The sequence below is a fragment of the Phoca vitulina genome, unplaced genomic scaffold (assembly GCF_004348235.1).
Source record: "Phoca vitulina isolate PV1807 unplaced genomic scaffold, GSC_HSeal_1.0 scaffold53, whole genome shotgun sequence".
Lineage (NCBI taxonomy): Eukaryota > Metazoa > Chordata > Mammalia > Carnivora > Phocidae > Phoca > Phoca vitulina.
Window position 1 is genome coordinate 451423 of NW_022589756.1, and position 71345 is coordinate 522767.

General features: G+C 47.6%; 1 protein-coding gene across 2 annotated transcripts; it reads right to left on the reverse strand.

Annotated features, from left to right (window-relative positions):
• Positions 1-5241: 5241 nt before the first annotated feature.
• On the reverse strand, positions 5242-60204 carry LZTS1 (leucine zipper tumor suppressor 1). 2 transcript variants are annotated; one of them, XM_032388997.1, is made up of 5 exons: positions 59999-60204; positions 27025-27159; positions 17634-18111; positions 15525-16328; positions 5242-12959 (listed from the first exon to the last, which is right to left on the reverse strand). In XM_032388997.1, the coding sequence occupies exons 3-5, from the start codon at positions 17976-17978 to the stop codon at positions 12288-12290; spliced, it is 1821 nt and encodes a 606-aa protein (XP_032244888.1). In that variant the 5' UTR covers positions 17979-18111; positions 27025-27159; positions 59999-60204; the 3' UTR covers positions 5242-12287. The 2 variants fall into 2 exon arrangements, with proteins under 2 accessions (XP_032244888.1, XP_032244889.1); XM_032388998.1 differs by lacking the exon at positions 27025-27159.
• Between the last annotated feature and the right edge of the window lie 11141 nt (positions 60205-71345).

The following is a 71345-nucleotide window of genomic DNA, read 5'->3' on the forward strand; positions in this document are numbered from 1 at the left end:
CAGGTTGGGAGCTGTTAGGGGACCATGCCCTGTTAACCTCAGCCAAGACAGATCTGCACTCTGGCCCTGAAAGAGGCAAGTGACCCTGCCAAGTAGTAAAGTGACCAGCGCAGAGAAGGGACAGACGAAGGGGATGGAAGGAGGAAGAAGGAAGGAAGCAATCATGTCTCCCGCATGTCTGAGCACCAAGGATGCCCTGAGAGCTAGACTGCCTGATGTTTTTCTCACGCCTCCCTTCGCCCACCTTCCAGGGGTGGCACTGGGATTTTAACCTTTCCTGAGGCCCCCTCTGTCCTAGTGGGCAAAGAGCCTGTTAAATATTATCGGTGGGCGCTGTGTTATATATACTTTCTCATGCCCAGCTCAGTGATCCATGCAGTAAGGTATGTTTACAGATGAGAAAACTAAGGCCTGTGTTAGCTACCTCGTGTTCATTCCCAGTCCCCAGCTTTTGGAGCAGAACCCTGTCTAGTCTTGGGTGCTGGCTTTGGCTTCAGGGTTTGAGGTGGAGCCAGATGGTGTTACTGGAGCGCCCCTTCTGCCAAAGGGACTTCTGTGCCTCCTTATCACCAAGTTCACTCACTGATTCTTATCAAAACCATCCAGTGTCCTGTGCCCTTCTTGTAAACTAGCTCAGATGCCCCCCAAGGCCGCCTGGAAGAAAGCTGCTGGTAAAACAAAGAGTCACTCGTGCCTTCCTCCCCTCCCCCATCACCACGGCCCCTGTGGGGACAGCAGGTATCTAAGCAAATGGCGAAGCAGGACCGCAGCTGCCGCCCAGCACATTAAACACTGTTTCCTTAATTCCCTCTCCCACTAAGTGGTGATTACCCGGGCTGCCTGGGGGCTGATCCTTCCAGCCACCTGACTTCAGCCCCTGGGGCACCGGGGAGCACACTTCCGGCAGGGGCAGACCCGGCAGATGCTAGGCACTGATTATTCCGGGTGGGGGGTGGGCTGCTTGGAGGGGCCGACATTTGCACTTCAAAGGGGGACAGGCCCCAGTTCTCCACTCCTGGGACCTGGTTCTATTCTGGGGAAAATCAAGCTGCTTTGAGTGAGTTACCCATGGGGGCCCAGCCCTTTCCTAACTGGAGGGCAGTTTTAAACAACCCCGCCCCCGCGCCCGAATTAAGGCGCACTTGCTAGACCCTCCCAGGGCCCTCCTCTGTCTTGCAGCTCTGCTTGGATGGGGTTTGTTTCAGTCTGCGCTGGGTAAGAGGGACTCCGGGCACTAGCCCCCACTCTGTATTGACGCCCTTTGATCTCAGTCCTCCCAACAACCCCTTGTTAGGGGTTGGCTTGTGTGCCCCAAAGAGATATATTGCTGTCCTAACCCCCAGTACCTTAGAATGTGACCTTATTTGGAAATAGGGTCATTGCAGATGTAATTAGTTAAGGTGAGGTGACCCCTAATCCGATATGACTGGTGTCCTCGAAGAGGAGAGAGACACAGAGAATGCCATGTGCAGACACGGAGGGGCAGGGAGAAGGTCAGGGGAGATGCCAGCAGAGGTGTGATGCTGCCACAAGCTAAGGAACACCTGGGGCCAGCAGAAGCTGGAAGAAAAGGAAGCATCCTCCCCTGGAGGGTTCAGAGGGAGCAAGGCCTTACTTGATTTCAGACTTCTAGCCTCCAGAACTGTGAGAGAATAAATGTCCATTCTTTTAGGACAACCAGTTTGTTGTGCTCGTTAGGCAGCCCTAGGGACAGTACGAGACACCTGAAAGGTAGGTGGCATTATCCTTATTTAACTAAAGAGGAAACAAGCTCCAGAGCTCCCCTGACTTCCCCGACTTCCCCGGGGGGGCAGGAAGCTGAAGTTGTGGGGCCACTCATGGTCACATACCACCCTTCTTGGCATGGTTTCGCAAGGACCTCCCTATAAGCCCAGAGCAGTCTGCTGTAGAGGAGACGAGCCCTGGTGTCACTTCCTGCCCCCCCATCCCGCCGTCTCCCCTGTGATGAAGCCCCATGGGAATTAAGGTGCAGTAATAGCACTGCCCACCTGGGTGTGAGGGGCTCTGCAGGCTGTAAATGCCATGTATTGCAAGAGCCCTCAACTCCACCCCACCCATGGTGACCTAGTGGGTCAGAGTGAGGGCTGCTGGGATCCAGGGGGGAGGTTACATCCCCACCCACAACCTGGGCCCTCCCAGGCACCAGGGAGCAGCCCTTACCAAAGTTTCCTTTCATGAATATTGGCCATCAGCATTCCAGGCAATGCAAGACAGTTTGGATAAGCTCAGCAGATGCAGATTGGAGCACAGTGATGGGGAAAGACAACCAAGGGGGAGCCAGGAGAAAGTGTTGTTTCAAGGTCATTAGCCACGTGGGTGGCCTCTGCAGTGTCCCAGTCCTTTGGGGTGCCTGTGAAATGGGGATAGCATACATCACAGTACAGGGCTGCCATGGCACTGTCTTTTTTTATTGGTTTACTCTGTGTGTGTGTGTGTGTGTGTGCATGCGCATGTGCAGAAGAAAAGTAATGATCTACCTTCATAGGCTTTTTCCTTTTCTGACATAGTTGTGCTGTTTGGGAATCGGTAAGTAGAAAAATACCCTACCAAACCAAGATTTTTTTTTAAGATTTATTTATTTATTTGAGAGAGAGCATGTGTGTGAGCAGGGAGAGGGGCAGAGAGAATCCTCAAGCAGACTCCGTGCTGAGCTTGGAGCCTGACGTGGGGCTCATTCCCCGGACCGTGAGATCATGACCTGATCTGAAATCAAGAGTTGGCCACTTAACCAACTGAGCCACCTCGGTGCCCCCAAACTAAGATATTTTAAAGATGGCAGTATGAAATTGAACCTGAGAATGTTTTGCTTTTCTTGGGCTCAGGAAGCAGGAGGAGGGAGTTGATAATGAGATTGGGGAAACAACACTTTGGGGTGGGGGGCATTACTTTGGTCTTCCTCTCGCTGTATCTTTCTGTGATGCCGGCTCTCACTTGGAGCTGGCCAGTTGGCACCATCATGGCCCCTCCCGCTTTCTAAGTACAGCTTATGAGGCTAAGCCTAATGAGAGCCAGAGCCAGAAATTCCCTGGAAAGCATTTGCTTCCACAGCGGAAGGGCCAGGGAAGCTGGTGTAGGAGGCTGGTGGGACTGGAGGGGGTGTCAGCCCCCTCCTCATTTCTTCTTTCCTGGGGTGGGCAGGGTTCCCTTGGACTCTCTGTCTACATATGAAGGGCTTGGGTGGATTGTCCTGAGGTTCCTCTCAGGCTGACCCTCCAGCCTGGTGGTGACCAAAGATGGGGCCAGAGCAGGCCAAGCTCTGAACTGCTCAGATTGGCATTTTCAGGGGCTGGAGGATGGGTGGGTCTAGCGAGCTTGGGCCACTTGTATGGACGGTGGGGGAGAAAAGCAAGATGACCTTGAACCAACTGACATTTGTCTACTAACCCCTGCCCCCTTGCTGCACCCACTTCCCCTCCCCCCAGCCTGGAGCCCAGCTTTCTCCTATAAACCTATTTTTCTCCAGTTTGGAAAATGCCTCAGAAACCCATTCACTCACTCAGGGGGCACCTCTCCTGGGACATTCATGCTTTTGAAAGCTCAGCCCAAAGATGTGCATTTCTAACAGTGGAATTTCAGGGCTCTGATGAAAAGGGCCTGCATTGAGGGGAGTGTGGGGCTCTCTCAGTCTGTGGGACAGTGAAGAGCAGGAGCTCAGAATACAACCTTCTTTGGCTAGTCGGGGACAGCTGGATCCAAGGGCTAGAACAGAGGTAGAAGGAAGAAGCAGCCTAGTGTCAGAGTGAGAACTCATGTTGTGGCTACAGTGAGGCCCCATGCACCGAGGGCCACAGCTCCATCATGTGCAAAATGCAGGGTTGTTTGAGTGATAAATGCAGATGCCAGCTTGAGAAGCCATCTATCCCCCAGCTCAGTAAATATTAACTTCCCTTCTTCTTGTCATGGGCAGTGCCCCCCTTGCCCTCACCCCCTAGCCTGCTCTATTGTGCCCCTGTCTTCCTGCCTGGAAAAACTGATCAAGCAAAGGGAAACTTGGACCTTGAACCCTCAGGCTAGGTGTGTACTGCCTGGCTCTGGACCCGCGCAGTCCGAGAGGATGCCAGCAGGTGATGGGTCATGGCCGGCAAATTGTCCTGTTACTTTTGGTGTGAGGAATTTAATTTGTCTCACCTGTCACTGATTACAAGTGCTGTCGTAAGCCTACTTATAGCTCAGTTTAGCCATAATTGAGGCAGTGGGGGTGGTGGACACTGAAGGGACAATACAGTGGGGCCTCTGCCTGTGTGCCTATGGGTGTGCTGGGGCCAGCACTGTGTGGCAGGGCTGAGGGGGGTCTGTTTGACAGGAAAGGCTGCACTTAGGGGTGTGTGAATCGGATTCTAACTGGCTCCCTTTGGGCATGGGGTTTCGGTCATTGTCACAGGCGGGCTCCAGCCTAGATCTGCCCCCCCACACTGCCTAGCAAATCCCTCTTTGCTCCTTTCTTCTCCCAGCTGTGTGTCCTCACTCTCTCCCAGGGGTTTTGCCCCACAGGTCAGTCTTCTGGAGTTGAAGGCTGGAGAGAAAAGCTTAGGTGGGGGAGGGGGACAGTTGACTAGAATAGTCAGCTGTTCCCCAAGGGGTGGAGTTTTGCTGAGGCTGCTGGAGTCTTGGGCACCAGTGTAGTTCAGCATAGCTGGAAGTCGAGACATTATATTAACAAATAACAATGGTAGCAATAAAGTATGATAGTGGTAATAAAAATAATAGCAATACTTTAGCTGCCTTTCAGTGGGCATTATGTCATTTAATTGTAAAAAAAAAAAAAAAAACCCTCTGAAGCACAGGGAGGTTAAGTAACTTATCCAATGTCCTGAGCTCAGCAGTGGTGGAGTCTGGACATGAACTCAGCTCTGATTCTGCAGATTGAGCACTTGACCCCTTGCCACACTGCGGAACGGGTATCTCTGCTCAGGTCTCAGGGCTGAACACAGGGCTGGGCAGCAGAACAGGTTTTTCTCATAAAGATTGTAACTGACAAGAGGAATGTCTTGGCATTTATTGAACTTATATTGATGGTAGATGTGATGTTTCAGGAAAGTGGTTTAGGTTTGCCAAGGTAGGTGTTGGAACCATGAAGTGGAGAGACTTGAGGCCAGGTAAGGGGATTTAACTTCATTTGGAGGTCGGGAGGGGGAGCCCCTGAAGGTTTTGAACAAGGGAGAGACCTGGTGGGAGAAGCACTGGGCCGGGGTGGGGGGTGGTGATAAACCTGCATCTTGTATGTCAACAGACTTAATGGACCAGAGTGGGGGCAAAGTAACCAGTGGGGTTATTAGATTATCAAGGTGACTAGCTCTATCGTTCACTAGCTGTGTGACCTCAAAGATGTCCTCTCTCCCCTCTGGGTCTCTCTTTTGTCATCTATAAAAGCGAGGTGGTTGTAATCAGAAGATGTCTAAGAGGTCTTGGGCACTCTGGGAGTCTTTTGGTGACCTTAGCTGGCCAGCAGATGCAGGAAGAAAAGAGGATGGAGAGAAGGATAGGATCTGGGATCTGATTGGATAGAGAGGATGATGGGAGGCAGTGGGTCAAGGATGGCTCCAAACTGCAAGGAGAGATTGGTAGAAGAGAGATGTCCTGGGGGAACAATCTGGAGTATACAGTAGGTGAATAAACTGCTTGGGGCCCCAGCAAAGCACACCCCTCCCACCAAAAGAGACACTAAAAAATGGGTATATGGATACAATGATTGAAGCGGAACATTTCTCAATCATGTTACATGGGGAAAGATGCTATTTTAACTTTAGCATCCATATAAGGATTGTGTCATTTCATAAAACTTTGTTTTTAATTTTCATGTGTGGAAGGACAATGTGTGATGCTGAATTCAAGCTTTTCAGTGTTCTTCACTGGAAGGGATGGGAGGAATTGTTTCTGAGGGAGAGGAAGCTGAGGTTGTAGGCTGCTCGGGGCTGCCGTAGGAGAGGTTCAGGGCAGCGAGAGAAGCTGAGGAGGGAGAAGCGCTGCCAGCTCTCTGTGAAGAAGGTGTCTGCTGGGGCCCCCAGGAAGGCTGAGATTTCCAAGAGAGGGAACGTGGGGTGGGAATGGGAGGTCCAAGTTAGGAAGGGATGATGACTGGCACAGGCTCCCAAAATGTTGAAATAAGAAGACATTTTGGTTCTCCAACCTTCCTTTCCCTGTACCGAATTCCCCCATGCCACCCTTCCATGTAGCACCACCTGTGCCCAGCCAGCTTATATCATCCTGTTTCTTTCCTTTATGGCACTTATCTGATTGAATTGAAAATCATCTGCTTTATTTACTTCTGGAGTATAAGTTCCATGAGGAGAAAGGCCCTTCACTATTTTTGTTCACCTCTGTATTTCTGGTATCTAGAACAGGGCTTGGCATAAAACAGAAGCTCAATAAATATTTGTTGAATAAATATATGTAGGCATACATGAGTGAATGAAATGGTGATATTTCAGGCCCTCTGATGCCTGGGTTGGAGAGAAAGTTGGAGGCAGCTTGACCTTCTTCATGTAGCTTAGAAAGCACCTGCTGTGGAGGCCGCCTGGAGACGTGGCCACTCTGCCTCCCCCCACCCCTCACAGGCACCAGTGTGCATACTCTATTCATGGCTTCATGAGAACCCTGGGACTGCTCCCAGTGCTGGCCAGGCTGAAGCTCAGCTGCTTATTCTCAGGGGAGGAGGAGCCCCTCTCTCCCTTTTTCTTTTTCTCTCTCTCCCCCTCTCATTTCCCTTTTGATCTTTTTTTTTCTAAAATAGTAAGTAGGTTTGGGGGCTTAAGAAAGGCTTGTGTCCTCAACAGCACTCCAGGGGAAGATGGGCAGGGAGAAGGCTTTGCTCCCTACTTTGCTGCCCTTCCTGCCACTAAAGCAGTCTTTTCCATTGCCCCATCCCTTCCCAGGAGTCATTTCTATTACTCCTAGCCCAATAGACAGAGAGAGTCTTGTTGAAGTGGCAAGTAAGGGGGTCACCAGAGAGTGTTTGGTTATCTATTTCTATGCCACATAAGAAATCACCTTGAATTTAGTGGCTTAAAAACACTGGCATTTAATGTGCTCATGGTTCTGAGGTCAGGATTGTGAAAGGGCAGAGTGGAGGAAGCAAATCCCTGCTCCATGGGGTCTGATGGATCAGCTCCACTTAGCTGGAGCCTAGCGGGGACAACAGGAGCCCTCCTGCTCCATGAGGTCTCTCCAGCAGACTAGAGGGGCTTTGTACATGGCAGCGCAGGGCCCCCAGGAATATAAAATTGGAAGCTCCCAAGCTTAGGCTGCCTTCTAAGCTTGGGCTGGAACTGGTGGAGCCTCACTTCTACTGACTTCGATTGGTCAATGTGAGTCCTAGGGCCCACCAGAACTAAAGGGGAGGGGGCCAAAGCGGGGTGTGATTAGTGGGAGGCCTATTTCAGTGGGTGTCACCAATGCAACAGCCTCCCCGCCATGAGCCAGCTCAGGACAAAGAACAAGAAGGGCTACTCCGGGGCTGATGCCACCCATTTGTCAGAGTGCTGGGCCTTGGGATTAGACAGATGCAGGCTCCTGTCCTGGCTTGCTCACTTCTCAGCTGCCTGGCCCTCCTTGAGTTTGGAGGTCCACCGCACCCTGGCCTCCTGCCTCTCCAACCTCCAGTGCTGCTCCTGTCACCTGCATAGACAGGCAGGAAGCCCCAGGTTGGTGGGAATGCCTGTCCTGGGATGTGCTTCCTGTCTTTCCCTTTCTGCTCACTCCTCTTCTGTCCCATACTGGTCCCCCAGACCCGTTCCTGCCTGCCACCTTCCCTAGAGATCCTGATTTGTCCCACCTCAGAGGCATTGCCATTTATCCCTCATGTGTTCCATTTCCTTTGTACATGTCCCTTCTGTCTCCTGCCACCTGAGTAGAAGCCCTTTGAGTGTAGGATTTGAGCCCAGAGCAGTTGGGAATGCTTGTCCAGGTGAACGAGGCAGCTTGGCATGGAGAAGACTGGACAGATGGCCACCGTGGTGACCACACCTTCCCAGAGGGGAGGCCCGGAGGTAGTGGCAACAATAGTCATTCAGGTCTCCTGCCAAAGAGGCTGGAGTCAATGGGTCAAGGAATTGGCTGGTGAGGTGAGCAGCTAGACAGTGAGGGAGGGGAGGCTTAAGTTTGGGGCTGGGGAAGGAGTTCTCTTTTGGAGAGGACCCTGTGCGTTACAGACAACCATGTCCCTTCGTCTCCTTTTCTCCTTCCTCGGGGTCAATTCAGGGTCCTTTCACAGATAAAACTACAGGGTTGGAGAGTGGTACAGACTGCCTGGAAGTCTACCTGATGCCACGGCCCATGCTTTCCCCTGGCCAACACTGCCTTCATCAAGGCTGTCTGCATTTCCTTCACTGGCAGGGAGAGACATCACTTTTCCTGTTCCAGATGGAGGCGCCCCAAGGAGCTGCCATACTATAGCCTGGAAGCAGGGTAGCTTGAGGAGACAAAAGTAGCTCTGGAGGGCATGAGTAATGGCATTCTTTATTCATAAATAGAAACATAAAATTATCAGAGATAGTTTACATGGCCAAGAAGGGGCATCAAAAATAAAATGAAGCTGTCAAAAGCAACTTAAAAAAAACCAAACCAAAACAAAACCAAACAAAAAAACCAAAAAACAAAATAAAAGAAACAAAACAAGAAACAACCCAGAGAAAAATAACTATGTACATATTCTTCCAAATGCCAGTCTATCCAAAGCCAGCCTTGGCTGGAGGTTCCAGCTTTGCCTGCAGACTCAGCACAAGATGGACCACGCAAGAAGTGCCCACTGGACAGGGTGCACAGCCTCCTGCCATGGCAGCTCTGGTTTAGGAGAACTCAGGACCCATAGGGAAAGCCCTCTCCCAAAGCTGCTGCTCCATCAGCAAGAGATGGCCCAGGCTGGGCCGGGACAAGAGCAGGGCAAGGAGCAGAGGGTCAGCAAGTGTTTCTCAGAGGAGAGCTAACCCTCCCCAGGCCCTGTAGAGCTCAGTGCCTATGGGGGCCAGAATGCACCCAGCAGCAGTTACCTGAATGACCCAGCAGCCAGAAGACATGCCCCAGGGGGAGCCCTGAGAGACTCTGGTCATTGCAAGGCCTGGAGGCAGAGTGCCCTTCTTGGTGAGGTGGTACTGGGTGCTGCTCTCTCTTTGCAGGCAGGCAGAGCGTTTTCAGGCCGGGCATCCTTTGGAAGAGCAGAGCAGGTCGATCTGACTGAATGAGCAAGCATGCCGGCAGGAGTATTCAGAGCGAAGGGCAGCGAACTCATGCTGGCTGGCCCTGGGCCAGGCCGTCTGCTCTGAAGCCCCTGTCATCTGACTTCCCAGTCCCCGCTCAGCCTCTGTTGTTCAGAGGCTCCTTCTGGAGAGGCTGGGTTTGGCATGGTCCGGGAATAGTAAGGATGTGTTTCCATAGGGAAGGGAAGAAAAACCACATGGCGGTAAGATCACTATGTTACAGGACACTGTTGCGCTCTGGTGCCACTGTGGGCCACCCTGGGGCCTTCAGCTGGTGGGGGGGCATCCACGGGTTGGCCTTAGGCAGGGATGCAGAGTATGGTCTGGGTTTGGTATGGTCACACCATGGTGGAGCACAGACCTTGCCCCTGAGTGTCCTCCCCTGGGCTTAGCACCCATCTCTTCTCAGCAAGGTCTGGAGGGCAGGGCACAGGGCTTTGGCTGCTCTCTGGGGGTGGAGGGCAGTGGGGTATCTCCAGCCTGGGTGGGGAGCAGCAGCCCCTCTATCTCATGGCGGTCTCACTGGGGAAAGGAACTCAAACAAGGCACAGGCTGGTGGAAACAGAGGGGGTGAGCGCTGTGTGTAGGAGTGCTGACAGTACGGACTCCATCGTGGGCCCTCCATCTTGCTCATGTTCGCTTGATGACCTCTCTTGGGGCTGTGTTCTGGGCCCCTGGGAGGTTAACACACATACCTTAGAAATGCCTTCGGAGGCTGGGATTGGGGGAGGCTGTTAGGCCTCCCATGAATCTGCTAAAGAGAACATAGTCTTTCCTGAGGCACAGGTGGTGCTGCAGATCTAATTAAAGGTTAGCTGTCCATTAGGTGCGTGCAAACCCTTGAATCTCACCGTAATGCCCTCCTGTGTGTCCCCTAGCTTTATAGAATCTGTGGATGAAGGTCCAGACTTTGTGGAGAATAACTGCATGCAGCGCCTGGATCATCCTCCACCCGATTCTCCCTGTCAGTAAGTTACCCTGAATAAAACTCTGTAAACTGGATGGAGTCACCCGCTTTGTTTTCTGGTCTCAAAGTGCCTTCTCAGTTGAAAGATATTTTACCATCCCTCTCCCACCCTCTAACAGCGTGGCAGAGGGAATGAGACATTTTTGACTTGAGGGCCTGCACTGTGCCCAATGGAGGGCATTGCCCTCCAGGCAGGAAGGGGGCATTTAGCCTATCCATTTCAGGTTTAAATCTGCCCTATGACTAAGACCAGTAGCTTGAAATTCCAGAAAAGCTCCTCTGTCATGGGCACAGCTTAACCCCAGGGACCAGAAGGCAGAGCCAAATGCAGGGAAGATGGCCCTGCTCTCAGCCCGACTCAGGGAAAGAATGCGGTGGCTCTGAAGGGGGGGGGGGGGGGGGGGGGGGAGGTGACAAGAAGCAGCTCCCACTCCCACTCTAGGTCCTGTAAGGACTGTGGTCAGGGAGGCAGAACCAGGGGGTTTGGTCTCAGACTGCTAAATACCCAGACTCTCTCATCTCTCCTACCTCAGTAAACCCCTCTCAGCAAGCAGGCATGAAGCTCAGGAATCCAGCAAGGCTTGGCTGTCCTAAGAAAGAACAACAGCTGTAGCTTGAGTCAAAAATAGAACCTGGAACAGTTCTGGCTGCCTGCTAGATCTGGCTTGCTTCTGAAAAGACAAGAAAGAAAAAAAGAAAGAAGACTAAAAAAAAAAAAAATTTTTTTTTTTCCCTCTGAACCAAGCAACTAAGTAAGAAACCCCACCATTCTCTCCTCCCCCAGCTCTGCACACCTTCAGAGGAGAAACACCAGCCTCCCCCAGGCACTGGCCCAGCCCCTAGTAAACTGAAGCTTTCTGGATTCTCTACAACTGGGGGCTCCTGTGGGGCCCAGGTGGAGGGAAGCTAGCCAGTGGCCCTGGGGCTGTTCATAAGGCTGTATTTGTGTCTCTTCTCCCTGCCTGGGACTCTGGCCCACCAAACTCTGGGATTGTTCCTGACCTGTAAGGAGTCTTGTCTGAATTTAGCACTGGAAATGCAAAGGGGAAAGGGTGTGCCACTTAACTGAGCCACAGGCAAAGGAGGGAAATGTCAGATCATCCCTGCACCATTTTCGTCGTATATAGGTTATTCTGGATCCAGCAAAGGCTGGATTCTTGAGAAGAAAGTAAGTTCAGAGTAGCCACTGGCCAATTTAAATCAGGTCGGGGCACCCCTACCTCTAGCCCCATGAGGAAAGATCTGGAGGCTCTCCCAGGGAAATTTGGAAAACCACACCTTCCCTGTGTCACAATCTTCCCCTCCCCAGGACCTCAGTGTCTATGGCTTTAAGAAGAGTGGTCACTGAGGTCAATGGCTACCAGCTGTCCAAAGGCTGCTTACCTTCAGTTAGCAGGGCCCAGCAGGGTCTGGCCATTACTACCTGGCTTCTCCCTCTGACCCCCTCTGGGCTTTGCTGAGTCTAGACATTCCTGGGCTGCCCCAGATTTCCCCTCCTTTTTGTGGCTTTCTAGGATTGGGACAGCTCTGATGTTGCTAAGCCAGGTTCTCCATACCAAAATCCAACCCCTACAACTCTGAGGCCAGAGAAAAACAGCTCAGGTTATGACCGGGTCAGGTTCTAAGGTTTATGATCACAGATGGCTTCTTTCTACTCTCAAGCCATCCCAATGTGTCCAGGGGCAAAAAAAGCAGTTGTGCGAAGAGGCAAAAGGGAGCTTCTGTCCTGGGGTCGCCATCGGCCAATACAGCAGTTACCACCATCCCTGGGAGAGGGTCTATGTATTTTTGAACAAAAGGCAAGGTTAGAGATCTCTTAACCAAATGATGGAGATCCCTGAACCCATCTCTTAGGAAAGCTAGAGGTCTGGTGGGCTGCAGGGATGGTAAATGCTGGAATGTGGGCAAGGACTGCAAAGGTTATGTAGCAGTCCTTCCTCCCCCCGCTCCCCTGGAGAATCCCAGTCTGTGCCTTGGGGAAGGCCTCTCACAGAGGCCTGAGTTACTGAGCAGGGGAGTGGGGAGAGGAGCCCTCCGTGACAGGCTCTGTACCCCTGCCTCCCGATGCCAGATCCCTGGCTCTCGCTCTCCCTCTCCCGGTAGGCCCCTCAGATCTCAGTGGCTATGATGTCCTCATAGGGGATGTCGGCCCCTTCAAGGTCAATTTCAAAGGGCTCCCCTGCACCATCCCCATGGGCCAGTTGCTGCAGAGCCTTCTCCAGGCGCTGGTTCCGCTGGTACATGGCTAGGTAGCTCTGCTGTAACTGCTTCTGGTACTGGATCACCTTCTCTTTCTCCTCCTTCCACACCAGCCGCTCATGCTGGAAGCCTGACGACATCTGGTCGTGGCCTTGCCGCTCCTCCTTCAGCTCTGCACGCAGCCGCTCCAACTCCCGCTGCAGGGCGGGGATGTCCTCAGAGAAAGTAGTCCCTGGCCCAGGCCCCAGTCCTGGCCCCAGAGACACAGCATCCCGCTGCAGGGCAGCCTGGGCCCGCAGCTCCAGCAGCTCCTGCTCCAGCAGGTTCACCTTCTCTCGGAGAAGCTCAGACTCATTTTTCTTGCGCTGTAGCTCATTCTCACAGACCTCTAGCTCTAGGCCCTTGGTGCGCAAAGCGCTCTCCAAATCTTGAGTCTTCAGCTCCATGCCTTCCAGTTTGCCCCGTGTGTCCTTCAGCTGCGCCTTCAGACTGAGGATCTCACTAGCCTTGGCATTGATCTCTGTCTGGGACTCCTTCAGCTGCTGCTTCAGGAGAGAGATTTCACCTGACTTCTGGCACACCTGCCAAGGGTTGGGTGGGGGAGAAGAGAAAGTGCTAAGATGTAAGAGGTCCTTACCCCGGGGCAAGTAACATCTTAAGTGCCTAAAGAATTAGGCTGGTCCTGACACAGTATCTCAGGAGCATGACAGTCTGGGTGACCCATGAAGGCCGAGCCCCTCTCTGAGCTTCCTTTCATTCTGTAGCCTGACTTGGTCCGTCCACATGCCTGCCTCAATCCCAAATCAGAGTCTAAATCTCAATCTGTACCCAAACCCACAGCTATGTGTAAATCAGTGACCACTACCGGTAGCTCCATCATCCACACTTAACAATCAATGATATTGATTTCTGTGTCTGCCAAACTTCTATCATTCATGTTTGTGCCCATATCCTCTGACCTCACCCCTGTGCACACCCAGCTCCCCTCTCTCCCTACCGGGATAAAGACTGTCTTCAATCATTAACCGCTGCACTCCAATGACAAGCAACACACCTGGCTCAGAGTGTCAAATTCAGATCTGCCACATGGAGAGCTACTATGTTCTCCCCCTGCCCCGCCCCTCCACCCTTTCTATTCTTATTTCTTTTCAAAAGTTGGCCAAGAGCAGCAGACAAAACCAAAGGCACTGATTCAGATCCACGGGTCTCCGGGGTCTTGGTCATTTGGGGTCATAGGTGGCTCAAAAGAAGATCAAGACCAGTCTGGCCGGCCGTGTCACAAGAATGACTTTTCTCCTGCCGGCCTGTGGGAAAGCTGGACAGAATGAAGGTCAGGGCCTGGGCCTCTATAGAATGGATTCTTGGATCAAGACCAGAAGCCACCTTAATTTCTCCTCACTTCACTCACAGTAGTAACCCCCAACCCCTGTGCTCATGAGCCACTTATGAAGCAATGCAGAGCTCTACCCATAATGCTTGTGTGGGACCAAGGATGCCTTTCTAAGACCAAGCCTGTATTTGTTTCATGGAGGGAGCAACATAGAGTCATGGTTGGGGCATGGGCCTGCCTTTGAGTCCTGGTTGGATCATATATGATATGATATGATTGGCTGGTCCTGGCGATATACTACGTTGGTGTTGTGGTACTATGGAGTAGTGATTAAAAACGTGAACTCTGGAGCCAAAGTGTTGAGATCAAATCCTGGCTCTGATACCTATTATGTGGTGACCCACCGTGGGCAAGTCATTTAACTTGCTACTATAACCTCTCTGTGCCTCAGTTTCCTTAACTAAATTAAGGATTAGTAACAGTACCTACTTCATAGGGTTATTATAAGGATAAAATGGGAGAACCTAGGGCTTGGCACTTAATAAACACTTGATAAATTATTATCATTCTAAATATGTTTGTAATATATTTACGTGTTATTTTAAATATTTATTTTTTTATTGTTTTGCTGTACAGCCTGACTGGACAATCTGGGAATGAGGTCACAGCAATGCCCAGCGTAGTTGGGGGTTGGGCAAATAAGGATGGATGCCTAGCGCCAGGACTAGCTTATATCTCTGAGTTGCCCCAATGTATCCTGAGCCCTGGCTGAAAAACAATGGCTGGGGTGGGGTCTGCTTTGCCAACATCAATGGGAAAGCGGACAGGCACTGCTCCCACGGTCAGCATCCTTTCCTCTTTGGGAGACCTGGCAAACACAAGCGACTTTCCCTTCTCACCTGTCCAGTCCCCCTGTTCATCTCTGCCATAGGAAGGATCCTTTTCCTCTACTCCTGATAACACTTGTCATTCTAATTTCCAGAGTACGTACAGAAAGCTGCAGGGCCTATAGGAAGCTGTGCTGCCGAGAATGTGTCACCGGCACCTGCGGGTGGCGCTGGTCTGACCAGACACATTGCCGCCTCAGTTCCTTTCCAGGGTAGGAGTCTTTGCGGAGAATGCCAGAGCCACATGCCCACACCCCTACCAGCGCCCCCCGCCCCCTGTACCACCTTGAGAGGCCCTTCAGGTGAGGAAAGCTACCTTCTGGAGAGCAGGATGTGGAAGTTACGCAGGCTCTCCAGCAAAGCCAGGTCCAGATGCCTCATTTCTAGGTGCTGTGTGCCCTTCTCTTGCTCATGTTTCCATTGCAGCCCACCAAACAAAGCCCCACTTACACTTCTGTGAGGAATGAGCCATTCTGTCAGTGATACCTGCCCCAAGTGAGGTCACTCTTCCTGGTGGGTGGGGTCCCTTCTCTCAAAAGTAACAAGGTCTCTGCTCTCTTGTGGTCTCTTGAACCAGTGTGAACTCAGGCTCAGGAACGGCTTGTGCTTCCTTTGAGCCTCCCGCAAGAGGAAGTGGGTCAGCCCTCGGACTGCCCAATGAGGCCTCCGTGCTCCTGGTTCTAGCTTCTCAGTCAGTGACTCAGTTAGTAAATTCAGTTCTGGAGGCCATGAGGCCCTGGGGTAGCAGAGAGTAGGAAACTCACACAAATCATAGCCCCTTCTTTGGGTCCCAAGGCTGGCACTTTGGCTCACTCTGCTTAGGCAATTTGTGTTCACACACCATGGGCTAGGACCTGGAGAAATGGGGACTGGCATCAAACACCTGACCCCCCTCCCCGCCCCCCGCAGCCCACACGGTAAAGCCTCACCTCCCACTGGGTCTCTTCCAGCGCGGGGGCGAAGCTGGTCTTCTCCTTCTCATAGGACCTAAGCTTGGTCTCCAGCAGGTCCTGCTCCTTCATGAGGCTCTCAAGTTCCTGCCGGAGCTGCCGCTTCTCCTGCTGGAGCTGGAGCACCTGGAGGTGCAGCCCCTGCTGCGTGCGCTGGCTCTTCTGGGAGGCTTGCTTCGGCTTGCTGCTGCCCTTCTGCTCCAGGCCCTCCCGCCCCTCCTTGCAGCGCCACTGCCGCTCTTCAGAGGCCTGGCTGGAGGGCAGCTCCTTCTCCTCCAGGCTGCGCTGCAGCTTTTGCAGCTCTCCTTCTCTCCCCAGCAGCTTCTGCTCAAGCTCCTGGATGGTGCACTCGTCTGTGGAGATGGGGCAACGCACACATGAGGAACCCTTGTCCACCTGGCTTGGGTGGGCCAGTTTGCTACCCCCATCAGAGAAAGACAGAGCCTTCAAGCTCATCATGTTGCTGTCCTGGAGGATGATGCCCTGGGTAATGTTGTGGGCTGAGCCCCCAAAACGGCTGGTGGGCCCCACTGGCGTAACCAGCGGGTCCAGCTGGTAGCTGCTGCTGGTGCTGTGTGTGGGCAGGCTGGACATGGAGTTCCGGCCGGAGTCAGACAGCGCCCCAGAGCACAGGCTGGGCTTTGGCTCCTGTTCCTTGGGCCTGTCTGGAGGGGCAGGGTGCAGCTGGTGGCTGGAGCTCTCAGGGGACGAGTGGAGGATGGCTCCTGACCGCGGCAGCACCGGCTTGAATGCTGTGGGCCTCGCTGCACCCTTCTCTGAGCCCTGGTGAGGAAAACAACCGTATCCATCCCATGTCTTCCTTCAGCTCCCCTCGCACCCTTCCCTCCCTTGCCTGGGTATGTGTACCAGCCACACAGCATCCTTCTTGGTCATAGCCACAGGCAACCTTGCCTGTGGCTATGAAGCAGCTGAATATGGTGAGTGTCTCTCAGGAAGGAGAAATTCCTTTGTGTCTAGGGATGGCCATCCTTAAGGATGACTCAGGCATTTTGTTTTATAAACTACCAACCTGTCATAAGCTTGTCCCCACCCTCCTGAGATGGCAAATAGCATTTTTAGGTTCACTGGCTGAGATCCCTGGGCCAGGGCTCTGGCTCTGGGTCTCTGGGTGGTAGAGGGTAAAGCAATTAGGCTGGACGAGCATGGTGCTCTTGTAGAGGTCAATCCCTTCTTCACTTTCACTGCCCCTTCCAGTAGGCCAGGAGTAAGAAAACTGGCTATGACCAGTATTGAAGGGGTGGGAGGATCACTTGAAATAACAATCCTTTTCTGAAAACTGTCATTTTCATTGGGAGAGTGCACGGCAGTCTACAAGCCCTTTAACTTGAAAAACTGAAAGCTCTTTGCAAACTAAGGGGGTCTCTTCCGAGTATATCAAACCCATGGATTCATCCCCCCAGGTGGGGGCAAAGGCTTAACTAGGAAAATTTTCAGGTCCACTGGTGGGACCCATGAAAGCTTGAGGTGGCATAAGGGCTGGATTTCTGAGTAGGGCTGTCCTGTAGGGCTCTTTTAATCTCATCCTTGCTAACCTGATGATGACAAACTTGGCTCTTATCCAGCAGCCAAAGATATTTCCAAGGCCCAGCTTGAGTGAGGAGCTGCTGCACCACAGAGGAGCGAGTGAGGGAAAGGCCCACCTCCAGGAGTCTGCTAGCAGAGAAGCGGCTAGCTCTCTCCAAGTGGACTCTCCATCGGCTCTTACAGAGACAACAGAGCTCCCTCCTCTTGCCATGCACTTGAAAATGCTGCTCTTCGTCCTGCTTTGACAACCAGTTGCATTCCAGTAGAGCTCAGAAAGGCTTTCATTCCCCTTTGCTCTTTGATTAGGGCTCACCCAAGGCTTCCAGATTAGGGGATTGACCAGTGCTTCAATTCCTCATCCAGCCTTTGATCTCTGTGGTGTAATTGAGCACTTCCGCCCTTACCACCACTGCTCTGGCCTCTTGGAGGGTTAAATGTTAGTGTCACCACCTCCATTCCCCTCCCTGCCTCCCTGCTCTTTACCCCCATTTTGTCTCTATTGGTTTTCTGACCCACCCACCTTTACCAGAGACCCTTGCTTACCATTTCTAGCTGATTGGAGAAGGGCATAAGCTTGGGTGGGGTGGACGGGCCAAAGTCCACCCCAGGCTGGCCGCCCATGTCCCCACTAGACAGTGCAGTGTAATCTGGGTGGTGGGAGCCCCGGGCTTTCTGGCTGACCTTGATGTAGAAGAAGTCTTCACTCTTTCCCATTTTGGAGCTGGACTTGCCATGGCCTGAGTCCTGAGAGAAGCCAAATCTCAGCAGCCCATCTGAATACCGATTGAGCTTCTTGAGATGGGAGGATTTGCCCAGCTTGTATCGTGAAGCCCGGCAGTGCTTGCCGTGGAAGCTGTGGCCAGAGATGAGGCTACTGACACTGCCCATGCTGGCTTGGGGCCAAGGACAGACAGGGCAGAACGGGGATCTGGTGTGGCTGAGGCAGCAAAGGGCAGTCCTGGTACCACGAGGGAACTGTGGTCATAGCAGAGGCCTCGAGGAGCCTGGGAGAGCTGAACACCTGGAAGGGGACAGAAGGCAAAAGTCAGCCTGAGAAGGGACAGTCACTGCGCAGTCCTCAATGGTGACTTGGAGAGGAGTTGGTTCTGACTGCTAGATCTGAGCAGTAGAGAAAGTATGCTTCTCCTAACGAAAGCTCAGCCCTGACCGTTACTGGACTCTTTGTTCATTCTTCCTTTGTCTGCTAATTCAACAAACATTCACTGAGACCCTCCTTTGGGATGGCCCTCCTCTAAGTCCCGGGATATTGTAGTGACTAACATGGCTATGGTCCCTGCACTTGCGGGACTTGTGCTCAGAGTAGTGTGGACAGGCCATCAACAAATCAGTGTCTACTATTCTTAGTGATATACGTGCTATGGGGGAAAACTAAGCAGAGTAAGTGTAGAATTCTGGGAGGTGGTTATTTTATATGGGCGGCACAAGGGAGGCCTCTCAGTTGTATCATTTGAAGAAACCTCAAGAAAATGAGTGAGCAAGCCAGGTGGAAATCTGGGGGAAGAGAAAAGAAGCTCAGAAGCCCCAAGAACAAAAGCCCTAAGTCCCTGTGGTGGACTGTGCTTGGAATATGTGAGACCAGTCAAGAGACCAGTCTGGCTGGAGAATAGTTAGCGATGAGGGTGGGGGGCATAGGACAGGCAGAAGTCAAAACTAGCAGGTACCAGGAAACATAGAGCCTGGTTGGGCATAGGGCTGGGATTTAACTCTGATTGAGATGAGGAGCCCCTACATGGCTTTAAGCAGTTGATTACTTGATCGTAGGCTGCAGAGGGTCACTCTGGCTGCAGGGTGGAAAAGGAGCTGCTGATGGGCCTGGGTGGAAGTGGTGGGCTAGTTACATTAGGCGAGTGACTAACATGACTGGGCCAGGGTGGTAGCAGTGGATTACATTTTAGATGTAATTTTAAAGTCCAGCTGATAGGATTTGCTACAGGACTGGATGCGGGGAATGAGAGCAAGAGAGGAGTCAAGATGACCTCAATATTTTTATCCAAGCAACTAGAAGACATAAATTGCCATTTATTGAGGTACAAAAGACCACAAAAAGAACCAGCTTAGGATGAGGTGGGGGTGGAAAATAGGAGTTTGGTTTAAGACATTAAGTTTGCAGAGCCTATTAGACATCCAAGGAGTGCTATAGAGTAGGCAGTAGGATGGGTGGAGAGCTGCAGATTTCCATGTAAAAGCTGTTGATTATAGAAGCCAGCTATGCAACTAGGTGACATAACTACGGAAGTGAAGGCGGGAAGATAAGAGAAGTCTGAGGACTGGTTCATGGAGGTCAAGAAGGTGAGGAGGAATGAGGAAGAGAAACTGAGAAGGCTCTGACTGATAGAGAAGACCTAAGAAAGAAACTGTTTTGTAAGGATGGTGTCAGGTGCTGCTGCTGCTGACTGAGAGTTGGTCAACAGGTCAGGCCATGTGGAGGTAGGTTGTCACTGACCTTGACGAGACCAGTTTGGGTGGAGGGGTGGAAACCAAGGCCTGACCGGAGAGGGTTCCGCAGAGAAAGAAGAGGGAAATAATTGTACCCCCGAATGTTGAGAAGTTTAAAATGCTTTTAAAAGTAATAGGAATGCCCAATCCAGGAATCACACTACTGGGTATTTACACTAAAAATACAACAACACTAATTCAAAGGGATACACGTACCCTATGTTGATTGCAGCATTAGTTATAATAGCCAAACTATGGAAGCAGCCCGAAGGGGATGGATGGATAAAGAAGAGGTGAAATACATATATATACAAATGATGGACTGTTACTCAGCCATAAGATAGAATGAAATCTTGCCATTTGCAACAACATAAATGGAGCTAGAGAGTATAATGCTAAGTGAAATAAGTCAGTCAGAGAAAGACAAATACCATATGATTTCACTCATATGTAGAATTTAAGAAACAAAACAAATGAGCAAAGGGGAAAAGAGAGAAAAAGGCAAACCACAAAACAGACTCTTAACTATAGAGAACAAAGTGATGGTTACCAGAGGGGAGGTGGGTGCAGGGATGGGTGAAATAGATAATGGAGATTAAGGAATCCACTCATCAGTGATGGGCACCCAGTAAGTATGAAAGTGTTGAATCACTACTATACATTAACTATACTGGAATTAAAATAAAAAACTTAAAAAAAAGTAATAGGAATGCATTTTATAACCAATGCTGAGAATAACAACAACCTTGCCAGTCACCACACAGAGGAATACATTGGGATGTCAACACCAGCACATTTGCAAATTTGGACAAATCTCTAAGCTTAGGCCACATGACTTTCAAAGCTGGGAAAATCTATGTGGTTGTCATGCATTGTGAAGGAGTATTTCTTAGTTAAAAGATAGATGATGGGGGGGGGGTTATGAGTTTAATAAAATAGGAAATGCAGAAGAAACCTTGTATTCTTTATTCTGCTCTAAATTACACCGTTAATCCTAAAGGTGTGAAAGAAGTCCCAGGCAGGTTATAGGGCACTGTATGTGCAGAGTGGAAGAAAGGACTCTTCAGACTCTGAATATGAAGGCTTGAATTCAAACTTGCATTGTTAGCCTGAACTGTAAAGTAGTTATGTTATGAATAAATGCATTCTATATTCCATTAGTAGAGGCACAACACAACAAGACATCATGGTGTAAGTACAATGTATGCTTTCTTTGAAAAGCTTTTATTAAGTTGATGGTTTCTTAGAATCAAGGAAACACAGTTATGCCTACCTCATAGGATTGTTAAGAGAAGTTTAGGAGACACCAAAATAAGCTAATAGGCCTGGTATGTTTACTAAATGCTTACACAGTAGGCACCCCATAACTGGCAGGTATTTTCCTTGGTATTTATCGTTGTTCTCTGCAGCATTCTTCATCCCCATGTTATCTTCAATGCCTCACCTCATTTTCCAGAACTAGTGCTCTCCGTTCCATTGGGATGCAACTTTCCTGCATCCCAATCCCCAATGATGTTACTTAGGAGTACAGAGATTCTCTGCTAATTTACCAGTTGACGATAACAAAATGTGTTTTTCACCTCCACATCTTCCATCTCTTGCTTAACTGGGCCTTCAGATCCTAAGAAGCAAAAATTCTACTGTTGTCCCATGTAGGGAAGCTATTTTTAGCCAAAAGCCTCTCCTGCACTCTGCACACTACACCACTTGGGCAATGAGTGACTTACTTTTTGCCCATCCAGTACACATTTATGAACATTTATATATACAATGTTGTAGAGATAAGACAGTTGGCTATGGCCTCACACAGATATGGATTTCAAAATTAACCTCTCTGAGGTTTCCTTGCTTATAAATTGGAAAAAATAACTATTTCATAGGACCAATATGAGGATGAAGCAAACTAACAAGTCAAGGGCAGTGCTGGGCACATGGTTAGTGTTCTACAAATGCATGTGTGATCAACTGAAGGCTAAGATGAGGGTGTTGCCCTCAAGAAGCATACAGCATAGCTGGAGTATAACTATAGTATCCGTCAGACATGCTACATAAATCTGTTCTTGGCTCTCCTGTTCCGGGACCATCTCCTCTCATGCAATCCTTGAGACGGCCTCCAAATTTGTCTTTCCCCAGTCTGTTCTTCTTAAGTAGCTGAAGTGTAAGTGTCATGCTCCCTGATGGTAACCCTTCAAGGCTTCTAACTATTCCTAGAATAAGCAGGCCTTGGTTTCTACCTATTGCTCCAATCTTAACTCGTCCCATTCTTTCCTTGCTCACATCTGAAAGGATAGCCAGACTCATCTCTCCCCTATTGGTGAACACACCAAGCCTTTCCCCACTGAGGAGCTTTCACACCTGCTGCTACCTCTGCTGACAATTCTCTTTCCTTAGCTCTTCACACAGATCTTTCTCATCCTTCAGTTCTAAATTCAAATATATTACCTCTGCAGTGACCTATGGTTACCCTTGAAAAAAATCCAAGTCCCCCATTACTCTCTATTATACCAGCCTGTTTATTTCCTTCATAACAATTGCTTAACCTGAAACAATATTATTTTTTAATTTGTTTATTGTGTGCATCTTCACCAGAATATATAAGTTCTATGAAAGCAAAGACTTCAAATCTATAGCTCCTAGAACAAAATGAGGAAGTGAGGCATGAGGTTACATGATGTGGCCCTTGTCATTTAACTGGCCAGTGGCTAAGCTGGGACTTGAACCTAGACCCAAATTCCAGGGTGTCCATGCTACAGTACAATGCTGGGGACTGCAGGTAAGGCTCAGAGATGTTAGGGCTCCCATTGTGGATAACAAAGTAAGTTTCCAGGGGTGAGGAAGAGAAAGCCTGGAGGAGAAGTCAGGGTCCATGGCCTCTAGCCATAGTCACATTTCCCTTTTGGGAAGATGACAACAAGGTTTTAGGAATAGGTAAGCTTCTTGGTTCACCTGAGTAGCAATGTGGATGACCCATGATGCCTGAATACTGTGCTAGGCCCTAGAGGATTGAAAGGAGGAAGACACATGATGCCAGGGAGTGCAGGAGAGGAGTGGGTGCAGGATGGTGGCCTTTGGTCCCCTGAGTGCATTCCTGTCCCATAGCGCCAGATCTCTATTCTCCATTTCCTAGGTCTTGACACAGAGAAGAGCTCTGAAGTTTGAGATTATCTCCAGATGCACTTGAAGCTAAACTAATTACCTTTAAGTGTCTAGACTTGTTCTTTTATCAACTTGGAGAGAGCATCACAGAAAATGTGGCTATGATCCATCCTAGTTCCCAAACCCTAGGTCTTCCCATCCACCCACCCCTGCCAGACTTGCTATCTATGTACTCAGGAAGGACAAGGCATAGCGGCACATTTGTATTCCTGGGAAACAAATCCCTACTGGCCCAAAGTACTGTACATACTTAGGGTAAAAAATAAGCAATCACGCAGATCCTGGAGGTTCAAGAAGGGGAAAGAAAGAGGGAAGAGGACAAGAGAGGAAAAATAAAGGAGCCATAGAACCTCTCACTGAGCATGTCACAGCAACATTCTCCTGCATGACCTCCCACTGACTTTCCAGAAAGAGTCAAGCAAGAATTAGACTCCAGGTTTAAGAGAAGGGAAGAAAAGAAAAGAACAGCCAAAAACATCTGGTAGAAAAGGGCCCCCTAGCTTATACTTCTCAAAATTTGGCCCCAGGGAATTCAGGAGACTTCCCCCCCAGTACCAGGCCAGTCCTCCCTGTCCCCTACTTGACCCCACCCCCTGCCTGCCCTCAGTATGGCTGCTACAACAGGACCAGAAATCTTGGAATCTTGGAATCTTGGGAAGCCCTCCCTTTTGAGCTGCTTCTACTCCCAGCACAGCTGCTTTTCCCCCACACCAGTTTGCACTCTCCTTCCCCAAAGAAACCAGGGCTCATGCCAGAGCGACATATCTCTCTGATCCCCTTTTATGGAATGTGGAGATGGAGACATGGAGTTGAAAAGGGGTCTGTCTAGACTCAGGAAGGTGAGAAAGAATATTACTCACCCTCCCATCCCAAACCCTGAGGAAAAGCAGCTATGGCCTTGCCCACAGGAATCCAGACTTCTGGCCTAGGAAGAGTGAGCATCTTTACCCACTGTCTCCTCTGCCCTCGCCCAGTCTGGAGAGGTCGCTCACAAGATCAGCACGCTCAGCCTCGGAAGGGTTATTTTTCCATCTGCTCCACCTTCTCTCCCTCCTTCCCCTCCCCCTGTCTCTCCTCCCCTCTCAGTCACTGCCCAGGGAGTCGTCCTGCAGGAAGGTCCAGCAGGAACCCACTGCCCTGCTGTGGGACATCTCTGCACTCTGCCTGGCACCCTCCCACCAAGATGCCAAAGCCCAGGGCTCACTGGAGACTTTGGGGAGGAACAAATAGCTTAGTCTTAGATTACTGACTTAACTAATGACTCCCTGAGATGGGAGCAAGGAAAGGAAGTGAAACCAGAGAAACTGTTGTTTCACCCGAGTGCACCTCCTCCTCCACCCCACCCTCCCATGGTCAGACTCCAGGTTCCTGCAACACTGTTTCCTAAGACTTGAACAGACTTTGGAGCTGCTTCAAAGAAGGTCCATAAGGTGAAAGGCAGCAGGCATTGGAGGGGGCAGCCACCTAGACTGTGATGAACAGGCTCCCTCCAGGCAAGGTATCTCACCAATGTTTGCTCTGGTACCTGACCTGCTGCTCTTAGAGCCTTCTTCATCCACTAACTTTAATTTTAATCCCTTTGTAAAATACTGAAATACTATAAAAATAATCTAAGTAACTTGTGCAGAATTGACAATTGTTAAAATGCTACTTGTTTTAGAAATAAAACATCTCAAAGTTAAAATCCCCATTACTTCTTCCTTTCTCCTTTCCTCCATATCTCACTCCCCAGGGAGAGAGAATCCCTATCGTGGATTACGTATGTACATTTTTTTAATCATTAAATATTCTTAACATAAAGAATAGTATAGGTATTGCTTTTTTACTTTACATAAATGGTATCCTGATGTATGTATCATTCTGCAACCTTGATTATTTTATTCAACATGATATATTTGGGACCAGTTCATGTTCCTTCTTTTACCTGCTGCGCAGTAGTATCCTACTACATTTCACTCCTTCCTCCCTACTCAGATGTTTCCCTTTTGTTGCTAAAATACTCTTGTATATCACTACTTCTCCACATGAGTGGGAAGTTTTCTAGGATTTATTTTCTTTGAGTCTTAGATGTCTAGTTTTTAGGAGAGGTGACATCTGAGACCCTTATTGGCCAATACATCACAAGAGGGCAGTAAGAATGGGACAGCAACCCCAAATCACACTTCACCATATTACTGGGGGTGAGGAAGCGGCACACTGCTGTTATTAACAAGAGGGTGCTACTGGCAGAGCGGAGGCAGGAGGCAGCAACCCTGTGATGGAGTGGGGGCGGGGGCGGGGAGGGGGTAAAGGAGTTTTGACCAAACAGAGAGATCATCCTGTTGCAAGTGATGGAGGGCCTCCCTGCTCTGAGGCAGTCTGGACAATGAGGGCAGCATCTTCCATGGTCAAAGTTTCATAATGCTAGAGATAGTAGGACCTCAGAGATCCTTTACCCCAACTCCTTTACTACACAGAGGCTATATGGAAGCCCAGAGCAAGGAAGGGACTTGCCCAGGTCACATCAGGAGTCCTGGACTCAAAATTCCCATTTTACCAATAGAATAGGGCCAATTGGGTTCCATTTTCCAGTTTGGGGGTGGGGCTCTATGTGGGCCACATGTGTGAAGACGGGCTGCGGGGAGTGTGTGTGTGTGTGTGTGTGTGTGTGTGTAAGGCTGCTTGATAAAAATGGGATTCCATCCTGTGGGCTGGCAGTGCTGCACCATTCAGAGAGGATCACTCAGTGGGTATAGTGACTGAGAAGGCAGAGGAAGCCACTGTAGGCTCCACATGGGCCCCAGCCATAGATGGGGGAGCTGACCTGCCTCCAGGAATGGCTGGTGGTTGCTGGGCTGGGGCCAGAGCTCTGCTTGCAACTGCCTCCTTCCTTCTGGTGGGATGTCACCAGTCTAGGATAACTTTGAGTCTTAGCCATGGGAACCATACCTATGCATCCTCATGTTTAGTTCCATCTGTGGAAGTTGGAGAACTTCACACTATTATTCATTTACATTGTCCCTCAAGGTGGACCACATGCCAAGCAACGTGTTGGGTGCTGAGAAAAAGAGGGGCAAGGCCTCACAAGGAACTTGATTTGGTAGTGAAACTGTAGCTTCCTCTCAAAGGAAGAATATGGCCCTCTTCCAGGCCTGGCTAGTGTGGCCCTACGGGAAGACCTGCAGACCACAAGAAGCCTCTCTGCTGGGCCCACAGCTGCTACTCAGTGCTTGGCTCACTAGGCACTCAACCTTCAAGGCCTAGTGATGGCTCCTGCATTATTTAACCTTTCAGGGATGAATGGTTATCTCTCCAATTATCTTTTAAACCTTCCTGAAGGCAGGAAGGGCTGAAGCTTCTTTGTATCCCACACAGTATCGAGCACAGTGCTAAGAACACAGTAGGTGCTCAATACATGATTTTAATAAAGTCAGCTCACAGAGAGCACAGGGATTTACTGAGCGAGCTTGTGGAAGGGAAGGTGGGCACAGGGAGGATATATGACTTAAACTGAGGTACCACAACAGATACACAGGAAGCCAAGTCTTCAAACCTAGAATCCAAATCTGGTTTCAATCCAAATTTCCATCTTTTAGACTTTATTTGAGTCAACTGGTCACTTGGGCAAAGTAAGTTTACCCTCTCCTTCACTTCCCAGTCCTGTTCCAAGTTTTTGGCCAAGACACAGAAATATAAGGCAGTGTCTGTTTTTAAGGATCTGGTTGAGAGACAAGACAGGTACACCTAAATAAAAAGAGGTTAAAAAGCAGCACTGGGTTAACTGAAAATACAGGAGGGACTGGCAGGAGTTTGCTGAATCGGAACCAGCTCTCTCTACCCTCAGCACATGAGTGCTTTTTAATTTTTTTTCTTTTGTATGGAAGTGAGGTAAAGGTTCTCACTGTATTGTCTGCCTGTTACAGATTGAAGGTTTGTGTCCCCCATAAAAATTATATGTTGAAGTTCTAACCCCCAATGTGACTAATAGTATTAGGAGGTAAGCAATTAGTTTTAGATGAGCATGAGGATAGGGTCCTTATGGTGGGATTGGTGTCCTCACAAGAAAAGACCAGAGAGCTTGCTCTGTTCATTTGTTCTCATTCTGTCTCTCCCTCTCTCTTCCTGTCAAGTGAGAATACAATAAGAAGGTGGCCATCTGAAAGCCAGAAAGAGAGCTCTCACCTGAGACCTAATCTGCCAGTGCCTTGATCCTAGACTTCCAGTCTCCAGAACTGTGGGAAATAAATGTCCGTTGTTAAGCCCCCCAGTGTGTGGTATTTTGTTAGAGCAGCCTGAGCTAAGACAGCCCCCCCACACACACACATACACACACACCAGATACCTGGCAGAAGACACTGCCTGGGCAGTCAGGTTACCCTGTTTCTGGCATTGTCTTCACAGTCTTCCCTCCTGCTTCTCTGTCTGCTTGGTGTTGATAGCCCCAAAGTGCAGAGAACTGCTGTTCTTGTGGAGAGTCCTATAATGGAAAGATGCTTGGTGGGAAGTCAGGAAAGCTGAGTTCTAGTTCTAATTCTGCCTCACCCCAGCTCTGGGATATACAAACAGTTCACTTTCTGGACCTACCTGCTAGGACTTCTTTGCTCCTTTAAGCAAAGTCCCCAAAGACAGGACCTGTGCCTGCACAGTTGTGGGTCCATAGGAGGAACCATCAGATACCATTCAATTAGGCCCCCTACATAGCAGTATGTTCTATCTGCATTATTGCATTAGGCCCTCAACAAAGGATCACAGATTGATGGATCTGTTTTGCCATCCAGCATGAGATTTAACATTCCAGCATCTCTATTTCCTTGTGTCAGATGAGCATAGCTGATACCTAACTCACAGAGCAGGTATTTACAGGATTAAATGAAATCACATATTTGATAATGGTTGGCCCCAGTAAGAAGAATGGTACACATGGGATGAATTTAAACCAAGTGCTTGTGAAATTATAAGTCGGTATCGAAAGATGCTAGAACTAGAGCTTCACATGTCTTGAAGTTAAAAGAGCAGGTCTTTACCTATAAATACAAAGAACAAACTGGTGGTTGCCAGAGGGGAGGGGGGATGGGCAAAATGGGGGAGTAGAAGATACAGGCTTCCAGTTATGGAATGAATAAGTCATGAGAATAAAAGGCACAGCATAAGGAATATAGTCAATGATAGTCAATGATATTGTAATTGCAGTGTATGGTGACAGATGGTAGCTATACTTGTGGTGAGTATGGATAAACTTGTCAAATCACTGTATTATACACCTAAAACTAATGTAACATTGTGTGTGAGCTACATTCAAATAAAAAAATTAAAAAAAAAAAAAAAGCAGGTCTTTAGGGAAAGATTACCACCCCCCACTCCCACCCCATCTCCCTGTGGCAGGCATGGCTGGATTCATGGGGACTTGCCCAGCAGCCAGACCTGCCTCTCTGCCTCCAAGAGGGCAGCTGGGGCTTGCAGAGATGTGAGAGCAGCTCTGGGGCATCTGCCAGCTGGGGCTGGAGGGGGCGGGGGCTGGGGGTGGCTGGTGGGTGGGCCCCTAGCCAGCTCCCCAGCAGAGGTCTCTCTGGGGCTAAATGGGACATGTGCCCAGAGTTAATTGACTCCCCTTTCAAGATGACTCTCCCCCTGACCCTCTGTTCCTCCCCCTTGTACACTGACTGATTCAGCTTTTCTTATCTAGAATTCCAGTGTTTGTATTCCTGTTCTTGACCTCTCCTCCTATTTGCTGCTCTAGATGAGGGTTGGGGGCTGGGGCTGGGGCCAGGGCTGGGGCAGGTTAATCATCTCAGCTCAGACTGCAAGTCCCCGAAGTTTGGTTGCCTGGAGGGCTCCATGTGCAAAGCTCAGTACATATTTTCTGAGTAAACGGGTGAATGAAAAGGTGAGAATGGAGGAGGAGGAGGGTGGGGGGAGTGTGGGCAGCATGAGGAATGGCTGAGGTCTGAGGGGGAGCATGTGGCCCGGGGGTTGGGAGCAGAAGCCCACGCAGCTCTCAGTTAAGTGCACTTGGGTCTGTGAAAAGGCAGAAAGTGAAAGGGAAATCACTGGCAGGCTGAGTCATTCCACTGGGGTGAATAATCGGAAGCAATTCTGCTTCCCACTGCTCAGGAGGAATCAAAAGCCATTCTGCCTGGCAGCCTTTTGTGTGCAGGTCGTCAGCTTTCAGCTGTGGCAGAGCCTTCCTCCATCCCAGTGGGCAGCTTGCGATGATTGACATTTCTCCTCAGGAACATGATTACCCACCCATTCCAACCTGCCCTTCTCTCTTCCAAAAATAAAGCCACAGTTACATGCAAAGCTCATGCAAATTTAACCCCGCTGCTTTTAGTGCAGCAGCTGCTCCCTGTGAGAAAGCAGAAGGCAAGCCTCATCCACATTCATGACTCAGGTGCCAGTAGGCACAAGGGGTCCCCTGTGAGCTGGGCAGCACCCAGTGAAGAGAGCCACTTCTCCTGGTAAAGGGGGCAGCATCCAAAGAACAGTGGCTCAGATCTTAAATGAGTGAGTGAGATATCCAGAAGAGGTCTGGGAAACTTCCTAGCTCCTTCCCATCTCACGTGGTCAGACATAAGGAACCCAGGACACTTAGGACTTTGGAGACCAGAATGCAGGGGTCAGACAGCCCCCCTTCCAGCCAAATCCTTACCACCCTAGAATGCACACTGAGCAGGGCACTTCCTGGAAAGGTGGATTTGAAGATAGGTCTGCACTAAGTGACTGAGGGTCAGAACCAATAAGGTCTTGGACAGTGATTAAACAGGTTTTCCCTATTTGCCATCTCTGTGGCTGCCTGAGGTATTGTGAGGCCAAATTTAATTCAGTAGGGGGGAATCTGTAATAAATTAGCAATGTGGGCCATGGTTTAGGAAAGGGGGGTGATGACACACTGTCATCACTGGATACATGACATCCCTGGTTCAGGTACCAAAGTTGGCACCTGGTTAGCCTTTGGCAAATCGTGGCCTCTTGAATTGGATGGGAGAGGTTTCAAGTTCCCTCAGGATTTTTGACTGTGGAATGCCTTTGTGGCTCTACCTCACCAAAAATCTGACTCTTCCTTCACCTATCCCCAGCTCCATACTGTGCTTCTCTTCACTCTCCAGATTACGTTCCTTGGTCAGAGGAAAATACGACAGGTGAGCTACCTCCATTTCATTCCAGGAGCCTGAGGGAGGGAAAGGGCAACCTGAACAGTGAGAGGGCTTTGAGGGTCACAGAGACAACCATCTAATTACTCTACCTATTCATGAAACCCATCCTAAGGGGGCAGGAGCCCCAGGGCAATCAGGACAAGAAACAAGTTGGTACCAGATCATAAATAGAACAGAAGGGAAAAAGCTTTTAAAACCCTGGGGTGCTGCTTCAATGTTCCACAGTAAGAGGCTACTGATGCCCAAAGAGGTTGGGTTATTTGTCCAAAGCCACATAGCAAGGCAGGAGCAGAGCTGGGGCTAGACACTTGGCTTTCTGGCTCCCTAGTTAGTGTTCTTTCCACTTATATCTTTGTTAAACAGGAGAAAAGAAAGACGAGTGGGATTATTCTATGCTGAGAGATACTCTTTAAAAATGCTCAGATCAAGAGTCAGACCAAAGATGAAATCAAATCTCCCACCCCATATACCAGCAACCTGTGACTTCATGTGTCATCATCAACCATAAAGAGGAGCTGAGGCCAGGTGATAAGTAGTATCTTTCCTCAGAAAATCAGTGGAAAACTGGAGCTCATGAGTTTGGTTGGTGTGAGTGTATGACAAGAAATAGGAGGTAGCAAGACAGAGTAGAAAGAAGCAGGCAGAGTAGGAGCCTTTTGCACCTACAAGACCCCTGGGAGAGAGCACCATTTGGGGAATAGAATAGGAAGATCTTAAAACAGAAAGCAATGACTCTTCCAGAAGGTAGGGAAGCGTGAGGGAAGGATGAAGGGTGGATGAAGTGGGGGGAGCATGTGCTTGTCCTAAAGAAGCCCCCCTTCCCTCTTCCCCTTTTCCTTCATCTCCACCACAGACTGGATTTTATACCCAATGAGTATATCCAATATATATAAATGTGTACTGGGGAGCAGGGAAGATACCTGGAAAGTTTTAGTACACAGAAAGGGATTGGAATTAGGAAAGCCCTGGCAGAGGGCGAAGCTCAGATTCCCGACTCTGGATACTGGAAATGATCTAGAGTGGCTTGAAGAGTTCAACCTGGTCCCTTAACAACTGTGGCTTTTGGGATTTGGAGTTTGTCCATGTGCACCTGTGTTTTTACGTGCTCAATGGCATGGTCTCTCTGTTAGGATCTGTGTGCACAACATGGGAATCCTGTGACCATTCCTGATGAGTCTCCACATGTCCAGAGTTAATGTTCTCTCAGTAATATCTGATGTATCTGGCTGGGGAATTTTGACTTCTGTGTCACCTCTGCCCTGACTTCTCAACCTCCCCACTTCCTGTTCCAGGGTGTGTTCCTGTCAGTGAACTTGAAGCCTCACATCTTGCAAAGGAGCCTCTGGTGAGCATCAGGCAATCCCTCTGCCCTCTTGGAGCCTGCTGCCCCCACTGGTTCTGAAAGTAAGATAATTAACCTCTTTCCAAAGCTCAGGGATCCTGTAGGGTTGGCCCTTGGCTGCCCCTAAGCCGCTCATTACTGTCCTCATCACCTCTGTGACACCTTCTGGTAAGGGTTACACAAAAAGAGACCCTGAAGTGCTACATGGAGATGCTGGGAATTGAGGGTTACTCCAGCTTTGCTCTTGTCCCTCCTTCCCTGTCATGGTCCAGTGATGCTGAATGGTTCATGGTTCCCCCACTTGCCAGTCAGTGCTTTTCCACACAGACTTTCCCCTGCGAGGAAGGACCTCCCTGAGCTTGGATACATCACAGGGAAAGGTGGACAAGCACCTCTTCCTCCCATGGCCTTCCTTGGCTGTGTCATAAGGAAGCAATGCCAGTCCTAAGCCCTACTAGGAAATCAAATCCAAGACCACAAATATCCAGTCCCTGCACTCTAGGGGAGGGGGAGGGTTGGGCATATGGCAACTCCTGCTGGGGGGCTTGGAATAGAAGCTGAGATCTGGGCAGAAGAAGGGGACTTCCAGCTGGCGGCTCTTAGAGAACCCCCAGCAACATCTCCTGTGCTGTGTCCCTTCACTATTTTGAGCTGGTAAAGCACACTGGGTCATCTATTTGCTCAGTGCCTCTATGGACATTAACCATATCTACTTCATCTGATATCTCTGAGGATTAAATCAACAATGCAAGTAGAGCATTTAGACTCAGCACCCAGCTTATCATAAGCACTCAATAATCGTCAGCTATCATCATTTGATATCCCAAACCCTATTTATCTTTCTAGGCCCACCTCAAATGTTGCCTGCTCTGTGGAGCTTCTCACATAAATTTGAGGTATGTCAGTCTCTAGATCCTCTTTGGCAATGGTTCTCAAAGTGCGGCCCCCATACCACCAGCAACAGCTTCATCAGGAGCCTTGTTAGAAATGCACATTCTCAAGCTACCCCAACCCTGATTTCTGGGGACAAACAATCTGTGTTTTAACAGCCTTTCAGAGGAAACTGAAGCTTGAGAACTGCTGTTATGGTATTTTCTTTGTATTCTATCATTGTATTAATCATAGCCTACCTGAATTATCACTGTAAGCTCCTTGAGGGTAGGGAACTTCTTTTATATTCTGAGGAAATGTTGGGTAAATCCTTGTGAATTTGAGTTAGGTGAGCATTTTAATTAGATTTCATCTGAATAATTTCTAACTTCCCATTTCTCCCGAACCTTGTCTCCTGGTTCCCTCAACCTTCCTGTCCACTCAAGGCCCTGAGGAAAATCTTACCTGCCTTCAGTAAGAGAAGACTATCTTCCTTTCTTCATTCCTGCCTCCCTCCTTTCCTTCCTCTCCCACTTCCATCTTCCCAATTTAGGGCTCATGAAATTAACAGTGAGTGTAGAGTAAGGGTAGAGAGAATTTTTGGAGTATCAGAAAGAGCCAGATATTAAAAAGTTTGGATCAGGGATATAAAATATTGTCCCTGCCCCAGTAATGTTGCAAAAGCTTTAAAAACCTTTTAGGGTGCTTCTCAGGTTGAGCAGATCTCTCAAAATGCAAAACCAGGGCAAAGAAATCTGGCCCAAATCCCCTTATACACAGAGTCCTTCAAGGACAGCCCTGAGCAGCCTGCTTACTATAACCCTTTGCATTATAGTCAGGTGGAAGAGAGCAAAGGGTATGAGGACTCCTTTTAATACTTACCCCATCCTGCTATACTGGCTATAGGGCTCCCTTTCTCTGCCCTGTGGGTAATATAACTAGAAGATGGGGTGACTGTGGCCAATGAGACACATATGTTGCATAAACATGTTATTTATCCAACCTGGCAGCCAGACTTGCTTCTCTCTGTGTCCAACTAAAGCCACCGATTTGCAAACATAAGTTTTCCAGGGAACACAGAATCTGTTAACACAGCACAGGCTATGGCAGGGTGAACATAAAATTTGGATACTTTTAAAAGTGAAAGGAGACACTAGTATCAATTACACCAGGACAGCAGACATAAACTGAGGCATATGGTCACCTTATGTATCAGCTATTATTTCTTCCCATGAGGGCCAGGCCATGGATGAGGATGTCAGGAAAGGCATCTCTTGGCCCCCATCCCTTCCTCTCAGCCACTTACTGTTCATTGATTATAAAAAACAAGGAACAGGAAGCAACTAGGAAATAGCTAAATGGACAACTTACCAGGTGCTTTACCTACAGTGATATATGGGTACTATGAGACCTTATACATCCATCACCTTTGCAGTGGGTTTTTTTTTTTTTTTAATTCAATTAGCCAACTTATAGTAAATCATTAGTTTCAGGTGTAGTTTTCAATAATTTATTAGTTTCATATAACTCCCAGTGCTCAACACATCACGTGCCCTCCTTAATGCCCATCATCACCCAATTACCCCATCCCCCCACCCACCTCCCTTCCAGCAACCCTCAGTTTGTTTCTTATAGTTAAGCGTCTCTCATGGTTTTTCCCCTTCTCTGATGACTTCCCATTCGGTTTTCCCTCCCTTCCCCTATGATCCTCTATGGTGTTTCCTATATTGCACATATGAGTGAAACCATATGATAATCGTCTTTCTCTGATTGACTTATTTTGCTCAGCATAATACCCTCCAGTTTCATCTGCGTCAATGTAAATGGTGAGTATTCATCCTTTCCGATGGCTGAGTAATATTCCATTGTATATATGAACCACATCTTCTTTATCCATTCATCTGTTGATGGACATCTCAGCTCTTTCCATAATTTGGCTATTGTGGACATTGCTGCTATGAACATTGGAGTCCAAGTGCCCCTTCGGATCACCACATTTGTATCTTTGGGGTAAATACCTAGTAGTGCAATTGCTGGGTTATAGGGTAGCTCTATTTTTAACTTCTTGAGGAACCTCCATACTGTTTTCCTGAGTGGCTGTACCAGCTTGCATTCCCACCAACAGTGTAAGAGGGTTCCCCTTTCTCCACATCCTCACCAACATTTGTTGTTTCCTGTCTTGTTAATTTTAGCCATTCTGACTGGTGTGAGGTGGTATCTCATTGTGGTTTTGATTTGTATTTCCCTGATGCCAAGTGATGTGGAGCATCTTTTCATGTGTCTGTTGACCAATTGGATGTCTTCTTTGGAGAAATATCTGTTGCATTGGGTTCTTATCTCATCTGTGCTCACCACAACCCTGGACAGGTATTATAAGCAGAGTTTCAGGGGTCACAGCTAGAAAAACTGATTCTAGAACCCAGGACTTGGGTACAAAGGCCAGAGCTTGCCTATTGCCTCATATAGCCTAGTCATGGGGCAAACATGGTGAAAGCAGGATTGAAATGCCTGGTGGGGCAGGCAGAGCTAAGTGTCACCTCCCAGTACAGGTGTCAGCAGTAACTTTGACAGGTAGAGAGATCTGCCACTGTGGAGGTAAGCTGCTGGGAGTACCCGTGACTTTGTCTGACATTCACAAGTATTTGGGGAACATTTACTATGTGCAGTCACTATCAGGGCTCTATAGACACCGCAGTGAGCAGAACAAACATGTAATACAGAAATACAGAAAACATGTTATACAGAAAATGACAGATGTAGCTTACATTCAAAGTCCTGTACAACCTAACCTCAACCTGCCTTCTCACCTCACCTCCTACTATCACAAGCTTCACCAGCTAAGCACTCTTCCTGACTAGCCCCAGTACTCAGGGTCATGGACATTCAGGGTTGCGTCTGACATCTAGAGTGACCTCCTTCCTAGCACCCCTGACAGCTCCCAGGGACCCATCTAGTCCTTCCCCTTCTCCATGCCTTTGCTTGTGCTGCTTCCTCCCATGTGAGGCACAATGCCTCTGCCTTTCCTGGATCCAGCGCTCCCTGCCTTCTTCTGCTCCATACTGTGTTTTGCTGAGTAATGATTTTGTCAACTAAATCAATAAACTCTTTCTGAGCCCGGATTCTAATGTCTACACCAAAGAATCAAGATCTCCTAGCAAGCTCGGGCTTTTACTCCAGCCTTTTGTATTTCTCAAGTCACATCTTCAATGTGTAAGCCCTGTACCACCTCTGCATCTTACTCCCTGAAGGCAACTTCGTCTCTACAATACACAGATAAGTAGAAGCACTGGGAGCAAACTCCCTCAATTCCCTGAACTCATAAACTTACCTACAGTTGAAGTGATTCCTGCCTCCTTTGGTTCTGTCACAATGGAATGTCTTCACATCAGGCTAATCCTTCTAGTCATGGCATGATTCCATCAACTCCAACCTTCTCAGGGGCCTGGCACTAACAATTATGTTCTATTCCTTCTATTTCTCCAAGTTCTGGCTTTCTATTATTCCCTCTCATGAGCATTTACACATGCACAAATCTGCCAACTCAAAAGCAACACAGCAGCTCCTGAACTCCATTTCCGCCCCTAGGAATTACTGCCTTTCCTCCTGTTCACAAACAAGCTTCTTGTAAGAGAAGGCCATACTCACTATTGCCACTTGCTCATTTCCCACTTGTCTTGGTTCCTAGTCTTGGAGAATAGTACAACTGTGACCAAGCCAGAAATCTGACCCCAAGAAACTTGATGAAGCCCAGAACCTCTTTACTCCTTCTTCTCACTCCTATATCTGACCAATTACTAAATCCTGTCTTCTTAGTGATTTTCCTCAAAACCAGCATTTTCCTCCAATTCCACTGCCCTATCTTAGTCTAAGTTTCTATCATACTTCCCTTGGGATATCAATAGGCCTGTTATTTGCTCTGTTCCAACCTCTCCCAAAGCTTCTCTATTGCCCAAAGAATAAAATCAGAATTTCCTAACATGGCAGAGAAGACCTTCATGATTAGAACTGTTTATCTTTGTATCTCCATAACATATGGCACTGCTGCCTTCCCTCCCCTTACCCTTCCCTCCATCCATTTTGACTGACTTGAGATCTGTAAATGTGTAGTATTCTTCCACAGGTTTTCCCATGCTGCTCCTTAGACCTAAGTCCCTGAGACTTTCCCGAGACAGGGCTTCCAATAAGAGGCCTTCCTATGTCTTCAATACACCCTCTGCTTGTTCTTATAACAGTGTGAATCACACTGTAGTTCAAGTCCTCTGTATTCATACCTCTTTCTCAACAGATTACATGACTATTTTATATACTGTTCTCCCAGCCCAGAGCTCAATAAATGTTTGTTGAATAAATGGATAAGCATGTGTTTAAAAATCATATTCTAAAAAAATAAAATAAAAATCATATTCTATTTTATAGTTCATGGGTTCCACGAGCTACCCTTTCCTAGCTGGAACACCAGGAAACACTAAAACAGTGGGAATTTACAAACTTTTTTATCCCTAATCCCCACCCCCAGAACACACAGGGTAGCCTGGAACACAGCTGTGACAATTTTGGCTCCGCCATGCTTTAGAGAAGGCTTCTCTGGGTGGCACCTGTGCCTCAGTGGCCCCCTGTCTGAGTTCCTGGTCCAGGGCTCTGGGTCTGTTGGCTTGTAGGTTTGTGTGTTGGACTTCCTCAAGGGGTAAGAATACAGTTGAATGACATAACCTGATGGGGCCGAGTATGCACTGGATTCAACATCTTTATTGGTGCTGTGTTTTTCTAAGTTATCTATACTCTGAGTTCCATTCTGCAAAGAGAATTCTGCAAAAAGACCAATTGTGCCAGGACTGTGGAAATTCCTGGGATAGTAGACTGCAGTACTAAAACAGGGAAAGTCTCACTAAAACCCAGACGAGTTGGTGGCCTTATCTCATCAGGAAATTGGGATTAGCACAAAAGAAGACTGAATTAGTCCTCAGTGACACCTTAACCTGGCCCTTGGCTCCTCATCAGGTGGCTCTCTGGGCTGACTTGACAGGAAACAAAGATAGAGTGGCTGGATGTGTGTGTCTCAAATGGTTTACCACTCAGGGGTGTGGTCTTGGGCTTGTGGAGGGAAGCGTCTGTCGGGCCACAGTGGAGGGCAAGTGTGGAGGAGGAGAGGTGAGTTAATTTGCAGGGTGGGAGGGAAGAAATGGAAGAATTGAGCACATCCGTTAGCTCCCATCTCCACTCCTCCTCAATTCCCTGCTTTCCAGCGGACCCAGAGAGTGGTGAGCAGGGAGTGGGGCAAGGGCCTGAGCCAGAGGAGGAAATCTAAGTGGATGTGGGAGGGGAGGGCTCCACAGGGGTGAAAGAAAACCAGAGGGAGGGGAAGAGAATGGACCAGTGAGGACGAAGGAAGAAAGAGGGAAAGTGGATAGCAGCAGAAGGAGGGGCAAGGGCCATCACTGTGATGTAAATGTAGTGACTGGGAAGCGGGGGAGGGGGGGACTGAGGGTGGGAGGGGGAGGGTACTGGGCAGAAACAGCAGTGGAGATGAAGGCAAAGATTCTATCATAGCTGTTGATTATGGAGATCTGATTTCTTTTGTGCAGGCGTCACATGCTGGGTGAGCTGTTATTAACTAAAAGAAGTCAGGGCTTAGTAGCAAGGAGGTGTTTGGTTGAGTGCATCTTAGCATGGTAGAAGAAATGGGACTGGAGCACATTTTAATGGGAAGAGCAGTCTTTAAAGCTACCAGCCACCTATCCCTTACCCATGACCACCACCATGACCCCCCCACCCAAAAAAAAAGCATAAGAGGGTTATCAAGAAACTATCAAGAAATAATATAATCGTGGGAGAGATTTGTTTTATTTTATACATCTTAACATACTATGGCTTGAAGAGTGAACAAATGTTAAAGGTGTCCCCAGGATCAGACATCAGGATTGAAGGTAAGTATAAGGCTGGTATTTATTTTAACAGAACAAAACAAAAAAATGGTTTAAAAACTGGGCCTTTATCTGGGGATTTTCACTTTGAAGCTTCCACTCTGGAGGATTTTCACTCAGAGAGTTGAAGGGTAGAGGGGAGAGTGGTAGAAAACTCCAGCAACCCCAGGTGGGAAAACTGTCCTAAAAGCACCCTTTTCTCCATTTCTACCCATCTCAGGGGTTAGAATCTAGTGCAAGATCCAAAACAGCAGGATTTATCAGCATCTTGGAAACTTCCCAGGGGGTTATGCGTGTCTATTGCCAAGTCTGGCTTGGTGCAAAGTTGGGGAATTCTGAAACCAGAGGGAAGCTGGCAATAGGAGAATGCGTGTGAAAGGCCCTCCATGCAAGCAGGAGTGTCCTGGTATGGGAAAGAAGTGTAGAAATAATACCATCAACTGTGAGTCCCTTGAAATGTCTCACTCACCACTGTATCATTTGGCACAGCACCTGGTGCACAGTTGGGGCTCAATAAATGCTCACTGAATGAATGAATGAATGAACGAATGAATGAACAAACAAATGAACTTCCTGCCTTAGGTTTCTTCTAGCTCAAATCAATCTTCCACACTGCAGCAGCTAGACGTTACCTTGCTAAAACACAGACCTGATCCGTTCATGTTGAAGTCCTTTTCAGCTTCTCCTCTTGGGAAAATTGTCTTAATTTCCTTCCTCAGAGACCTGCCCTCTCATTCATGACTCTACATGACCTGAGTCCCAGCGTCCCCTTTCCAGTTTTGTTCTCCACTTCTCCTCCACTGGTTCCTCATCATTTCCTCCAAATACCCCTCAATACATAATACCCTCAGAGCCTAGCTTGGCTCAATTTAGAATTTCTTTCACAACTTGCTCTTACGACCCAAGCCTTTAGTCTGTGATAACCCACTCTTCAGGGTCCCACAAAAATATTGCTTCCTCCATGAAGCCTTCCTGTCTTTCTTGCTCCCTTGCCTGTGGTTTTACAAGAGAGGGCCTGAAGCTATGGCAGCACTGATTTCATGTTATCTCTCAAGTCATTTGTTCTTTACCTCTCTACCAACCCCAAGACTCACACTTTGATTTGTCTCCACATATTCAGCTAAATGACTGTTAAACGAAGGAGTGAGGGAAGCCAGAGAGGCTCAAAGAGGTTGGAAGAAGAAATGTTAGTGGGATGATGTTAGGAAAATATAAAATGGCAGATACCTACCTAGCTTTGCCTCAGAAATTGCTGTAATCAGCGCTGAGCTTCCTGTTCCCCAGCCAGCTTCCACCCCAAGGAGTAGAACTTCTACTGACCACAGGAGAGAGAAAGGCCCTTTGGCCAGGGAAGATGCTCTCATTCCCACTGGCACACCCTACCCCAGCCCCCAAATGTCATCAGAGTAAAGATGAGGTTGAAGTCCCCTACTTTTCTCAGTCTTTTCTTTCTAGGAACTGACCCTGATCTTAGAGCATCCCACACTAAGGGTGTGCCCTTCCTCCTGCTTTTATCTGCCTGGTAATAGTGCTAATTGGAGGGACTTCAGTTCCTTCTGCAGCCTTGTTTTGTCAGGCATAGAAGTCCTCTCTAATTTTCTGGATGTGGATACCATTCCTGCTGGCACCCTTCCTTTGCAGTTCAATTGTCACTCCAGGCCTCATGAAAGGCCCCTTACAGCTCATTCATTCACTGTACCTCATTGTCCCTATCCATTCATTGACATTCACTGGGATTATTCCTCCTGCTGCCACATGCACAGAGACGCGTGCACATGTGTTCAGACCCCACGTCCCATTAACAGAGAGGACACTTGAAATAAAGAGCAGCACTGCCTGAATGTGGGACTGCCCTCCCCCTCTATTAGCTGGGGAGTCTATCGCGCTAATGTTATTTCAAGAAGTATCAGGAGAACTGGCGACCTCTGCAGAGCAGGCAGGGAGGAAGTGGTGGGGGTGTTCCTGGCAGCATCTTTCACTAAAACACCATCAGCTACATCACTCCAAGATACTAATCCTCAGCCCTTCCCCTGCCCCCATTCTCCCCAGAGCCAGCTAGTTCTAGAGATTCAGTCTCTGCCTTCCTCTTAGCCATTAGCCTGTTATTCAAGGTTCTCCAGAAGACGGCTCTCAAGTACCTTCCAGCAGGCTTATGGGCTATGTCCTCCTTGAATTGAATTCTACTCCTACCAACCAGGTCTGCTCCTATGATTTTTAGCTCACGCTTTGCTTATATATTCTCTCTAGTCACTGCTTAGGGGCCAGGTGGTTGCAGTGGCATGGAAAACAGTTATTCTACCTCAGCAGCTCAACAAAAACGGTGTCTTTTCAACATTTTTTAAACTAATGGTTAATAAGATGGTTGTTAGGACTATGAAGAAAGTCATTAGAGGAAGCATAGCAAAAGTAAGATCATGAAGTAAGAGACACAAGAGAAGAGAGTCAGTGGAATGGTGGTGCTTTGTTATGGTCTATTGCCTACCCACCACAATACAGTACCCCCTCCAGCCTGGCCCCAGAGCAGGCTCATTTCTCCCTGGTGTAGGATCCCAGTTCTCCCCTTAGTACTGAAACCCCACTACCAGGCCTTCTAGTACCTACTCTAGCCCTGCCCTTCCATGAAGGAGACATTCCCTGATCCCCACCAGGGCCCACAGTCCTTCTGATTCCCATGAGCTTCTTGGCAGTACCCTCAGCTGGCGCTCAAAAGGTCTCTGCATGTGCACCTATCATACCTACTCTGATGAGATCCCGGATTTCTAGAGGGAAGAGGCAGAGGCTCATACCTCTGTAACCCCCTAGAGCACCCTGGGGGAAAAGTCTGCACCTTAGCCACTGCTCCCTGAGCTCACTGGGCTTCTGGTCAGGCAAATGCAAATTGCTGGCCTAGTCAGAGACAATGACATTTGTTCCTTCCCAGGATAGACAGGACCTGGTGGGCCATTGCTCTGGAAAGGGAGCATTTTGTAACTAAAAGAACAGATAGATATGGACTGCAGCAGAGGCTCAGCCACTAACTACCTCTAAGAGCCTTGGGGAAGCTACTTCACTACTTTGACCCCAGATTTTCTTTTTGCATTTGTAAGTTGCAGTTGGGTTTCTCAGCCTTGGTGTTATTGACAGATTGGACTAGATAATTCTTTATTATAAGAGGCTATGTATGTGTGTGTGTGTATGTGTATATATATATGCCAATTATACCCACTCTCTGCCCCCCTTCCCTGCCCAGTTGTGACAATTAAAAATGTCATAGACATTGCTTAATGTTCCCTGGGGGGTAAAATCATTCCCAGTTGAAAACCACTGATGAACACCTTGGGATTATTCTAAAGATTAGATAATGTGATAGCATATGTAAAGCATCTGACAGCATCTAGCATATAATAAGTACTCAATAAATATTAGTACCATCAGATATTTTAGGTAGAATTTGGCAGTTTCCTTTCCATCTTCACCTACCATGGAGTGTCCCTGGGGCCTCAAAATTTGGGTGGAGTGGGGATGGCTCTAGAAAGGAAGCTCGATAGAAGATGTCTAAGCCCAGGGATCTCTCCAGTGTGTTCATGGCCTCAGAGGAGACATTTCTTGGATATTCAGGTGTGTCTTGGAAGTGTCTCAGGGTAAAGGGGTGGTGTAGCTGGACGCCCAGAGACACATGGAGTCAGTAGTTTTGACAGAGAGCCTTTTGTAAGCAGGTCGCCCATTTGTGTTTCAATTCCTCCTCCCCACCCAGTTGTTCGGGGCAGATATATGACCCATTCCAGATGAGGGATATGGCTTATGTAGAGAAGCAGCTTGTACCAGCAAGGAGAGGATGTGGAAGATACTGCTGAGAACTAATTGGGCTGGGGCACAGGAAGGAAGGACTCAGAGGAAGCTGGCTGTAAATGTAGACCCCAGAGGATAGCTTTCCTGCCCACCTTGCCCTCAGTGCATCTGGTCTTTGCAGCTGCCACATTCTGCCTGCCCAGCTCTAGGCTTCTCTACTGGGGTGGGAAGACAGAGGAAGGAAAGTCTCCAGAGGTAGTATTTCAGTCAGGCCTAGGAAACATGGAAATCTTCCAAGTCCACAACTGGCTTCTGTGAGAGGCAAAACGGACCCAATGTAAGGAATTTCAGAGTTGTCCAAGCTATAGACACCTCAACTCACTTTTTTTTTTTTTTTTTTTTTAAGAGATGGAATAGAAAGGAAAATGGACTAGGGCTTTGAATTGCTCCTCTGGGTAACTGACTGGTTGTGTGGTCTTGGGTGAGTCATTCTCTCTGGGGCTCCCCTTGATCATCTGCTTTTGGGCAGCACTGCAACTGCTCTTTCCAATTCAGACACTTTGAGAAGCTCTGGTGAGATCAGCAACTAAACATGCTTTGAGAAGAGAGAAAGAATTATTGTGCACACCCACCACCAAGTTCAGCCTCACGCTCAGGGAGAGCAGGCTGCACCAAAGCCATTTGAAAGGGAGTCACTGGCTGAAAGGTCTGAGCTCCCAGTATGAAGACAGCCCAAGGTGGGCCACCTCTGGGGGGCTGGAGTAGAGCTGTTCCCTGAAGGTTACCAAGGTCAGTGTGTACTAGGAGCTGGCAGAGGGGGTCTAGCAGAACAGGTGAGGAAAAAAGAGTTCATTGTTTTGATTTGGTTTTGGTTTTAATCATGACACAAGCCATGTTTCTCTCTTTTTTAAGTGGGGAGTTGAGATCCAAAAGTCCCAAAGGAGCATTCCTCACTTGTATGTGTTGTTCATGGGGAGCTGTGACCTGACCCAGTGGGTACCTGGCCCACTGTGGGTCCTTCCTCTGCATTTCCTCTCCGTTCCCTCCCTGAGGAGGCATCTCATGCCTAACATGTGGTGACAACCTTCAAGATGGCCTGCCTCCTCTTCCCACTAACCCATTCTGCACAAAGGTCTTCTAAACATCAGATTTCAACACTTGCCTCATTTATGTTCCTGATAACCTTTTCCTGCTCCCATGGCCTAGCTCATCAGAACCAAGGCTACTGATAATGTTAGAAAATCTCCCCACTGGAGACGAACCATGAGAGACTATGGACTCTGAGAAACAAACTGAGGGTTCTAGAGGGGAGGGGGAGGGGGATGGGTTAGCCTGGTGATGGGTATTAAAGAGGGCACGTTCTGCATGGAGCACTGGGTGTTATATGCAAACAATGAATCATGGAACACTACATCAAAAACTAATGATGTAATGTATGGTGATTAACATAACATAATGATAATAAAAAAAACAAAAGAAGTAAAGTGAAATGCAAAAAAAAAAAAAGAAAGAAAAGAAAATCTCCCCACTAAGTAATAAAATCAAAAGTTGTGTGCTTGAAACCTATCTTACCAATACTTCCTCAGGGAGGGAACTTGGACAAGCCCCTTAACTCTCTGAGCCCCTTTCCTTATCTCTGAAAATGGCATAAGGACCTCACATGTGGTGATTTCATAGGTGTGCAGTGAGACTCAATGACACAGCGATGCGGAAGGGCTTTACAAACTATAAAGTGCAGCACCAACATTAGAATCCATTCAGATCTCTTGGATCTCTCTCAAAGTTCATTCCAGATGGTTTTCTTGTTCTCCTATTGTTTCTCTCCGTAGGGATTTTCCCTCGTGTAATTAACCAGGCAAATCATTCCCTCCAGAGCTCAATGACCTTCCTATTCTGATGTTTTCCTTCACCACCCACACCCTTTGTACTGAGTCCCTGACCTGCCTCAGTTCCTCTGCACACAGATGAGAATTAGTGAACCCCACCAACAAATATGCCTAGGGTTTACCCATTATCTCATTTAATCCTTGCAATAAATTCAGCAAAGTCTCTGGATACAATGTCAGTATACAAAAACCAATTGCACTTCTATATACTAGCAACAAATAAACAGAAAAAGAAATTTTAAAAACATACTATTTAAAAATGTACATTTAAAAAATAAGTTACACATGGTCTCTACATTGAAAACTGGAAAGTATTATTTAAATTATTTAAATTGTTATTTAAATTATTTTATTAAATTATATAATTATATATTACATAAAATTATTATTTAAAGTAAAGTGTGATAAAGAAAATCTAAACAAATGCAGACATATGTCAGGTTCATGGATTAGAAGACTCAATATTCTAAAGATTTGAATTGTCTCCAAATCAATCTATAGAGTCAATACATTACCAATCAAAATCCCAGCAGCTTATACACTGACACTCAAAGGTCCAAGAATAAACAAAACCTCCTGAAAAAAAACAAAGCTGGAGGGTATATGTTACCAGATTTCAAGACATATGAAGTAGCAATAATTAAGACAATGTGGTATTGACATAAAGGTAGGTAGACTGACCAATAGAACAGAATAGAGTCCAGAAACAGTCCCACACACAGTCACTTGATTTGTGACAAAGGGGACAGTGCAGAGCCGTGAGAAAATAAAAGCTATTTTTATTAATTGCTGCTGGGTCCACTGGTATCCATTTATAATAAAGTTATCTTGACTCCTACTTCATACTACATACAAATAATTTCTGATGAATTTCTGATGAATTACAGATATTAATGCAAAAGGTAAAATGCTAAAGCTTCTATCTAGAAGAAAACAAAGGAGAACAATTTCTTGGCCTTGAGTAGACAGAAATTTCTTAACCAGGACCTAAAAAACACTAATCATAAAGGAAAAATACTGATCAATTAAGAATTTCTCTTCATCAAAGGTCTCCATTGAGAGAGAAAAGACAAGCCAGAGAGTGGAAGAAGATACTTATAATATACATATCTGACAAAGGACTCTCAACAGAATACAAAAAAGAACTTTTGTAAATCTCTAATAAAAAGGCAGAAACCAAATTAAAAATGAACAAAAGATTTTAATTAGTCACGTCATAAAATAAAATATGCAAATGGCCAAAATGTATAAACAGGTATTCACGACGATTGGTCATCAGGGAAATGCATATTAACCAACTGAGCCACCCAGGCGCCCAGGGAAATGCATATTAAAACCATAATTAAATACAACCACAGCAATGACAAAATGAAAAAGCCAGATAACCAAGTGCTGGTTAAAGATGTGAAGCATCCTCTGAGCAGATATGCTCATCCACACTAGGAAAATGGCAGTATCTACTCAAGTTGGATATATACACGCCTTATGACCCAGCAGTTCACTCCTAGGTGCACACCCAGTAGAAATGTTCCCATGTGTTTACTAAAAGACCTAGCAGCATTATGTGTAAGGGTCCCAAAGTGGAAATGCCTGGAAACGTAAGTCCTATCCACAGTAAAATAAATGTAAATGAGGCACGGTGTATTCATACCATAGAACATTACGGGGCAATGAGATCCATGGAGCTACTCTTACACAGAGTAGCATAGCCCAGTCTCTCACAAAAAGATGCATGCTATATGGTCCTATTAATCAGATGTTGATAAAGGGGGCAAAGATATGGTGTCAGGATGAAGGACAGAATTACAGAGGGTAGGGGGACCAGAGGGGCTTCAGAGGATACTTTTAATGCTCTATCTTTTGCCTTGGGTTCTACTTACATAAAAATTTTTTGAAAATTCATCAGTTTGTTCATCCATGTTTTGTGCACATTTCTGTATGTATATTATATACTTGAGTAAGATTTTCACTTAAAAAAATTCTCACAATGACCCAGGCAGGAAGTGATTCTTTCTCCCAATTTGCCAATGACTAAGGAGGCCCAGCAGGAACAAAGAACTGGTCCAATGTCAGATAGGGATGAGCGGCAGAGAGTATTGAAACCCATCCTGTGTGCCTTCCTTAACACATCTCCTGACTTTACATCCACTTCCTCACTGGGGCTTTGTGCCTTCAGAAGCAGAGACACTGAATCCTACCTGCCTTATACTCCCTTTGAGGCCTGCACACTGCTGGACATGGTAACCCAACAGATGCTCAGTGCTATAGACTGGAAGTTTTTGTCCCTCCAAATTCATATGCTGAAGCCCCAACCCCCAATGTGATGGTATTTGGAGGTGGGGCCTTTGGGAGGCAATTGGGTTTAGATGAGGCGTTAAGTGTAGGGCACCCATAATGGGATTAGTGTCCTTATAAGAAGAGTAAGAGACCAGAACCCTCTTTCTCCACCACATGAAGACACAGCAAGAAGGCAGCTGTCTGCAAGCCAGGAAGTGGCCTCTCACCAGACACCAAGTCTTCTAGCACCTTGATCTTAGACTTCCCAGCCCCAAGAACTGTGAGAAATGAGTGTTTATTATTCAAGCTACCTGGTCTATGGTATTTTGTTATAGCAGCTCAAGTTAAGACACTCAGTAGAAAGAAGGCCAGAAGCTAAATCAACAAACTTGCCCACCCACCTTTTTCCTCTCCCTCCCTCCCTTCTACTCTCTTTTCCTTCTTGGCTCTACAGAGTGTTCCTGAGTTTGCCTGGTTCTTTGACTCTGTCCCCCTACTTGGCAGAGTGGTGCTAACTTTAGGATGGGGATGGCAGGGTGGTTTCAGCCAAGTGGCTTCAGCGGTGCTCCCAGAATGTGCTGCAGATGTGGACTGGGATTGTTGCTCTGGTGCCCTCGTCTCTCTCAGGCCACCTGCGCTGGGCCACCACCCAGAAGGGTGGGGTTTCCTCCACTCAGCTACTCCTGGAAAGATCCTCAGGGATGAGGGGGGAACCAGACTGGTGTGGCTTAGCTCCCACCTCTCTCTGTCCCCAGGGCTTGGGGGACACACACTCTTCCACTTCTGTTTCAGCCTCGAAGCTTTTTTCTCCTCCTGCAGAGAAGAGGGAGTGAAACTGTCCCTGCTGGCAGATCCCTGGGCAGAGCTCCCTCCCCCACACAGCTGGGGGATTTTTCAGTCTCCACCTCAAGAAGCAGGACCTGGATGCTGTCAGAAGCCCCCTCAGAAAGGCTGAGGGCCAGCCTCCCATGGCTCAAGAAGGGGGTCACCACTGCCTAGGAAAGGCTGTGGGGAGACAGTTTACCAATTTACCTTCCTATTGCCTCTGGCCAGAGGTAGACACCCGAGCTGAAATAGCAGAGTCCAATCCCCTTGGATGTCAATCTGGGGGATAGAGCTCCTCCTAAGCTCCCATCTGCTGAATGTTTCCTTAGGTTTGGATGAAGGACTACACATACATGATCTGAAGCAAGCTGCACCTCAACATTGAGGGGGGACACTATTATTATTCTCATACAACAGATGCAGCAAATGAGGTCTCAGGTTTTATATCTCGCAAGGAACAATGCCTGGCTTTGAACCCAGGCTGCGGTCCACAGTGCTCTAGCCATACACACCATCTGTTTACCTCTAGGGGCATCAGGTGCTCCACAGACCTCACCACCAGCCAGGGATCCCCCTGCCCCATTGCCCAACCCTCTCCCCACAGGCTTGCCTGCTCCTCCCAGACCTCACCCTAACTCTGTCCCATGACCCCCACCCCTCCATCACCTCCCCCTGCACTCTGGCTTCAGTTGGTAATCCTTTTTAGGCCTTTGCACTCCTAGTCTTGGGCCACCACTGTGGCCTCTCCAAGCCTCCGTTCCTATCTGTAAACTGGAGCTAACAGTAGTACATACCTCACAAGGTTCTGGTATGTATTAGGTGGAGTTTTATTTGTAAAGGAACTGGGATAAAATTAAGAGCTTAGTACATGGCAGCTAGGTTTTATCTTTGTTTTTGTTTTATAACATACGGAACTTAGTGACTCAAAGCATTTCTGGGCTCTAATCTTGATATATTTTTCTCCAACTTTGCTGGTCTCTGGGCTCTACTCCTTTCCTTTCATTATCTAAAGAACTGGGGACATTTCCATTTGGGGCCTTTAGAGATAGACTTTTTAAAAATATGAGTAATCACCTATTCGTTTTTTGTAGGAATTGCTCTTAAAGTGCTTAGAAATCACCAATCTAACAAATAAATAGTATACTCTCTGAGGACGCCAAGTACGCATGGGGCCTAGCACAGAGCCGTGCCCAGCAGAACTCAGTACATTCAGATAGGCAGCAGCACAGGTACGAATACTGGGGAGCAGTACCAGCCCCTTAAGCCAGCAGCCCCCATCCTTTAGAGGGCTACAGGATGGGGTGTTTTTAGCTAGAGACATCTCCTCTTTCCCCCTGCATGTGCTCTGAGTCACAGCCAGCTAACAGCAGGCCAGCCCCAGGGTGTAGATGAGATCAGACACCTCTGTCTTCCCCAGAGGCATTTCTGTGGGTCTCTGGCCCTAAAGTCCTCTTGGGCTGAGGCCTGTGATGTGGGCCTGCTCCCGTCTCTTGCCGCTCCTGTTCATCCCACATGTTCTGCCACCCCTCCTTGAGGAAACTAAACAGGAGACCCTGCGGGAAATCCTTTTCACCTGCGTCCATGGAAAGGCAAGGGGAGGACAGACTGGGGGAATCCAAGGGATCATGTCAACTCAGTGGCTTGGAGCAGGGTGAGTAAATGTGAAGCAGCACAGGGGCTGGTTTGCACCAAGCAATGCCTGGTCTTGCACTGGATCTGGTACATACGGAACACCCTGTGGTATTCAGGCAAGAGAAAGCTTCACAGGCATCAGTCTTAGAAACCAGACTCCACCTTCTGCTGGCACCCTCTTATGATTCAATGTGGAAACATATTTGTCTGCAAAGACTGAGACCCTAAAAGCCGTTTCTGGTCCACGGGAGAAGTGGCTGATCCCTGAGGTCCTCCCACCACTGCGCCCCTGCAGACGTGTCCTTGGAAGGGCTGTGCAGCCAGCACAGGTCTGGGCAAGGCAGGGAGACAGTGCTGCAATTAGACCAGATCCCAGAAACCCCACCTGCCTCCCTGTCCCCATTCCTGAGCTGCTCCAGGGCCGGGCAATGGAGCGGGGTTCGCAGTTGCTGACAGAAAAGGTATGAGGAGGGAAGAAACAAGAGAGGAGCTCTTGGTTTGTGTTCATCCCTTCATCCTATTTTCCTGTCCTGGGACACACCTCTCTAGGGCCATACGGGTGGAGGCATCTTAAGCAGGGACCTCAAACATAGCACCATAATTTTTGACCCTTGGCAGGCTTCCCTGAAACCACTTTACGCTGATGAAAGTAAGGCCTAATTCCAGGCTACCCTGTGTTTCTCTAACAGGTTCCACATCTCTCATCAGCCTCTGAATCCATGAAGTGCAGTCAAGTGGGAGTTTATAGTTACTGCCCAGAGACTGTGCAGAGGGCAGTTCTTTGAACTCTGTCTTTCTCTGCAGGCTGGAGGTTCCCACCATTGCCTAACGGAGGAGGGCAGAGGCTGCTGGAGGGAGGTCCCATGGCTGCCTTTGTTCCTGGACAGCTCTTTAAGGTCTCTTCAAGCTGTCCTGACCCTAGAATCAGACAGCCCTGAAACTGAGCTAACATCCCCTCTCCCAGATGTTCCTAAAAGCCATGAGAGCCTCATGTTGCTGGAGGCACTGTCTTCTCCCCAGCAGATACCCACAACATGCTAGAATGGAGAAATTGCTGGACTCTGAAGATGCAGGTTCTAATGTCAGATCAGAGACCTAACAGCTGTGTGCTGTGTGCTATGGAAGAAATCACCTCAACTCTCTAGGCCATGCCGTTAAAGTGGAGAAGTTTCCTCCATTAAAAAAAAGAAAAACAAACAAACAAACAAAAAAACCCGAAAAACCAGAGCACAGAGGGAGGTGAGAAGGCAGGTGGAAGGTGCATTAAATGCCAAACTGCTCATTTCACATGGGGGGATTCATATATGGGTCCCTGGTATAGAATGTGTGTCAAGACAGGAGCAGCTTCTCCCCGGTCCACCCAGGCTGCCCGGCCCCATATTGTTTAATGTCATTTAGGCAGAATAATGTTCCTCTAATTTCCCAAGGCAGAAGTAGACTCTTCAGCCTTCTTCATTCTCCTATGTGGGACTCACCCAGACCTGGGCCTTCTTGCATCTGTGCATGTCTCATAAACTAAATGCAGAGAGAAATTTCAATTTATTTGTTTTTCTTTCTCCCCTTTTCCTGACCTTATGTGCTACATAATCCAGAAAATGATCCAGATGGGAAAGGCATTGGCTTTGAAGCAAGAGGCAGGAGGAAAAAAAAGAAAGAGGCACAATATAAACCCCTTGTATCCAGACGCTCACTCTGGGGAGAAATCTTCCTCCCCTAACTCCGTTCCACACGTGTTCCAGATGGCGTTGTGGGGTCTTCCTGAGGGTGGAGGGAAAACCCAGCAGATCCACAGGGTCTCTGAGCCCTTCCCTCTCCTGCCTCCTGTCCTCCACACATTTGGTGTAAGCCAATGTGAGCACGAGACCTACTTTCAACACCGAGTCTCTACCTCAGGACATTCAATGATGCCACACTCATCTGTTCTACATAATTCCATCATTCAATTTACTTTCTTCAAATTGACACGGTAGATGGAGATCCAGAGCGGCAAAGGTGGAAGTGTTTCCCTCCCATGTTGTTTTTAGTTACAACTGTCTCCCTCTGCCAGAGTAAGCAGGTAAGAGAGTAGCTGTCCTGACCCTAAAGTTTCCCCTCCCTGCTCCCCTGAACATGTCCTACACCAAGGTCTCACGAACCTCCCACACAGACATCTCAGTCTCAGGCCTGCTTTCCTTCCCCTGGAGCTGATGGGAAGGGGATGAAACATGAAAATAGAGCTCCTATTACGTTTCACAGGCCTTTACTTATATTGGGTCACGTAATTTTCATAAAAATTCTCCCTGGGACATAATATAGAAAATGAGAAAACTGAAGCTCAGAGAGGCTCAGAGAGGCTAAGTGACTTGCCTGATGTCATACAGCTATTAGGCAGCAGAGCCAAACACTGATCCATCTGATGCCAAAAACCATGTTCTTTCTGCTCTCCACTCCCAAATTTGCCTGGAAGGGTTGACAAGCATGAAAAAGCCCAAGCCTCACCTTTACGGCTTGCCTGCTCTCTCTACCAGGGCTGTGGGTTGCTGTCCAGGTGAAGATGAACTTCTCTGGGAGACTAAGGGAGCATGGCATGAGCTGAAATGTCTCGTGAGCAAAGCCCTGTCTCCAGGAGCTAGTCACCTCTCTGAAGATGTCACAGGACACTGCCATGGTCCTGCCCTTGGCTAGTCTGGTTTTTAGCAAACACAAGGGAAGCTCCTGGGCAGGGAGAGGAAGATGGGGAGTGATGTTCTAAGATCTTCACAGGTCCTGTGGGCAGGAGGACCCCTGGCACCCTGTTCTTCTGAGATCAAAGGAGGTCCCTGCTTGACCGGCCCCGCCTCTCCTGGCACTGGGGAGCACACCTGCCTTCTGGCTGGGAATCTTTCCCAATGTGGCATCAACTCTCTGGGTGGTTAGCATAGCTCACTGGCACCCACAACCTTCCCATTTTGTTCAGGTTTGGTTTAAATTGGGCACATATGAGACAGAGACAGCAAACTTGATTTTCATTTTGGAAAAGTGACAACTGGTCACAACTGTGACTGGCATAGTAAACCTTCACTGTCACATTAGATGGGAGCTTCTCAGAACTCTTAGAACAAAGGAAAAGGCAGAGGAAAGGAAGGAAATCAAACATCTGAAGACCCCAGAGAAATAAGGATAGAAAAATGGAGGCTGAGTATCAGCTGTCACCAGGGACTCCCTTGACTTGTGGGGAGAAATCCAAAAAGACTGAAAACATCCCATTATTGACAAGTTCTCATACGTCCTCTTGGGCAACCCTGGCTAACACTAAAGGTTTGAGGATCTGAGGAATTCTACTGGCCCTTTTGTCTTTGTCCACAAATAGCAGTGTAAAGAATCTAAAGTGGGAGCACCAGTCCCGGTTCTGCCACTGACGAGCTGTGGGACCCTGAGCAAGTTCCTCCCCAGTCTGGGCCTCCATGTCTTCACCTGTTCAAAAAAAAAAAAAAAGGCCCCCTGTGATTCTGTCCATGTCCAAAGCGGTGCAAAGCAAGGTGTTATCCATGTATCCTATTATAAATAAGTTTCTAGACACATTGACACCTGACCTTTGATGTTAGACTAGGAGCTTTCCTCTCCTTGATGCTTTGGCTACCCTATGTTTCCAGGCTGAGTGAGATCTCTGGGAACATGTGCTAACAACCAGGAGATAGGAAGGAGAATAGAAAGTCATTCTAATAATCATATTTCTAGAAAGAAGCCTCTCCACCCTCAAATCTATTCTATTCTCCATTGCTAGATTAACTTCCTAAAACCAAGGTCTATTATAAGCCACTCTTCTACCTATCACGTCAGTCACCTCCCACTGCCTACCAAATAACAAGCAAACTCCCAAGGGGTGCACAAGGCCTTTCTCAATCTGATTCAACTTGCTTTTGTTCCCACCACCCATTGTCCCCTATCTTTGCCACCCACCCCCCCTACATCTCTTAAAATCACGCCCAGACCATGGGGTGCTTCCCAAGTTCTATATCTTCCATGAAGACTTTTTAAACTGATTCCTCTCTGTAGAGTGATATTTTCTAATGCATCTGTTGTCTCCCCCAGTACCAAGCCTGTCTGGAACAGTGTGTCTCATTTTTTGCTCCTCTTACGATCTGGTAGAGAGCTTGATATGAACCTAGCATTCTCTGGCTTTAAAAGAACGTAACTAAAATAAAAAGAAATGGGTTCTAGGGGTCCAGAGCAGGAGTTCTTCAAGGTGAGCAAAGACAACAACTTGGAGAAGAAGGGTTTTGCGGGGAGTGGGAGGGGTGCCTAGAATAGAATTTAAGGGTCCTTTCAAGTCTGAGATTTTGTGTTTCTATGCAGAGTACTGGACATTTCGTCAACACAGGCTCCTTAGTTTCCTGATAAATCTTGGAACCTTGGGCTTGGAGGTCCTGTCTGTAGCTCTAGCATAGAAGTAACTCCAGTCAAGAGAGAAGTTTTTACATCCTGGGGAAGCTGAAAGCCTGGTGCTCCTGGTAGATGAGGAAATGTCTCAGGAAAGACCAAGCATCCTGCGCATACCCACTCCCTGCTAGTGCAGTGCCTCTGACCAGGGCAGCTGCAGGCCCATGGAGGGGAGGAGCACAGGCCACTCCCTTCAGTGGAGCACTGCCTTTTTAGTGCAGGTGGAGGTTGGGGCTTTGCCTGGTGGCTCTCACTTTCCCCACCTGCCTGCAGTTCAGTTTGCCTGCTGGCGCCACTCAGACATTGGGGCTGGGGAAGGCTGTCTCCTCAAGATGTGCGCACATTCTAATCCTTCCCAGCCTCCGTCGTGTGTGTACTGTTGAGATGCCCTTCAATGGGAAGGAGAAGAAGAAAGTTAAAGCTGGAATGTCTGAAGGTTTCAATAAATAAGGGAGGTGCTCTGAGTGGTTAGTGTCCTTCTGAAACCATGCTGTCCCTGACCTTGCTGCTGAGGTGGCCAGGGCAGACCCAGCCCAGGCATCCTCCCCACACACTGGTCAGACTGCCTCTTAGCAGTTGGCAGGTCAAGAGCAATCTCAGGGCTCATTCCCCCAGACTTCTATCCCTTGACATGCCCTGCGAACTCCCCATTGTCCCTGCCTCCCTAGTTGTGTGGTGGCTTCTATTCTCAGGGCTTTCTCATTATCTTCCTTGAGAAGAGGGTGAAAGGGAAGGAACCTGGGTTGGGGGATTCATCAGGTTCCAGGCCAGCTTGTGTTGGTGCTGTGTTCCCCCTCCTTGGGAGACCAAACAAATGTTATCAGTGACTCAGAGAACCTCCTGTCAAGGTCACTCTGTTCTGCCTGATGCTGTCTCCGCTGTCTGACATGAGAACTAACTCTGTTCTCCACCTCCTCCCAGCCCCAGTGCAATCCTGGGTGCTGGATGAGCTGACAAAGAGTGCCCCATCTGTTGGCTGGTGATCATATGGAGCCTCTGCACAAGGACAGAAAGTCTCCAAGTTTCTACTTCCCTAGCTGGTCTGTCCCTGTGTGGTATAACCCTTTCCCTCCCTGAAGCTTCTCACTGAGATAGTAGACCCAGCCTTGAAACTTCCCCTGTTATTCTTTCTCCTCTTGCCTCTCTGGGTTCCCAAACTCTGTGGCCCTTGGGCAGCACAGGGAGATCTGAAATGGCTGAGAGGGAAGGGCCACCATAGGCCTCATCACCATTACCCTCAGCCATTGGGGGTTGAGCCCTGACTCTGTCCAGAGCCTGGAGCTATACACCTGAGACATGACACATTTTCCTTTCGAGGGATTTATAATCTAGGCAGGGAGGAAGGATAGAGAAGCTAAATACTAATATATGGGAACAGATGCTCAATGCGTGTGATAGTACATGTTGCAGAATTTAAGGAACAGGGAGCTGATGGGGGGGGTCTTTCTCTCCCCACAGCTGATGCCCTTTCTTCCCTCCAGACCAGGCAGGTACAGCCCCTCAGTAGTGAGTACACCTCTTTCACCCTAGAATCCTGTGTCTCCTCCTATTGAGCCAGGACACACTCACCTATTGCCCACCACCCAACTGTCCAGAGTTTTTGGAGTTACCGGGGAAAGGTGCTGGCAAACCCAAGCTTTGTTTCCCTGCCTCCTTAGCTTTCTCTTACCTCCTTCCCTTGCATGCCTATACTCAATTCTCTCTTCAGCAGGAATATAATGTTCAGCTGCTTTACACCCACTCTCTGAATGCTGCCAGCGAATAATGACTAAGGTAGTGGGTGGAAGTACAGCAAGTTGAGACCAATTTAGCAGTCCAGGGTGCCAGGAGGAGGGTGATTTAGCAGCAAATGGCTTTGTAACAGCAAGGAGAGAGAAGATGCCCCCAAAGCCAACAGGCCAGTGAGCCAAGTGCACAGCCCTGCCCTGGTGCCTCAGGCAGGTATTGCCTCAGCCACCTGGCAGTCTATGCATTGCAGTTGGATTCATGCACAGGGCAGGGTTCATTCTTAAACACCAAATGATTTTCAAAGCCATGCCCACCCTCACCCTGATCTCAGCTCCACTTTGACGCTTTTGAGGGGCCTGTGTCCTTGGGTACCCCTTAGCCTAAGAGTCTCACCTAGAATGGTCCCTCTTTGTCTAGTGGATGCTGTGACCTGGGAGCTTCAATTCAAAAGACTGCTCTGGGCATGGCAGAAATTGAGGTTCTGTGGCATCAAGGAAGGGGGCAGCCCAAGCACACTTTAGATCATACCACAGAGAGGCCAACCCAAGCAGACATAGGTGTGGATCTTCCAGGTCCTGCCACCTGGGAATGTCTGAGGATTCATGTTACAGGATGTGACTGTGAGTGTGGGTATAGGAAGAGAGCATGTCTCAGTGGAAGAGATGAATGAATGAATTTGGTGTGTGTGTGTGTGTGTGTGTGTGTGTGTTAGCAGTCATCCTGAAGGTAGTTACCTTCTCCCACAGTGATTAACTGACATGGAAGCATATCTATGGGTGATCTGGATAGGGCAACTCTTTACTGTCTTTGTTCCAGGTACTAGACAAAACCTGTATCACATCTGTTTAGACACCAATTTGGCCTATCACTTAGGAAGAAAAATCACCAGTCTACTGGATTGATTAGAACAATTAATTTTAGCTTTTAGCTAACATACACACACACACTCACTTTCTGTTTGCTAATTAATGAGGCCTCACAATTAGGTGATTGTAGCCCTGGACTGGGAGTCAGGACAGCTGGGTTTGAATTCCAGCATTCCACTTAAAATCTTGGGTGAACTCCTTCACCCTTGATAGGCTCATTCAGTTTTCTCGTATGCCAAATTGTGGAAGATATCTTCTCACAGGGTTGATGATGATGATGATACTTAACAACAACAACAACAACAACAACAACAATAATAATGTCCCCTTTTAAAGTGTAAAGTCCTGAACAAATAAAAAGGGCTATTAAAATTATTATTACCAGAAGCCTAGAGATGGTGATAGATTGTTAGGTGGAAGTTGATGTCTGGCAGGAAGCAGGAGAGTGACAGAAGCAGGATGGAGATGGCAGATACAGAGGCAGCACTGCCAATTGGCAGCTAGCCCAAAGCCCAATGCAACCATGCTTGATTTTGACACGTCTCCACCCACTTCTCTAAGTCCTTGGAGAAGGGGATCCAGAGCCAATATGCACACTCATTTTGCTGGAGGCAGTTGTTAGAGGTGAGTTACTTCCCATCCTTCATTTTCCAGCTCTGTCTAGTCTGGGTGTCTTGCTGAGCTGCATGGAAGGAGGAAACAGGCTCCCACCTGGGTTTCCCTTGGAAGAAAAAGCTTCATCTCCTCAGGTCTCAGCTTGCATCTTGGAACTATGACCTTGCCGCTGCTATGTCTACTCTTTTTATACCTTCCTGAGGTTTAGCTTCAATTTTTCGTTCATGACCACCTCTTCCCTGGTGTCTTTGAGCTCACCTCGCTCATGCTGAGCAGCTGCTGTGTTCAAAGTTAGTATGATCCAGTTTTCAATGTACTTGTCAAGATTCATGTGTGCTGGTTCCTCTTCTCAATTCTCATCACAAATTTTAGTCTCAAGCCATTATTGAACCATTTTTTTTAAATCCCCCACCTCCCTGGCAACTGGCATGGATGAAACCTTGAATAAATAGTGAAGTACAGTTTTAGGGAAGCTAAAATCATCACAAACCCCTGAGAAGGCATGTGGCAACCCTGCTATGAGAAATAATGGTGTGGTGTAAAGGGCATGGGAAGGGAGTCACCAGACTGTAACCATGTGACCTTGGGCAAATCATGGCCAGATTACCTCCCCAAACATAGTTGCAGTTCACACTCCCAACAACAGCGTGTCTATTTTAGATCAGCGATTTTCAGACTGCAGCAGCATAAAGATCTATTCAAAAGCAAACTCAAAGACCTACTACTTAAATAGACTAAAGATTCCCCAGACCGTTGGATACTTCTTTGTTGGCCACCCCCTAGGAATACCTCATCACTGTCCTGGAACCACTGTCCTGCAGTTCCAAGCACACGATTTTAAAAACCTTAATTCTAGATCATATCTGGCACCTCCCACTGGTATATATTTGTTGGTTGACTGACCCCGAGTTAGAGTGCCTAGTTTGGCAGCGTGGGTGGTGGCTAGGTTTTCTTTGTGTTCCCAAACTGGTCAGGAACTGAGATGGAGAGCCCTATCTAAGCAGAGGCCCCAAAGGAGACGACCCAGTAATAGAGGCAGGAAAGCCAGAGGTCACACCAACAAAGTGTGTCCCTGCAGAAATCTGCTGTTGGGAAAATGCTCCCTGCCAATGGTCTCCGACAGCACTTCCCCTTCCCATTACTTTATTAAACATGCATTTACTAAAGGCCCACTCATAGTAGCCAAACAGTATACTCTGAACTGGGCATTCACAACACCATCACTGCCTCTAAGAACTTTGCAGGCTCTTCAGGACCAGTGGGTCAATGCCAGGGTAGTGTGGAATGATGGTAGGAACTCAGAAGAAGGCATGTAACCCAGACTTAGGGAAAGGAGAGGGGAAGATTGCTTGATTCTCATGGTTAAAACTAGAAGTACAAGTGGGAGCTTGTTAGGTGGAGGTAGAGGGACAGGGCAAGAATAGTTGACAGAGAGGAAACATGTATTTCTATTTTCAAAGGTAACAGAAGAACACGGAAAGAGCCAGGGCTGAGCTGAGTGGCGTTCAAACCCCTGCTCTTCCATTCTTTATCCTAGTACACTATTTAACTCTCCTCATCTAAGAATCATACACACCCTGCAGGGCTGTGCTGAGAATTAAATGAGATAATGAATAACGAGTACTGGGCACATAGTGTACTTAGTGAACAGTATTACGTGTTGTTAAATATTACCCATTATGCCAGTCTATAAGCTGATTAACCACAGGTTTGCCCTCATTACCTTATTCATCTTTGTAGCCTCATTGCCTGGCCCAGAGCTTTGCATTTTGTAGGCACCCAACGAATGTTTATTAAGTGAATGTTTAATAAGTGCAAAGACATATAAATAAGTTTTCAGGATTAGAAAGCCATTTTTATATGGCTGGAACCCATCCACCTCTTTGCCCATACAGGCAGGAACATGGCTTCTCAAAACAGCACGGCAAATCTTTCCCTCACATACTCCCAAAGCATTGGCTCTCCCAACACACACCGCACGGCGGCACACCTTCGGTGGCAGCTACTTCAACCCACATCTACTGGGGCACACACAGACAGACAGACAGACAGACAGGCGGCTCCTCTACAGACGCACAAATACACAAGCTGAGTTGTTAAAACACGTTTTACTTCGTGAGGTGCACAGAGGCGGCTGTAATGTTAAATAACAATCACCTCAAATGCCCCATCCTCCTTCTTGCTCACACATACACACTCTTGAGAGACAACCTCTTTTCTCTGACCTGGGTTTTTTCTCACTTCATGGAGAGTGAATGTCCGCACACACATCTTCTCAGCTGAGACCTCACCCTTGGACTTCCACTTGCTAAACCTAACTTTGCTCCCATTAGCTGTGGACCTCAGGGAAGCCCTGCCCCTCTGGTGCCTCAGTTCTTCACTGGTAGAACACAGAGAATTAACCATGCTTCATGCCAACCTGGTAGTTACATTGCGAGGATAAAGGAGATAACAAATGAGATAACGTCTGTGATGTGCAGAAAGCACCTCAGAAGAAAGGCACTGGATAAATATAAGGTGTAAATACCACACCTGATGAGTGTGTATGCCCCTGCCCACAGATTTCCACCCACACACTCTGCTCTTCTCCACCCTTGAACACAGACACCCTTCCTGCCTGTAACGCTGTCTCTCATATTCATTTTCATGTGTGTACATATATATACATACTTCAGCACCTGTATTTTCCCCAGCATGCCCACAGAAAATTGTATTTGAACTTAGGTTACAAACACTCTCTAGCCCCTACCCACAGACTCTTCTCAAGGGTCTCTGGTGCTGGAAGAACTGCCAAGCATACAGCTCATCTCTCTGTGGCTGGACTCCTCGGCTCGCATGATTGCAGTTAGGCTGCACTTCCAGCAGAGCAGGAGACCCTTTACCTGGCACAGCTCTTGCCAAGAGCTCTCCAGAACTCAGTGCCTCCACACTAGTTGGTCAGCACCTAAGACCCAAGACCAGGGCTGATGGTTGCAGGAGGGTGTGGATGGAATGGGAGAGGAGGGGCCCAGGAAATATAGATGCTCAGATCCCTAAGCATTCTTTGCTCCTGGGGAACTGAGGGCTCTGAAGCTAAAAGTCCCAAACACTTTTCTAGGCCTGACCTACTCCTGGGCCAGCAGAACATTCATTTGCTCCACAGTTCACTCCTTTCCACTTGGAGCAGGAAGGAGAAAGATCACCTGGCCTATGGTGTTTTGATGCCTGTTGCTGCTGAGTTGTATGCTTTGAAAACTGGAGTTCAGCATGTTGAAGGGTGTGTGTGTGTGTGTGTGTGTGTGTGTGTGTGTGTAGGGGTGGGGAGGGAGTCAGGGCCTGGCGCCTCTGGTGGGTGCGAGAAAGAAGTGAATGTGGTGCATGTGTAGGTGTGGTACTGCGTGTGTGTTAATTTGGCTGAATGGCAAGTCCAGGACTGATCCTAGTTGGCCCACAACTCCAGGAGGCCACTTTCCACGTTCATCAACCCCCTCTCTATTCACCTCAGCGCCTGTGACCGATTCCTTCAGTGAGACATTCCAAACGTCTAACTGCATCAGTGTCCCTGCCACCCTGTGAGCACGGACACAGCCCATCTCCAAAGTTCCAGACGGCAAAGTGCAGTGGCCCGACCCCAGCTGTCAGACCCTCTGTCTGGGGCCAGGGTCCCCCCCGGGCTCACTCACATTCCCCTTTTCCTCATCTCAGACATCAGTGTCACCCAACACTTAATGTCCATCAAGATCAGATTCAGGGCTTGGAGCAGATAAAACCAGTCTGCAGAAGACGGAGACGAAGACAGAAGGACAGACGCAGCATCACTTTCCCCAGGCTGGGACCAGAGCAGCAACACCCACCCTGGCAGAGGGAGAGACCCTGACAGTTACATGCGGAGACAAAGACACCTAGACAGACCCTGCCACAGACAAAGACCGACGGACGCACGGACGCACTGGCACGCCGCGGGGAGCGCAGTGTCCCCTGGAGCCCGAGTGCCGGTTCTGCGGCGGCAGGCACTTCTCAGGAGCGAGGAAGACCCCTCGTCCACCGCACCTTACCTGCCCCCCTGCGCCTCGGACTGACTTGGGAATTTTTTTTCAGTGTTTTGCAGTGTGTTCCCGGCTGTCTTCCCAGAGCTGCCGGCCCGGCGGGTCCCGCGGCGCCGCCGCACCTCGCGGCTCTGGCTCGCCGGACCTGGCGGCCAGAGAAACTTTCGCCCTCCCCGCGCGTCCGCCGCCCGCCAGCTCCCGGCGCGCCGGCCTCCGCGCGGGGTCCCGGAGCCGAGGGCGGGGCGGGGCGGGGCGGAGCGGGGCGGGGCCAGCCCCGGCGCCGCTCATTGGCTGGGGCGCGGCTCTCAGCCTCTCACTTGCCGCTCGGCGGCCTTTGTTCCCGGCTGACAGCTGGGGCTGCTCTAGACCTCTCGGCTCCTCCGCGTCCGCCAAACGCCGTCCCCCATCTCCCCGCTCTCACTTCCAACAGACCCCGCCGGGCGGCCCTGTCTGAGTCTCTCCACCCGCCGGTCCTTCCCTTTCTCCGACTGTTCCTGTCTTGTTCTTGTCCCTTCCTTTTTTGCCTTTTATTAACGCGCACTCCATTCTTATTCCTTCGCGTGTCCTTTATCAATTCCTTCGCTTTCTCCATCCCCCCCCCCCCGGATTCCTTTCTTTCTTTATCACCCCTTCTTACTCACCAGTTTCCTTTCCCCAGCACTGTCTCTGCAACCCCTAAGTCCAGCGAAAAGCCTGGATTTCTGGGTTCAAAGACGGGACCAGCAGCCTACTGATGGGCATTGCCTCACCAAGCTGGGATTATAGACCCGAGCCCACAACACTGGCACTCCCACTCCCAAGACATTTCAAAAGCAAACTTTTCCAGCTTCCTCCCGGGGACTAGGTTTCGGGTGAAAGCTGAGGCCTGTTCCAAGTTTATAGCTATAAATCTCACCCAGTACCTTTTTAACGCTATCATTTTCTCTACCACGCTCACTTTCAACTTCTAGCAGTTGGGCTAGGAAGGAAACCAAGCTTACAAGCTTTGGTAGGACAAAAGACCAGTTAAAGGGGTTGCTGGGTGTGGCATAAGGCTCTGGTCCCCAGGGTTCACCCAGACTAATCCTCTAAACCCAGGCATGGCTCTACCCAGGGAACGTCATCCTCAGCCAAAAGAGGTGTGTATGTGTGGAGGAGGGAAGATTGAAGCGGCTGATCTCTGACTATAAGTGGAGTGGGGGAAGACAGCCCAAACAGAAGCAACATCATTTTGTTTCAGCCACCCCGCTGCTCAAAACCTTATAAGAGATCCTTACTACTTCCAGATCTTGACTCTGAACACCCCAGCTCTCATTTGCAGGCTTCCTGGAAGGAAACACAACAAACATTTAAGAGTACAGATAGGCTCTGCTAATTATCAGCTGTGTGACCCTGAGCTCTTCTTTTCCACCTTTGCATATACTTGTCCCTCAGTTTGAAAGGCCTTTCTCTACCTGTCAAAATTTGAGACTTAAAAAGTAATCCTTATTCACACCATCTTTGATCATCTCATCAAAATTACAGTTCCTTTTTCTAAAGCTCCATGTCTCTTGTCCTGTTCATTGGCACAGCATATGTATACTTGCTTGCTTGGTGGCTGTGACTGCAGGTCTGTCTTCCCCTAGACTATGAGCTATCTAGAATCAGGGACTGGACTCTACATCTCCAGAGACAGATATGGTGCCTCATGGGTGAGAGTTTCTCAGAAACATTTGCTGAATGGATTAATATAAATCAAACATCTCAGCACTTTTTTTTTTAAGGTAGAATCTTGGAAGGTAGAATAAGGGATCAGGTGGGCTTCGGATTTCTGTCAAACTCATTTTTGTCTTTTTATTTATTTATTTATTTATTTATTTTTTTTAAAGATTTTATTTATTTATTTGAGACAGAGAGAATGAGAGAGAGAGAGCACATGAGAGGGGGTAGGGTCAGAGGGAGAAGCAGGCTCCTTGCTGAGCAGGGAGCCCGATGCGGGACTCGATCCAGGGACTCCAGGATCATGACCTGAGCCGAAGGCAGTCGCTTAACCAACTGAGCCACCCAGGCACCCCATTTTTGTCTTTTTAGATGTGGAATTCCATGGAAGGGGAAACATAATAATCCTGGAAACCTGTTCCTCATTTTGGCCTTACCACTTACTATTTAAATACTCTTGGATAAGCCATGTTCCTGGCTAGGTCTCAGTTTCTTTATCTGCAAAGTGGGTAGTTTGGGTGAGACTCTTTAGGGTACTCATCCAGCACTGACATACTGTGGTTCTCTGCCAGAGACATTCTGGGTGGAAGATAAGGCATGACATGTAGCTCTCTTATAATGACTGAGTTAGGCAAAGGGTATGGACAGTGTGTTGGTGTGTATGTGAGGGGTGGAATCAGGATACAGTATGAAACAACAGAAGCACCTTGTGCAAGGGATGCGTCAGAGATAAAGTGGGGTGCATTGAAAGTGGGGGTGGAAGTAAGGAAGCAGAATAAGGGGAGGAGAGCTGCCATGGTACGGCGTGTGTGTTGTGTGTGTGTGTGTGTGTGTGTGTTCATGAAAGCCTCGGGAATGTGGTCTCCAGAAGTAGAAAGCCATAATTAGCTCCCTGACTCAGCTGTTGGGTATGGTAATGCAATGACTGGGTGTGTCTGCTCCTAACACCCCTGGTGGGATTCTCAATGTGGCACCTCTTCCTTTGTCTGGTGAAGGAGTATTGCCCTAACTGGGCCTGGGTGTCCCATCTGAGCCTCTGCATCCTTCAGGCTCTCCCTGGCCTGAGCTGAGTCTGGAAAGCTGGATCACAAAGCATGTTTTTATAAAAAATTCCCTACCCTCCTCATCTGTTCACCACCTAAGATTCAAGTAGTTTACCATTCTGGCTTATCATTTTGTCCTTCATCTCTAGGACCTTAGATTGGCCACATAGGACCAGGCCCGTGGACCAGTTAACCTAACATTTTCTCTGGATTAGAAACACCCCTGCCTCTCTCAGTGTGCTTTCACCTATTACAATTTAATTAATTGCCCATCTTCTTGTCTGTGTGTTCAACTCTTCTGTAAGCTTCTCATTCAAAGACCACATCTTTCCTGTCCAATACTGAATGACCAGCACATTGTTGGTATACAGAAAGCACTCATACAATATTTGAAGGAATTCTATGGAGGGGTGAAAGACAATGTTTTAGAGAGAGACATGGACTCAAATACAGAAGATTCACATCTATTCCCACGTCTTCAAATTTGTGGTCTTGTCACGACTTTTCTGAGACTCCATTTGCTCATTGGTAAAATGGGCCTATTAACATTAGCCCTACCTGTCTTGTGACAATGATGCAAAGATGAAGAGAATTAATCAGGTTGAAGCTGGTAAGAAAAGTGAAAAATGTCAAGTAATTGTTTAACATTATTTCAAGTCTAAAAAAAGTCCAGGTACTTGAGTTAGAGGATAAGAAAAGCTGACTATAGGGGCATGCCTGGCTGGCTCAGTCGGTGGAGTATGCAACTCTTGATCTCGGGGTTGTGAGTTCAAGCCCCATGTTCAGTGTGGAGATTACTTTAAAAAAATAAAATTTTTTTTTTTAAGATTTTATTTATTTATTTGACAGAGAGCGAGAGAGCACAAGCAGGGGGAACAGGAGAGGGAAAGGGAGAAGCAGGCTCCCTGCTGAGCAAGGAGCCCGATGCGGGACTCGATCCCAGGACTCTGGGATCATGACCTGAGCTGAAGGCAGTTGCTTAACCAAGGACCCACCCAGGCATCCCTAAAAAAATAAAAATCTTTAAAAAAATAAAAAAAGCTGACTATATTAAACTGAGGCTGGATAATTTCCAAAAGTAGATGAGAAAATATAGTGATAGATCACTGAGCTGCTACTCCATCTATCCCCAAGCTAACCCAGGAAAGTATAGGAAGGCTGATTTTCCTGAAGGCCAACCTAATGTCTCTTGACCTTAAAGGATGCCCCACCAGTGTCCTGTCTCCCTCCAGGGAAAACAAAAACAAAAACAAACAAACAAACAAACAAAAAACAGTTCCTCTGGAGTTTCCCTGGATGTACAGTTTTTATAACCAGAATTTACATTTCTTACCTGTATGTCCCTGGTCACCTTGCACCTCTTATCTCTGAACTTCAGTAAACTCTGCTTTGGGAAGAACATCTCGTCCTTGACTTCTCTGGGTGTTATGAAGACAAATAGGATAAAATGCAAGTAACGTTTTTTCTTTCCTAGAAAGCAAATGCTTTCCTAGAAAGCATTTCTTTCCTAGAAGTGACTCCAAGGAATTGTTAATCATTATCATTGGGAGGATTATCATCTGGAACTTCATTTTTAGTACTTAATCTGTATTCAGGAAACCAGGGAAGTTGTAGAGGGAACAAAACCCCATTAGGAGCACTAGGGAGAACTTGCTGACAGAATTCCTATCCAGTGATGACTCATTCACACTAACATGCTCAAGTTGCCTTAAGAAGTATGTCCACTCCACTCTCTCATTGAAAGGAAAACTGAGTCAAAGAGCAAGGTGAGAAATTTGCCCAGCTTTACTGGACAAAAAAACCTTTACCCAGGGTTTTGAAGCATGTGTCCTATAACTGCCTCAGAAACCTTATAACTGATACAGTGCCTGAATGTGGTTTGGTTTGGTTAGTGTAGACCACAGGCAGGCAGCCTTCCTCTGAGCAGAGAACCAGTTACCTTGGTAATGCAAAACCAGGGCTCAAATGGCACTAACTAGCTTCTAGTGTGAAAAGGCTTTGTTCAGCCATCAGCTGACAATGCTCATGTGATAACTGTTAGCAAACCATTCAATGTAAGTGCGGGGTTGAGCTAGATTACAGAGAAATAAGGAGGAAGTATTATGATTTGACATGTCCTGCCCCACCCCAAATACCATTTTCAGTAGGATAAATAGGCTATTCTAATTCAAGATCCTAGCTGTGAAAGGGCCTGGCCTATCACCTGTTCTGGAATCTATCTCTTCTGTTGTTTTAACTAGTTTGTCTGAAACTGTGAATCAGGAGGATGTTTCTAGTTACAAGTAACAAAAAGCCTGAATTAAGCTGGCTTAAACAATAGGCAACAAAAATCTCATGAATTAATATATTAAGAGATTAGCTTCCAGGTTAGTTCATTCTGTGGCCTCACAATGTCATCATAGATCAGGTCTTTGCATTTCTCTGTTTTGCCATTCTTGAAATATAGGCTTTGCCCTCATGGTGGCTGCTTCATGACTTTGGTTGGATCTGCCAGCCATGTTGTCACCCAGAACCAGGGATAGGCTTAGGAATAAAGGACCTTTGTTCCTACATCTCTATCTTAAGATCAAGGAAACCTTTCCTGGAAGGCTCTCAGTTGACACTAGACAGGATTGGAGACATCATCTAGCAGTCATTGGCAAACTCAAGGAGACTACCATTATTGGCTTTGGCCAATTGGTTGGGGTGGAATAGATACTGGGACATACCCATGCATTTCACCTTTGTTTTCAAGGGGGAAGAGGGAAGCCATGGAGAAAACCGGTCATTGCTTGACTATTATGTACCTCATCTTTGCTGGACATTTTATCTATAGTATATTATTTAATAATCATAGAAATCATTATCTGTTTTCCAAATGAAGAAATTGCAGTTCGAAGTGGCTAAATAATGTACCCCAAATCCCACCACTAGTAAGTGGAGGGAAAAGGACTGGAATGCAGGTTCATCCAAAGCCTTTGCTCTCTCTACTGTTCCAGGCTATCTCACTCAAGTTGACTCTTCTCAGCTCTACCCAAGCTAGAGACCCCCAAAATGAATTGAAACCTTCCAGGAACCACTGAAAGCACAAGAGATAAAATGGCTTTCTATTGTCTCCAACACCTCCATAGTGTTGCCCCCTTCCTTACCTACTTACCTCAATTTCTCCCTCTTCCCCAGCGTGTATGTCTCCTCAATTCTATACTGTTTCCTCACCTTCATCAAGGCCACATTCACCTCTCAGCCCTTGCTCTCCTTCAAACCATAATAGAAGTCTTTCAAGGCCCTCCCCAAGCCCTGACCTAGCCCCCCTTGATCCCCCACCCCCACTCCTCTGAAGTCTTATCAAATAGCACATCCGTGTCCTGCTATTCTTTCATTCATTGTGTACTTTGTAATTTATGTTCTATTGTTTCACATGAATGCATCTCATTTTCCTAGTAGATGTTTTAGTGCTCAGCCCAATGCTTGGCACATGATAGGCACTCAACAAATATTTAATGACTAAATGATGGCAGAGACCACCTCTTATTTTCCTATATCCCTAATAACATTCAGCCTGCTGCTGAGCACATAGGTGGTAACTAATAGACTAATTGACTTTGAGCTAATTTCTCCCCAGGGCTGAGGAATGGCATACAGATGAAGAAGTTGACATGACCTTTGTCAGTTCTGAGGGAGGCCTTTGGCAAATGGACCCTGTCAAGCTCACATTTACTTGTAACCCTGAACTCATTTAAAGAAATAGAACATATGAGACCATGACTTCTGGGAAATCATTTAGTTCCTCAATGGAATGCTGGCATGATCATTTCCTTCCCCCCAGGGGGAAGAAAAAAATATCAAAGGCCCTTGAGACCCTGAGCGCTGAAATTTAACTTACACATTTACTCAGTCATTTCTCAGGAACCTTCTGAGGTGGGGGTGGATCCTAGACAGAAAGGCCAATGCTGTACCCTAACAGTTGGTAGGATCAGAGACTGGTCTTCTGGGATGAGGGAATGGCCTGGGCTTGGGCTCTTACTGGCCTGCCTGGATTTCTATTTGAATCCTCCAGGTCACTGCACCTCTCAACAAGCATTGCCATTCTCCCCTTAGGTCTTCTGGGGTTAACCTCACTCCCTGTACTTTGTGTGTCAAACTGTCTAGGTGTTGAGTACATATTTTGCTTTATTCCCATACTGACTATAGTTACCATGAGAAGGCTTCGATCTTATTGCCTGCAAAAATAGAGGAGCTAGAGAAAGGGACAGAGGAGTGGAGGTGGTGGGTGGCTGTCGCAGGTATTCCCTGAGCTTTCTTCCAGAAGTCTCTGGCTCTTTTTAGCTAAGTTTGCTGGAAACAACAAAGAAGGACTGTTGCAGCAGTCAAGTGAGCATTCCATCCAAAAGAGCCTTTTGGTAAACTTTGAGGAGTTTTGCTTTTATGAAACAATCAAGACAAAATGTCAAATAGCATCAATTTGCTGGATGTTTCCTAGTACTAGTGCCTACCTCATGGTGCTTAGCACAGCACCTGTCACACAGGAAACCGCTTTAGTTATTGTTTTCTTTGCCACCTCCTCTCCCCCAGTCAGAAACTCAGCTGGGTGGACTCAGCCAAGTCCCTTGCCCATATCCTCAGTTTCTGGCACTTTTGAGTGGTATTGACAATATAATTCCACAGGGAGGGACACACACACAAAAATATAGAGCAGATTAAAATATGTTTACTAAAATTCTTGGGGATACTGTGATTGCTATAAATGGAGCATGGACACTGACAGCTTTATATTGCTTCCTTCCCAGCTCCACCTTCCACCCCCTTCCCAAAAATCTTTGAATTTTATCAAAGAATATAATCTAACGAATGAGGCAAGAGTGAACTTTCTGGCACTATCAGTGGGTAGAGGCAGCACCTAGGAGGGCAATAGGACTTCATGTTGTCTTTGAGATCCCAAGGTTAGGTTCTCAGCTGAGAACAAAATAGCTAGCTCGAAGTTAAGGGGGAGGCAGCCAGGGGACCCTGTCCAAAATGGCAGCTTGAGAGGAAGTAGCCGGCTGCCTGTTCTGGAACCTCTCAGAGCAGTGTTTAGAATGTTCTCTCTCATTAATCCTATTTAAAGCTGAGAGGGGAGGCGGGGAGTCCTGTTTCAACTTGCAGTGGTGAGGTTCCCTGCTGCCATTGCTGCAGGGCTAAGCCCAGTGCTGGGAGGGGGAAGGGGCTTTCGAAGGCACCTCTGCTGGCTCACAGCTTCTTAGAAGAGCTTCTCAGACTCCCCCCACCCTTAGACCTGATTTTACTGGCCTGCCTCTGGCCTTAATATGTGTTGAGGAAGAGGATGCTTGGTGAGAAGGCAGGAGGTGTGGGCTGGCAGGCTGGCTGGCAGGCTGTTCTGGTAATGAAAGGGTGTTGGGAGAAAGGTGAGGAACTCTCCATTGAGGTGTAGGTGGGGGAGGGAGAAACAAAAAAGAAGGGGCTCTTGTGCAAGAGTGTTTTCTGGGAAAGTGCCTCTCCCTCTGGGCATGGGGAGGTCTCTAGCTGGTTTAAAAATACATTCTGTCTTTGGGGTTCTCATAAAAAAGCAAGATCTAGGGAAAGGGGCCTCCCTGGCCTTGAAGAGGGAATGTGAGTGAACCTAGTATTAATAATGTAGGGTCAACCTTTTACAGAGGGAGGATAGTGGACAGTGCTTACTTCTATAGTATTATTTCTGGGAGAACAAAAGAGACTTCTTTTCCTAAATATACTACTGTAAGTGAGAGTCAGTACTTGAGATTCACCTACAGGTGAGACAAAATCTTCTAGTGTCTGAAGATCAGAGTTCATGGCTGGCTCTGATGTTTACTAGCTATGTGACCATGGATGTCATTTAACCTCAGCTGATGATCTGTAAAGTGCAGAGAACACCCCCTCACACATATTTGTCATATATATCACACTGGTTGTCACCAAGACCAAATCAGGTGACAATATAAAAGTTCTTTTAAACCTTAAGTCACTGTATATACATGGCAGATGCATCCCTTTCACTCAGAGTCTGCCCCACTGATGCAGTCTTTAAGGCCCTAGTATATACTTGTTCCTCAATATTCTGATAAGCTTTCAGGGCCAAACACTGAAATTCCACAAGGACAAGCTTTCTTTCCTAGTTATTTCCTCTTGTCCTGAGGATCCTTTCTTAACCTGGGTCTCTTTCAGGTTGTCTAGAAATGTGCCATGATAAAGGTCAGAGCCTTTCCTAGGAAGACTGGCCAGTGGTTGAAAGATCTGCATGCTGGGCTGCCTGGGTGGCTCAGCCGGTTAAGCCTCTGACTTCAGCTCGGGTCATGATCTCAGGGTCTTGGGATGGAGCCCTGCATCACATCGGGCTCTCAACAGGAAGCCAAAATTTTAAGCTCAGGTCCAGCATCAGCCACATGACTTTATAAAAGCACTTAATTGTTTTGTATCTTCATTTTTCCTCTCAGTAAAATGAGGATAATAAAACGTGTCTTGTGTTTCCCTTTGGCTTGCATGAAGGTGATGGGGGATCGTGAAGGAAAGGCTGCAGATGTGAGGTAATTTAGACTCCTGGGGTTGTCAGGCATCCTTGATAAATGCCCATTTGGCAGTGCTCTTGCTATCTTGAAGCACAGCCAACTTCACTATGATTTGCATCAAACTCCCACAATGCCAGGCACCACCATTATTGCCTTGAAAGCAGTAAAGCAGTAGGGTAGAATATGCTATTTTAGGACTTAAAACTGAAAAGCAAAAAAAAAAAAATCAATGTGGGCATAGATAATTTAACAGAATTGTACTCATGAGGAAAGGGAAGACATTATATATTAACTTCTAGTCAAGTGGAACTTGACATTTACATAGCAAGTGAAATCACCACAACTAAAAAACAAGTTAACAGCCCTATTATCCGCAGACAGTGAAAGAGAGAGAGGTGAAAACTATGTCTAAGATGTCTCAGGGGATTTGAGGAAAAACAGTCTTGCTTTAGGTTGACAGAATTTTGGCCTGGACATCAGAAGATGTGGTCCTTCAGGATTTCCTTTTCTTCCTCTAGAGCACAGACTTAATATATTTGTAAATTAATATATATTTAATACTTTTGAAGTGCAAACATTATGTCATTTGATCTTTGCCAATCTTTTAATGTAGGAAGAGCAGGTATTATTATCCCCACTTAACAGATGAGAAAACTGAGGCTCGATAAGATTAAGTTGCATACTTAACAAACCACAGAATAAAACAAGCCACTTCTTTCTTTGGTTCACATTCTTGACATCCAAACTGAAAAACTCACCCTGTAATTAGAATTTCATAGAATTTGATGGGGATAAAAATTATCCTGTACAAAATCTCACCCAATGCAAGAATGCCAACTACAATACACAAAGAAGGTAGTTAGCCAATTCTGCTTGTTGATTTATTTTAAAAGAGAACTCACAAACTATTCTATTTTTCATATACCATTCTATTTTTGACATCTGTATATGTTGGGGAATTTGGTGAAATTAAAATAAAAATCTCTGTCCCAGTAATGTTTGCCTATCATTTAATGTTGCAGCTTAAAAATGATGAAATGAGGGGCACTGTGGCTCAGTCGGTTGAGTGTCTGACTACTGATTTCAGCTCAGGTCATGATCTCAGGGGCAAGATCGAGCCCCGAGTAAGGCTCTACACTCAGTACAGAGTCTGCTTGAGATTCTCTCTCTCTCTCTCTCACCCTCTGCCCCTTTCCCTGCTCATGTTCTCTCTCTATCTAAAATAAATAAATAAAATCTTAAAAAAAAAGAAGAAATGATGAAATGATGGCTCCAGTCTAAGTAACAAGTCTACCATGAGTTGGGGAGTGAGCTTTGGCTCTGACTGCCAGTCTGGTTTTCTTATCCCCAACACCATGCCAATTCTGCTCACCTGAGACCTTTTTTTTTTTTTAAGATTTCATTTATTTATTTGACAGAGAGAGAGGGACAGTGAGAGAAGGAACACAAGCAGGTGGAGTGGGAGAGGGAGAAGCAGGCTTCCTGCTGAGCAGGGAGCCCGATGCGGGGCTCGATCCCAGGACCCTGGGATCATGACCTGAGCTGAAGGCAGACACTTAACTAGAGAGTGGGGGAGAGGGGCAGAGGGAGAGACCCTCAAGCAGACTCCCTGCTGAGCACAGAGCCCCATATAGGGCTCCATCTCACGACCCATAAGATCATGAACTGAACTGAAACCAAGAATCAGACGCTTAACTGACTGAGCTGCCCAGGTGCCCCTCAAGTATTTCAACCATCCTCATCACTGTGCTAGGTACTAGGAACAGAGCACTGAGCAAGACAAATGTGTTTTTGTCTTCTAAAGCTTGCGGTCTGGTGGGGACTATGGTCATTGAACAAATAAAATAAGGTGTAGCGAGGTGCTATAGGAGGTGCATGGATGTCTAGGAACTATGTTGGGGAGGACACCTACTCCGTGCTGCCGCTAGCCATCCTTGTTGCTGTGTGCACACATGCTGTCTAGTTAGGATCTCTATAAAGTGTGGGGCCCTGGAGAGGCAACATTAATCCAAGAATTTGTTCAAGGCAGAGTGCAACTATTCTTTCTCTCTCTCTCTCTCTGTCAACACACTAAACTCTGTTAAAGCAAGGAAAGATTGAGTTTGCTTTTTACCAGATGCTCTGTACTGAGGTCCC

Excerpts from the sequence above, each read along its gene's own strand:
- LZTS1 (XM_032388998.1), bottom strand. The coding sequence starts at position 17,978 with ATGGGCAGTGTCAGTAGCCTCATCTCTGGCCACAGCTTCCACGGCAAG. Across the intron at positions 16,329-17,633 it reads TCTCCAATCAGCTAGAAATG|GGCTCAGAGAAGGGTGCAGC; the intron begins GTAAGCAAGGGT and ends TTTCCTCACCAG. Across the intron at positions 12,960-15,524 it reads TGGAAGAGACCCAGTGGGAG|GTGTGCCAGAAGTCAGGTGA; the intron begins GTGAGGCTTTAC and ends AACCCTTGGCAG.